General features: G+C 37.8%; 2 protein-coding genes and 1 long non-coding RNA gene across 4 annotated transcripts; all 3 read left to right on the forward strand.

Moving 5' to 3' along the window:
* Positions 1-29729: 29729 nt before the first annotated feature.
* On the forward strand, positions 29730-30924 carry LOC309487147. The gene is made up of 3 exons (XR_014201786.1): positions 29730-29996; positions 30150-30241; positions 30543-30924. It is a non-coding gene; the product is annotated as an uncharacterized lncRNA (long non-coding RNA).
* Positions 30925-31049: 125 nt separating this feature from the next.
* On the forward strand, positions 31050-32941 carry LOC309487342 (cytosolic 5'-nucleotidase 1A-like). Its single transcript, XM_082154965.1, has 3 exons — positions 31050-31191; positions 31455-31636; positions 32404-32941. Exons 2-3 carry the CDS (start codon positions 31472-31474, stop codon positions 32728-32730), a joined length of 492 nt encoding a protein of 163 aa, XP_082011091.1. The 5' UTR covers positions 31050-31191; positions 31455-31471; the 3' UTR covers positions 32731-32941.
* Positions 32942-44377: 11436 nt separating this feature from the next.
* Positions 44378-51194, forward strand: LOC309486034 (cytosolic 5'-nucleotidase 1A-like). Of its 2 annotated transcripts, none has more exons than XM_082153107.1 (6): positions 44378-44571; positions 44846-45013; positions 45834-45963; positions 46313-46435; positions 46573-46757; positions 46874-48166. In XM_082153107.1, the coding sequence occupies exons 1-6, from the start codon at positions 44449-44451 to the stop codon at positions 47246-47248; spliced, it is 1104 nt and encodes a 367-aa protein (XP_082009233.1). In that variant the 5' UTR covers positions 44378-44448; the 3' UTR covers positions 47249-48166. The 2 variants fall into 2 exon arrangements, with proteins under 2 accessions (XP_082009233.1, XP_082009234.1); XM_082153108.1 differs by lacking the exon at positions 46874-48166 and adding an exon at positions 50163-51194 and having other exon boundaries at positions 44386-44571.
* The last annotated feature ends 20895 nt before the right edge of the window (positions 51195-72089 follow it).

Raw genomic sequence — 72089 nt, forward strand, 5'->3', positions numbered from 1 at the left:
GAGAGAAGTTACATTGAAATGGAGAAACCCACCCAAATTAACTTCGGTTAAACAGGCGTATGATAATTTGGGTAAATGTGTAAGCTAGATGTATGCTTTTATAATAAATTGTCTATCTGTCTATCTATCTATCTATCTATCTATCTATCTATCTATCTATCTATCTATCTATCTATCTATCTATCGTAATAATGTATGATTTGCAAAAATGAAAACTGCTGCTTCTGTGTAGATGAGAGAATCAAAGTGCGCATTGTGCACACGCTACATTGATTATGGCCAAGCATGCGCCCTTAAAATAGCATATGAATAACATGCGCAACGCGCCACTGACTTTAAACAATTTTTTCCTGGTTAGTGGCGCAATTGTTTTCTAAACCTGCAAAATAGCATGAAGGAACGTTTGCGCCGGAACACGCCTCCTCTTTGCGCTGAACCGCCCCCGGGAGCGCAAGTGTATTTCCTAACTTACCGACGTGCTTCTGTGGAGGGAAAAGTCTGCTTTGCGCGGGTGCAAAATAGGAATGATACATGCGTCGGTGTACAAAGTCACTTGCGCTGGGTGCAAGACAGGGCCCAAAGTATTACAGTTCTGGTGGAAAATGGTGGCACTGGAGAATAAAGGGTTCCCGATGGTGCACCGATGGTGTGAGGACCCTATTGGAATTGCTCCATTACATCATTATCATGGACATTTAATATTTTTGGGCTTTTCAGTGCGAGTTGAAAAAAATAATATTTTGGCTAGTTTTACCTGTAAAAGAAAAGTGCTTAATAATTATTCACAGATGAAACACTGTGGTCATAAAGGGATGGACATGGTCAGCAACAATACTCAGGTAGACTATGGAGTTTAAACCATGTTCAACTGGTACTAATGGGCCCAAAGTGTGCAAAGAAAATATCCCTCACACCATTATGCCACCAGCTGCAGCCTGAATTGATGATACAAGGCAGGATGGATCCATGCTTTCATATTGATTACGGCAAATTCTGACCCTACCATCTGAATGTCACAGCAGAAATCGAGACTCATCAGACCAGACAACATTTTTCCAATCTTCTACTATCCAATTTTGGTGAGCCCATGCGAATTGTATGCTCAGTTTCCTTTTCTCAGCTGACAGTGTTGTCACACGGTGTGTCTTCTGCTGCTGTAGCCCGTCTGCTTCAAGGTTCGACATGTTGTACGATGATGTACGTGCTCTTCGGTTATAACAAGGGGTTATTTGAGTTACTGTTGCCTTTCTATCAGCTCAAACCAGTCTGGCCATTCTCCTCTGACCTCTGGCATTAACAATACATTTTTGCCCACAGAACTGCCACTTACTGGATATTTTCTCTTTTTTGGACCATTCTCTGTAGACCCTAGAGATGGTTGTGCGTGAAAATCCCAGTAGATCAGAAGTTTCTGAAATACTCAGACCAGCCACCAACAACCATGTTCAAAGTCACTTAAATCACCTTTCTTTCCCATTCTGATGCTCAGTTTGAACTTTAAAGAATATGAAAAATACAAAAAATATTCCACCATGCATTATAAAACAATGTGTAGTGTACAGGGTAAAATGTTGTATTTAAATACAATCAATGTCTACTCAAACCCCCTGCTTACTTTCATGAGAACAGATAGTTCATGTCAACAGTTAGTGTATACTGAGCACTTCAGCTCACATTCATCCATCTAAACACACAGGACATTATTATAAGGACGAGTAGCCCCGGTTATGAACCAGATGGCCTCCGTCTGTCCTACACCTCTGGATGGATGACCAGCAGTCAAGATTTTCACTAACACTTCAGACATCTCAGGTCTAATGGCTAATGGTAGTTGTTTGGTCTGAAGTGGATGCATTTAGCCTCAGCGTGCTTTCACACACTCCCACACACTCCCTCTCAATTTCTTATCGAGTTTCCCGCCAGGCACTTCAAACGCTCTGTATATTTTTAGTGGAGAGAAAGAAGAGTCTTTAGGTTCAAAGTTCAGGGTCAGAGCGCTTTATTTATGTTTAGACGACATTCTTGTTCTAACGTGATGAATTTGTCAGGCTACATCGGTGAACTACTCAAAGGGCCCAAAACAACTATTTCACTTCTAGCACTCTTACATAACCAGATTCATCGTTTTGGTTCTAAAACCCAAAAGGATATTCACCATTTTGGCAGAACCCACAGAATATACAGATCACACCACTGGCTTTTCCCATCAGGGGAAAGCCCAGAGTCTGGGGAATTGGCCCAAAGTATCAAGGTTAGAATGAGTCACCATGTGAAGGAGGCGAACGGAGGGCCTCCCTGCTTGGCTGTCATGATGGGGAGATGGAAAAGAAGAATCTGAGAGCCGAGCCACAGCCTGTCAGATCCCGTTCAGGAACGGTCGAGATGAGTTCACCCAGAGTGCCATGGCAGGATCATTTGCTTCAGCTTCTCTTTTCTGTTCCTCTACCAGGCAAAATATACAAACAATGGCTTTTGCATTCTGCAGTGTCTTTGAACACAAAAAATATGAACTCAAAAAATAATAATAATGTTGTTCGGAGAAAACGAAGGAACGAAGAAACGAAGAAAACGAACAATACATTTTAATGTTTAAAACTTTGGCATTATGATTTTCTTTAAGTCTCCTATACTCACCAAGGCTGCATTTATTTGATAAAAAAAAAAATACAGTAAAAATAAAGTAATACTGAAAATTACTAATACAATTTAAAAGAACTGTTTTCTGTTAAGATATATTTTAAAGTGTATTATTTATTCATGTGATGGCAAAGCTGAATTTTCAGTAGCCATTACTCCAGTATCACATGATCCTTCAGAAATCATTTTAATAAAGTGATTTGGTGCTGATAATTAGAAAGTTCAAAAGAACAGCATTTATTTGAACTGGAAATCTTTTGTGATATTATTAATGTCTTCACTGTCACTTTTGATCAATTTAATGCATGATTGCTGAATAAAAGTAATAATTTCTCATATCCTAGCAAGGTGCTGTTCTTTGAATGTTTAAAATACTTGTTATCTTGTATCTTGTCATCTATATAAATAAAGGTATAACATGAAGCATTTGTGTATATATAATGGCATAGCTATGGGCAGTGTCCAGAAAGTTCAAATGAAATGTATCAAATTGAGTTCACTAAAGAATGCCTACATAAAATATCTATGATCGTATAGTGCTCAGCTCGGAAACTTTATTAATAACTTGTTTGAACTATGCTGTCATTTAGATTAAGTTTAACACAACAATGCAAGCATTTTAGACTCTCGTTTGTGGATTAATCTCAGCCCCAATAACTAACAAGAGTCTGCTATTAGAAAAATAATTTCATGGATGTACAGATGTCTAAATCAAAGTACAAAAGAAATCTAATATTAAGTTTAAAAGGAGAAGAAGAAAAAAAAAAGGCCTGATTTGAAGGACAGAACAGGCTTTCCTTGGTAGGAGGTCATATTCTGAGGGCCTAACTTCTCAAGATCCTAAAAAGAACCTCCTAAAGAGAAGACAATAATCACTGACTTAGTAAAAGAAAGTGAGATACAACTTGTACGAGGTACTCCAGATGATGAACTCCTCATGGGACAGATGGGTAGAAGTTAAGGACGCTCTAGCAGATGCTATGTGTATGCAGCTCCAGCTTTAAGAGTTGGAAAACCCTCACAAGCAACTCAAATAAGTAAAAGCTTTCTGTACGCTGAGGACCGTCCAACTGGCAGAGGAAGAAAAGACTGAACTAATATGGAGGAAAAGAGAGCATGTGTATTTGATACAGATGTGATTTGTTAGGTCCTGCTTTTGTCTGCGTGTTAATAGAAGGAAACGGACACGTTCATTAGAGTTCTGACCCTTGGAGGCTACGGCCAGTCTCACCGTTTAGTTTTTGCTAGTGACACTTGTTTGAGGTAGTAACTCAAAGGCAAATGGTGTCAGTGTGAATGCACCTTGGTGTGGTCTGCAGCTGGTGACCTCCCAGTCTCCGCATCAGGGAGGCGGAAGAAATCAAACAACACAGCATCAGGCGCAACACAGCTGCTTGTGCAAGCATCTGTGTATGTCAGTGTGGAAGAGAGAAAGAGAGAAAGAGTTTTTCCATTACTTTATTACTTTATTCTTCATCATCTGCTCTTTAGTACGGAATGGAACTCAGAATCTCAAATAGAAAGGAGACCCTAGCAAAAATAAAAACAATAAATTGAAAACTATGAGGTAATACGTGCAAACTGCTCAGAACAATGATGAACATTATTAAACATGAAGGGGGTGTGAAAGAAAATGTCCTTTGTTCATGAACCATTCAAAAGTTTGGGGTCAAAATGTTATGTTTTTGAAAGAAGTCTCTTTTATCCACCAAAGCTACATTTATGTGAGCGACAGTACAGTAAAAACAGTACTCTTGTGATGCAAAGCTGGATTTTTAGCATCATTACTCCAGTCTTCAGTGTCACATGATCCTTCTGAAATCAGTATAATATGCTTATTTGGTGATCAAATAACAATTATAATTATTAATAATGTTGAAAACATCCATGTTCCTTAATATTTTTTTGTAGAAACCGTGATATAGGCTATATAGTTTATTCAAAAGTTCAAAATAACAGTATTTATTTGAAAAAGAAATATTTTGTAAAATTTTAAATGTATTTACTGTCACTTCTAATCAATTTTAATTAATCCTTGCTGAATAAAAATAAAAGTAAATATCTAACTGACCATTTTGATTGGTAGTGTGCAATACATTATTTAAAAATGTCTTCGTCAAAGATAAAAAAAAATAGAAATACATTTTTCACAAAACTTAGTCTTTTTCTACCACGAATTAACAAATAAACCAGGTAACTGTGAGATAGTTTCATTGCACAGCATCTCAAATGTTGTTTTTATTTATTCTGAAATGTCTGAGACAAAGTCTGTCATCAAAATGTAGTATTTGACATCAAAATGTAGTATTCATTAGTATAATGACCTCCTAGAACTGCATCACATGATCGCGTTCAAAACAGACATCCGAATGCAAGATAACATGATAGCATTTATTTGTATAAAGTCACAAATACCTTTATATTTGTTTATTGAAACAAGCTTCCATATTTTACATATCATGGCACCGCGGGTGAGTTAACAAAATGCTTTGTAAAAAAAAACAAAATTTGGTTGTGAGGTAAAATCGTATGCACTTTTCCCCTTCATGTGGCCTTTTGCTTTTTTCAACTTATAATATTCACTCCTCTTTTTGTTATCTTTTTTGTTATCGTTCATCAAACGAGCTGCGACAACAAAAACTGGTGCACTCTCTCTGAACTGGGTCTCAATCAAAGAGCGGCTGAACCAAACATAAACTACGCCATCGCTGTCAAAGGTCAACTTTCAACCCCACATTACCGTCTCAAAATGGCCGACCTCTGCCTGGCCTCCTTACCTTTAATCACAACCGCAGGGAAAACCATTACACGACTCTCGGCTCCGAAATATCTCTAATACGTCTGTAATTGTGTGAAACCGTTCAAAACAGACCGATGGGTTTGTGAAAGAATGGAATGTGGTGTATTTTCATCATTTGCTCAATTTTGCCTCCGACTCTTGCAGTCGTGCATGCCTTAATACGCAATAATCCCTTTTTAAGTCTATTTTGGGATAGATTTGAAATGGAGGGCCATATATCAGTGTGAGGTAGCAATGCTTATTTGGCAGTGACTCCCGCTGTCTATGTGTACGGTGTTTAGCCCCCCTGCAGGACCCTACGACTCCCAAACATATTTCAAAGGGATTTACAGACTCGATAACAACCCTCTGTCATGTTACACTGAAAACCAAATACGAAAAGTGACGCAGAGACTCGCGAATGCTGTTGTTTTAACGATGCATTCCACCTCTGTGTTTTCAGAACAAACATCTTTACAGGTTCTCAAGCTATTTAGGTGGGGAAAAAGGAAAACACATTATATGCTTCAGTCGGGTTTGTTCAAATGCCATTTTGTTGAGTTGTATAACCCAGTTCACAAAAAATCTGAGTGCTTCAGGAGGACTTCCCAGAACCTCGGCCCCCACCAAAAGCAAACAGTCCAAATTGATCCCGTTGTTCCTTAAACAAGTGTGATTTATCATTTTAAATGTTTCCATTTTCTGAGCAGGTTGCCCTTTGTGGATGCCTTGTGAGGACATGGCACATCTTTGTTCATCACTTAAAGAAAAGCAAAAGCTCCGGAAATGCAGGAAGGAAACACTGAGTGTGTGAGATGTCCGAGCAGTAAAACTCTGCAGTGGGCCAGAAGGACCATCTGCGTCAGATCAAAGCCAGATCCTGTGTGTTCTTCTCCACTGTTTCCCTAAACCTGGCACACACATACACACACATCAACCACCAGACGGACACGGGCGGTTTTTGAACCCTCGCTGCATGCATGCAGTGGGGATCGGATAACAGAGATTCGTGTTTGTAGGGACACCGGAAAAGAGGATAAGCAAAAGAGGACTGGAGTGGTAAACTATGCCTGCGGTCGGAGGTTTATGACAGAGACTATGTAAGCAGGTGTGTGCTTCAACCAGTGGATGGATGGTCTGTGTTTCTACCGTTTACAGCACACTTTCACAAGCAAGACGGGTTTTGATTAAGATGGGCTACACGCTCCATCGACCAGAGCTTCATAATGTCCGGCTTTATCGAACAAAGAGCTTCCTCACTATTCTGTATTTGGACATCTCTATCAGTTTGCAGAGCAATCACTAGCCACCTCAGGGACTCTGAGGCAATTCTGTGAATAATTTTTTTGATCAAGTTCATTTACAAGAACCCCCCTAAAATGAATCGGATTTCCTAATGCTACACGTACGTCCTGAAAGTATTTTCCCCATTCATTTTCTCATGTCTTCAAGTCATGAACCAAACCAGACAACTCTGAGATGAATCATAACATTACAAACTATGATTTTAAGCAACAACAAAAGTACATGTAAAAACCAAGACAAAGACATAAGATGTCAGATGAAAAACAATTTCATGAAGCATTGTGATTGATGTAATAAATTAAAAAAAACTGTAAAATAAGTATAACTAATGACAGATGTAGCATTTGGTCATACACCGGTAATTTGGCAAAAGTTAAGCCTACTGTCACGCTACTGAAAAATGTAGTTTAGAGCATAGCTCCTTTTAGTCCTTTACTCTCCACCACATATGCACAAAAATGTCTAGTTGAAGCAGAAGCAAAAACTAAATAAAGGTTAAGCATATTTTTGTACTCACAACGGTGAAGTTTTCGCTTTAATTAACTTTCCACCACACAAGGCTGAGAAAAACTATGGAAACTAAGATCAGCTCTGATAATTTCAGGGTGGTAACCACAGGGGTGAGCAGATAAAGATCTATCCACTGCTTTTCAGAGTACATTTCACAGACTGCCGGGTGGGATTTCTTTTCATTGAGAAGAAGCAAGCATGAATCCATGACTAATCATAAAATTTCTTTAAACTGCAGCAGTAATAATGTGAAAGCTGGTTATGAGGAAACGGCAGACGCCAGAGCGGTTCATGGTACATTTTTATCCAGTTAAGATTAAAGGTATGGTTCATCAACCACCCACTGCAGGAATGATTGTGCAATGTTTTTAGTTAATGGCCCCGCAGAATTTACACACTTTCAGAATACTTTATTCTTTGTGTCTATGACATTATCCCCTCTAGGGGGCAGTAATGTAAAGTCTCATTTTACTTATTTCGCTGGAGGTTTCTCTTGAAATCTTTTATCCTTCATCTTTTAAATAAAGCCCAGACAAGCAAATATTTTATGCTGCAGCTCAATCCTTGCATATCCCATAGTGAGAGGAAAGCAAGGAAAAGCAAAGAATTAAGTCCCTGGATTCATCATGATACTGTTTCTACATAATGGTAATTTTTTCTATCTGCAATTGACCCTTTGCAGGGAGTTTGATTGACAGGCAATCATAACCCACCATGCGCCATTTTTGTCGTTGGAGAATTTGAACTTGAAAAACGGAGTGTATTGATGTCTTTCCACGGTTAAAACAACATTCCTTCTTATGTTCATTCTACGGCGATCTGTCAGACACATTAAAGAGCCACAAAAAGGTATTTATTGTTAAATTTTATTTTTAAATTACCAAATTTGAAAGGTGAGACTTTGTTTCATATCAAAAGTAACCTGCTCAGTCCTGTCTGTCAGCGCATTGTCAGTGTCCTCTCTCCTCCACAATGTATTTTTCACTGGGTGAGAACATGAAGTGGCGTGAGAGCGGCGTAGCTTGTCAGACATAGCAACAGTAACTAAAGGGGGCGGGTCTTTGCGATCGGTCAATTGCGACAGAACAATACATAATGGGTAAAGACCACTGTCAGTTCTCTGTCAGCTTCACCTGAGATTCTGAAGTGCAATGAGCCGAAGCCAGCGCTTCTCAAAGTGTGGGATGACCCAGCTCTTAAGTCTTGTTCACTTTCTCATTTTCAAATGTGTCACATTGACAATAAACTTTATTCATGCATCTGTAACAAGAGCTTCCTCACTCCCCTGGCATCAAGAGGCATGCTAGGGACTGACGCTAGAGGCTGCGATCTTTAGTGTTATTTTTATCGCACCCACCTCCCATGCCAGAAACGTTGGTTTGAATCCCCCTCAGAGCGGTGCGAGTACAATCGGAGGGGTTACATTGGTGCTGTGACTCAGATGGGAGTGAGGTTTAGGGGGGGTGTAACGGAGGCCAGCTAGTAAGAGCTGTGTGAGTAAACCTCACTCCTACAGTCCAGAGCCATAGAGAGAGAGAGTTGCGACACTCCCATAGACCTCCGTTGTAAATAATGGCGGCGCTTTTAACCGCCTACTTCCGGGATATGAAGATCGGAATAGTTCCAAACACTGTCATTTGGGCGTTGGACACCATTCACTTACATTGCTGCGCGTCGAGTTGTTCCAGAGTTAAGTTGCCGAAATATCGACCTCTTTTGAATTGTCAACTGTCTATATTGTATCAGAGGCCCTTTGCGATGCTTATACTGGTCTTCATTTGTACATGCACAGCGTAATTATTTATATTTTATGTTGGTTGTTTCAACCAATTTTCAAGCACTGCCTGCTAGCTAACGTTAGTTAGCTAGCGCGACTTCGTCAGCTAAGAGTTCGGTAATGAATCGCTACCACCTTTATAGCAACTTTTATTTAATTTAATTTTTGGGGATATACTAACTTTTCATTATGTTATTATTGTCTTGAGTGAAGCGGCTTGTGAGAACAATGCTGGACCTTTAGGATTGTTATGGCCATCACCAGTCCTGTCTGTTTCATGGATCACCTGCCCCTGGTTTTTGTTTTTCTTGTTCACACACACAAGCACACATTTTTGTTGTCTGTCATTGTTTAATAAAAAATATTTTATTTGAAAACCTTCATTTGTATCAGCCATGCTTAAATTCGTTTTTAATCTGTTATAGTTTTGATAATGTGTATGGCCTTAATCTTAAAATAATATTCTTAGTCTTAACATGATCATGTTTCACGTTGTGGTCCTGGGGGTGGCCACTTTCATCAGAAGAACTGAGCTAGCTTCTAAGCGAATTCTGAACGGACCGCCACGGCAGACCTCTTTGCGTGATCACGAAGGTAGGCTAATGGCTGAATCAAAATTTATAAGCAAAATCACGGGAATCAATAGCCTAATACAGCCCAGTTGTGCTAAAATAAATATCATGAGACGTCCATCATCAGATGAATGATATGGAAAAGTTAAGTTAGAGCCGCTAAAGCCAGTGCTACTACCCATGCGAACATGAACACTAAGCTTTTCCCTCCAAAAATATAGCCTAAAACTTATCTCCAAATGCAAAACTGACATTAACAAAATGCAATAACAGCTGAAAAAGTACTTGGGTGTGTGTTTTATTTTATATTTACCGTTCAATAATGCAATCGCTGCTGTCTGTCCCATAGAAGAACATGACAGCCAGCGTACGTTTTGGAACTATTGGGGCTTACATGAACCACGTGACAGCCATAGCGGCGACATCAAAAAGTGTCGCAACTCTCTCTCTCTATGGCTCTGCTACAGTCCAAAAGGCTACAGCCTGTGGCTTTATTGTCCTTGTCAACGCGCCTGCCTCCCAAGTCCAGTCGAATCCTGCTTGGAGCAGCATGAGTAGAACCGGAAGGGGTTCCACATTTATTTTTAAATACTTTAAAAAAATAAGAATAATAATTCTATAATTAAAATATTTTTCAACTCGTATTGTTTGATTTAGGTTTCCTCAGTGAAGAACAATGAAAACTGCACATTTATTCCAACCTCATCAAGTGAGAAAGTTACATTTTTACAAGGTGGCATTTTCGTATGAACTCAAAATATGATTTTTAGAAAAGGGGGGGAAAAGCATGAAGGTCAACCGCTGTTTTTTGTTTGTTTGTTTGTTTGTTTAAAATCATTTAACAATTTCAAATACTGAGAATTTGTTAAATTGCTTGTGTTTTTCTTCATTTTACATCGCTTTAGACAAAGACATTGTAATTATGTTTTTCCCATCATTAATTTAACATTTGGCAACACTGATTAAGGTGGTGACAAAATCTGAGAATCCACCTCCATCTTGCATAAAACTTAAATTCTGTAACGTTCTGCCCAATAATCTACTTCTAACTGCCCTTTCCGGAAAAAAGCTACCAAGCTACGTGCTGAACACGCTCTGTGGTTTAAACTCTATTTCTGTATGTCTTCAGTTGACCAACACATCAGCGTAACACCTGTACAACAACTCGTACTGAATAAACAGTCCCAAAATGGTTGTTTTAGACTTTGCTCCATTAAACCATGTACTTAATTCCTCTAAAAGTTTGGCAAGGAGAATGACATGGAACGTGAATGAGCATTTGTCAGAGTTAAATGCACGAGTCCTGCTCCAAAGAAAACAAATGCAAAGCAAGGTGAATCTACTCACAGCAAAATAGAGGAGGGGAAATATCCGTGTCTGCATATTTCACCTCAGAAATCCTCTGAGCCTGGGCGTCTACCCAAAAATCTCATGAAGACATGGCGAAAACTAACTCTGAATTCAGATTGGGCACCTACTTGACCATCTGTCCATCATAAGGGCTTAAATCTGTTACTTAATACTACCATTCAGAGTTATTGAGTAGTCATTCTTGACTAAATATTAAATATGAAGACTAATATCAATTTAAAAATGTTTTTCCGGAATACTGTAACTGAGCTCTTATATGCAAATATGATATAACCCAACTGAGCCCAATGGCATGGATCTGATCCGGTCTTTCCAAAGGAAAATCCTTTAATGAAATTCTGAGGTAAGCTGTACTGCACTACATCATACTGTCAATTACATAATTTAACCACAGAAACCACCACCAACATCGCATTTGCTTCTTACACAAGCAGTTTAACAAATACAGTTTTCTTTAAAAAAGCAACTCGCCGGTCAGAAGTCAGACATAAAAATAAATGGTGTGGTCACATGTAATCAATTAGATTGCATAAAAGGCAGTGATAGGTGCTTGGGGCCTGTTGAAGGCCGTGGGGTTAAGAGAAGCAAAACCCAACCGGAAAACCCCAAGTCTCGCGGCCTGCCAGCATCAGGACAGGATTATGGAAGGTTTGGTTACTCTTTGGCTCGTCTTTCCTATTTCATCAACTAACCTTGTCAATTCTCTCTCTCCTACTTGATCTCACACTTTCCGTTGGAATTTCCATTTGCTAATCTGACACATTACTACCGAGATCACCGGGCCTGACCGCCAGTACTTTTCCCCGCCTCACGAAGCCATGGCAGATGTAGTTTGTGCCACACTTTCAATCACTGGAATGCCTAGTAAAAGAGCATACTGTATACGCTAGATGGATAAACATGTACTGCTCAGTTTTAGATGTTTTCTGTGTATTTGTAATGTTTCAGATGCAGTTTTTTGAAGCTGACAGGGAGAGTGCTCCGTGAGGAGGGGGTCGGTCTTAAACAGGAAATGCTAGTGCATGGCAGCTGTATTTGACATGGATGAATCACAGAAGTGTGTAGAGGAAAAGGGTTATTTCTGTTTGTCCAGCCCTTCTTCTTGTTATGAAAGATTTTATTGCTGGTATGATATTTGTATATATAAGTTGACTTCATGTATAACTAACAGAAAACGTTATTTTAACAAATGTCCTTAAGATAATGCCACAGAGAGTATTTTGCTTTATTCAATGGGATTTGATGTCCACATGACATTCAAGTTACAATTATTAACATAGGATTTCTCTTTTTTCATGTTGTGAACTTTACATATAGTAGGCTTCCGCGAAGAACAAAATCAGCCAAGCAACATGACGAACTCTGCAATGATAAAATACTATATTATTAAAGCTGCAGTTGGCAAGATTTTTTTTATCATATTCACTGAAAGCAAACTATGCTCCGACCGAACAACATAAATCAGCCGGTTTTAGAACAAAACACGCGCTTCTACCTCCACCAAGAGCCTGTTATTTGTTTTGCAAAAATCCACCGCCCCCGGTTCTTCTGGTCCAATCAGCACAGGGCTGTGTGAGATCTCACTGTCAATTACAGTTCGTGCACACGCCACAGATCCCCTCCTTGCGCACGTTACATGCACACGCCTGAAGTTCACAGGTGTGTTGGATTGTACGAAGCGTGATGGCGGAGGGAAAATCTACTAACAAGCTTCCAATTCCTCACTTATTGCTATCTATGGGTAGATTAGCCAGGGCAGCCTACCTCCGAGTACTCCATGGTGTTGATGCTGAAGAGACGAGCGCGTTCACAGAAAATCTGGTGCACACGCACTGACGAGCACAAACTCGAAGGGAGGGTGCTTGGTGGTAGTGGGGGAGGGGCATGAGAGTTGTAAACATTTAAAATTCAAAAGTCCCTTCAATCTGCCAGATTTGCCAACTGCAGCTTTAATATGGAGCTAAGATCAGGTTATCACAACCGTGTAAAGATTGATGGAGGGTGTGGACCAATGACAAGATGAGTACACCAAAGTCCAGGTCTACAAAGCCTGCGTGGAGAGCAAGCTCTTCTACGACAGCGAATCATGGACCCTGCATACTCAACAAGAAAGTAGACAAAACACCTTTCACTTGCTTTGTCCTTATCCTGGGCATTACCTGGCAAGACTCGCAACTGCACCGTCCTTGAGGGAGCAGGGATCTTTTCCATGTTCACCCTTCTCAATGTCATGTTGTCCGAATGGATGCTGTCCAAATGGATCTCTTGTATGGCGAGCCATCACAAGGAACGCAACCAACAGGCAGACCCCACCTGAGGTACAAAGACGTTTGCAAAAGAGATCTCAAGGCCTTTGGAATCGACCCAGATTCTTGGGAAGCTACCGCCTCAGACCGACCTCAGTGGAGACTCTCCAACTTCGATAAGACCTTTAATCACCAGTCAGAGGCAAAACAACTACGGAGGAAAGCCAGGAGCCAAACTATCCAACCTGCCTCAGAGTTCACCTGTAGGTTCTGCGGCAGAGACTGCCACTCCCAAAATGGACTTTCAAGTCACAAACGACATTGCACCAGTGACCCTCATCCGGCGTGATCCATGGTCTCCCAAAATCGGCGGGTGCCTTAGGTCTGAAGAGCTCCAAAGTCATTTTTTCTGCAATCGCAGAAAGATCAATAATATTTAGAAAATAGATATAATTTATTTATAATATAAATATTTTTAACAAATGTTAATGCTTCTAACCATTTTGTTAAATAGATGTTAAATCATAAAGTCTGTGAAAAACAAATTTTTCCTGAATTCCACAGGGAAACCAGCTCCCTATACAAAAATATATTTCTGTCCACACCATCTACTGAATGTATATCATCTATTATTCATCTATGATGTTTGATTTTGTCTAGCTTCTATGGGGGATGAAAGGCTTGTCTTTTTAAACATGTGAGGTATGCATGTAATTTCTGTTGTGGGTGTTCAGTGGTTTGGGTCCGCTGGCTGACAGGCCTCCACGTGTCTCTTGTATGACTGAATGTTTAATTTGGTTCGTATACATCCTCGAAACATCTACTTCAGTGTTTCCCGTCTCAAATATAATCCAGGTGCTGTGCCATACCAGGAGAGCACAACAACCCTGCACTCATTCACCAACATAACCAACTCCCATTCTCCTCGCACACACACGCAAGCAGCTGCAGATGGGTCAGGGGGTGGAGGCTAAAAGATAAAACATTTAGTGTTTATTATGAGAAGAGAGATGGAGAGCGGGAGAAGGAAAAGACGAGAGAGCAAGATAAAAGATGTGAGGATTGACAACAGAGAAAACGCTCACTTAGTTTGCAGTATTAGAATGTATAGGGAATGAGCAAAGGTGAAAAGACATAAATATACAGTAGGGTAAAAAACGGTCCCTGCACACTAAGTCCGAAATTCTCACCCGAAATTTTCGCACAATAAAAAATAAATACGACCTCACGTTGTGTCAATCACGTTTACACACTGCCTCCGAAACTTTCGTCCGTCATTAAAAAATTCTGATAGGGTTCGATTTTCTGCGTTTTTCGCATCCGTAGCAAGCATTTTGAGAGATATTTTGACAATTCAGAGCCACCGAATGACGAATACGAAAAAAACGCATACGAAAATTTGGGATTCAGTGTGCAAGGACCTTAAGTCCACTCGGGAAAATGCTTTTATTTTGCATTTTTCTAATGTAAAATGTCATAATTTTTTTATTTTATTACAGATTTTTCAGCATTTCAATTTGATTAAAAGTTGTATTTAATTGTAAATACTTTAGTTTTTTTTTATATTATTTATTATGAATTATTAAAATACTAATATTAACTAATCACAACAGCATCGAGCTGCATGAAGTTTGTGTAAAACCTAATGATCATGTTATGCAGCATGATTTGAGAATGTGGAGTTCACACGGTCATGGTCACTTTGTTTACAATTTGTCAAAACCAAAACTCAATCAAAATCAATTCAAACTCAGAATGTGCAACGTTTCAAATTTTTGTTTATTGTCAGGTTTAAATTAGATTTTTAAGATGTTCAATGTGGCCTCAGATTTTGGAGCCCACTGTATGTGTGTGTGAGAGACCAATCTGGAAAAGAAAAGAAAGAGGCAAACAATCTGTGAAGTGTCTGTCGAGAGACAGATGGTGTAAAGCAATGTCTTATTTCTGACCTCTGACCTCTAAGCCTCTGCTGTACCCTACTGACGTGAATCTCTTATTATAACACTCCTGTACTCAATTGAGCCTTTGACCTCAGCAGATCTGTTATCTTTCATCATGCACATGCATCTTTACATATGCTAGCACAATAATAAAAACTATAATTCATCTCACTCCATTACCAAATAGCACAGTGATGACGTACAGGTTAATCTTGATCAACAAGCCACTGAGCAAGTGCTTACAGAGGAAATGACGCTCTGAAGTTGATAGACCTTCTAACAACTAACAGATTTCCTACAGCAGAGCCAGACATTAATTAAACCTTCACTTTGATATTAAATCATGTTTCCCAGTTTGCTTTCCTGCTGTTTAGTCCAGATTTACTGTGTTTTGCATCCGCTTAAGTCTTCATCGGAAAAAAAACAAAAAACAATGTTGACAGACAAGCTTCAACTGTTTGGTTTTACTGGTTTAGCAGCATATTCCAACAGGTAGACCATCACCAAACCAGCATAAACCTAATGGAACAATCATGAAAATTCATGCTGGTCTAAGATGGTCTCCTTAGTAAAGTTGTAACTGCGTCTAAAGACTTTTTTTCCCTTTCTCCTGCCACCTTGTGCATACCAACACAAATGTAGAGTTTGTCGCCCCTCAGTGGCCAAATATAAGAATTACCAGCTACCAGAAGGTTCATGTACACCTAAACATTTTTTTTTTTCTTTTAATGTCTTTGAGATCTAGTTATGCTGATTAGAATAACGCAGCAAGTATAAATACAACATTTTCCAGCAAGGTCTGAGGATAAGCAAACTAGATTTCCCAACTAGTATTGCCAGAAAGCTTTTTGGTTGTAGGGCCATGAATGTTCCCCCTCTAATTTACGTAGCTGCTCAGATTGCTTACATCACTGTTTTGGCTGTAGTTTGCACAGTAGGGGATCATGGGATGGTGAGAATGTGGCTACATCATGCCTGCCTAAATCCATCTCTCTTTCTCTTGTTCTCTCCCTCATTCTTCAACACAAACAGTTAGAGTAAGGCACACCACACTCGTTACCTCAAGACTTGTTGCCAGAGAGGGGAAATAAACAGACGAAATCTGGACTGCTTGGAGTGAAATAAGATGAGCGAGAATCAGATTCAGTGCTGCTACGTCAAGTTCCCCAGCGCTGCTCCGCTTGGATCATCTATTAAACCCACTAAAGCTGGAAAAATAGAGGGATGTTGATGTTGGAGAGCGAGGAAGAGAGCAGAGTGTGCAGGTGTAGCATTATGTCAGAAATACAGAAAAATGAGAGAAGCAGAAGCATGTGATTGAGATGAGATTCTTTTTCCCACAATTACTCATTCACACATTCTCACGGTCAAACACACACACACTCCTTTTCCACATTTGACTTAAACACACCGGAATCCCTCAATTTTTTACTGTCAAATGTGATCCTTCCACTGTTGGTTTCAAGAAAGAAATGTAACTACCCTCCAAACATTTGGAAATGCACTAGGTTTCAAATTGAGGTTATGGACAATATCAGCATAAATCTTTATAACTCCTTGGCGTAAATGCATTAATGTAACTTGAAATCGTCATTGAAGACAAGCAATAATAATTTTCTTTCTGAGCACATAATAATGGCTATATATATATATATATATATATATATATATATATATATATATATATATATATATATATATACACACATCTTTATGTCTATATATATATATATATATATATATATATATATATATATATATATATGTTTAAATGTCATTTTTTGAAGATTATTGGTACAGCACACCTTAACACAACAGCTATTTTGTTTTGCCATTGTGCTTCTATTACGGTATTCACACATCAGACCAAGACTCAGTTCTTTTGGTGTGTAAAATTTGATTGCAATGGTCATTAATCGGCTGTCGGTGAACATGTCAACTAACGATCAAAGACTTCAGATTTTAGCCAAGCATCAGAAGACTCTTTTAGGATTTGCACAATTCCTAGACCAGACCAGATGTGCGAGTTAAAATGCCTGACGGGGAGACCAGTATACAAAACACAACATAGCTGGTATATGGATATGGTTTCCCATACAATCACCTTTAGAATCACTATTTTTCTTTAAATAAGAATTCAATCATGAGGAGATTAAAGCCAGGTTCACACTGTATTATACCGGCCACGATTTGGCCATCTGAGACAAATTTTGCAAATCCTAAAAGATTCCTCTGATGCTTGGCTAAAATCTGAAGTCTTTGATTGTTAGTTTGACATGTTCACCGACAGCTGATTAATGACCATTGCAAGCAAATTTTACCTCAGACGAAATTGTAGTCAATAATTCTATCCCTTAAAACTCATCTTTGATCACCAAAATGAAATATTTAAACATTTTGAAGAAAAAAAAAAATGTCATGCCTTAAAATAGCTAGAATGTAGCCTAACTACAGCCTTGCCTCATTTAGTAAACGCTGTTCTATGAATATGCAAATTAGCCCCACCTCCACTCACTCACACCAGCTCAGAGATCCACTCGTTGAGGATCACATTGACGTGATTGGTTACAAGGTAGTTTGTGACGTCAGAAACACCAGCGATTTCAAACCGCATTTTTGAGACTGTCTTTGGTTCACTGCAGTTTTAAGGAAAAAATACTCAGCAATGGTGTTGACTTATGAATTTGCACATGGTTTGTCTTAAAGCATATTAAAAACACCACATGTAAACAACATTAAAAGCTTGATCTTCACCAAAATTAACGTTAGAGGTTTGTTTGTAGCCACCATTTCAATCCCGCGTGTAATGTAGTTCACTGGCACCGAACGCGTCATTTATTGATGGACTAGTTTTCTTGTGTGCGTCCGTTTTTAACGCGTCTTGACTGACGTACAGTCTGAAATTAATGACAACTGAGATCTTACAGTGTGACATGGCTTACAGCAAGGACCATGTTCAGAAGCTTGACAAGCAACAATCGTAAAGGACTATTATAAATCCTCCACCCGGCTTTAGAGCACGAAAACTATCTTACTGCATAGGATCACTTCTGAAACACAGACTCATGGATGAACATTTTTCCACTTCTTTCCTCCAGACCTCCATGCTTTCAGGAAAAGCAGTGCAGTTCTGCATGGTCACCTGCATGATTCCATCTGCAGATAAGATTCAATCTCCGAATCATTTTGATTTAAACACATACACACACTGAAGTAGGTTGTTGCTATGGCCTCAGAGTCCCATAGAAGCTGATGAGCTCCTGGCAGGATCTTCTCAGTACAGACGCCAAGGGGCAATCAGCAGAACAGACCATGAAACACTGAGCGGAGATTCCCAAGGCCCCCCACAAACACTCAGACACATGCATCACAGGCTCAAGAGCTCATTAACTGGCTAGTATCAGTGTCAGAGTTAACTTGTCAATTTAAACGATTAATTAAATGTGTAATGCAACAGCTTAACATTTAGCAAATTCAATATTATTACTCTTTGTGTTCTGTGCTTTCGAAACACTGGGTAAAAGCAATTATTCTATTGACAGCCTTGGTTCTGAACTGTAAGAAATAAAAACAACTGCATATATGTGCAGTGGTAAAAAACACCTTCATTTTAGGTGCAATTTTCAAATTAGTAATTGTGCTAATAACTGCTACATACAAATAAATACAGTTTAATTTACTTGAATTAAAAATGTTTAAGGTGGATAGAAAAGATCTTCAACTATATACAACTATATTCAAGTAAATAATTACTATATAACATTTTAATTATAAAAAAGGGAACATTCTGCATGTAATGTAATAATTGCACAATGTTAACAACAATTCTTACCAATCCTTACCAACTCCAGGCCTTCAAAAAGGTTAATTTTGTAAGGCTGCATTTCGCCAGTACTATAAACCATTGAACAATCAACACTAGGCCTACAGTCTCCAGTGGACATTAAAGACAACAGAGGACTGAGTGCTAACAGGGTCACTGTTGATCCTCATCAGTACTGGGCTCATATCTGTCAAGCATCCCCTCTGGATCTAGAATCAGCTCCCAGTTGTCTATATGATTATGTTTGTCAAGACACAAACTGAAAAATCTAATGCCAGACCAGCACTCTTCACCCTGAGAACTTAAATAGGAGCACAAGAAGTGAGGAGAGGGTTAGAAAACCACCATACACCATCATTAATCACAGCTCAACTCCGGCCAGAGTCACTGACAGTCCATGACCACTTCAGTCAACCAGCCCATTTGTTAACTCCGCTAAAGCTGGTTTTTATTAGCTACATGACAAACCGACTTCTAACTGTTTTATGTATCCGGGTTCTTCATCCTCATGAGAGAGCACTGGGTGGATCGTGGGAATCATGCAGATTTCAAGGTGGTTCTTTAAATGTTATGAATGTTCAGTTCAGTTGATCGAACTGATCACAATTTAGTTCAAAGACGATGAAGGGTGAAAACACTACAAAGGTTTTCCACAAATTCTGATGAAGACCAGCTACATGCTCTGAATATGATCTCAAAGGCAGCCGCTTGTGACTTGGATGAGACTTTGAAATCTTACACACTGTAAAAGAGTAAAGATTAGTGATTTTGGCTTCCACTGGCCGGTTAATACAATAAGTTGTCAACTCCACTTATTCTGAGAAGGTCAGAGTTTAAATTTAATGTGTCCTTTGACCTTCCCAGAAATGACTCCAATGGTTTTAAACAATTTTGATGCCAAGGATCATCAAAAATTATTACCCTTCCTAAAATATAAAGACAACTGATATAAATTATATATATATATATATATATATATATATATATATATTTCCTATAAACACCCATTTATACTGTGTGAGAAGAAAATAGACAGCGTTAAAAAAATTTTTTACGGCCTTTATTATGTTATTGTTTAACTGTATTGAAGCCAAAAGCAAATGATTAAATTATCTTATATTAAAATATTTTGAAATATTGACTATATTTTATATATCGATTGTATTTTCTCTTCTAGCCACTATCAGAGTATTTTTAGATGCATTGTTATTTTAGTATTATTTATACTTTATATAATATGAATTAATATTTTGAATTAGCTTTTATTTTTATATTGTCAATTTTAATTTTGGTTTAAGTTTGTTATTTTTGTTTTTTTCTATTTAGTTTAAATGTATGTGTATTTCAGTTGTATTTGTACTAATGTAGTAACTTCAAATTACAGTACTTTATTTCAGTTAGTTGCCAAGGCAACATTTCTAATTTGTTTACTTTTTTTAGTTTTAATCTGAAATTTAAATATAATTTCTGCTTTATATTGATTAACAAACTATAGTCAATAGTTTTAGTAATGAAACTGGTTCCTGTAGATGTATATGACTAAAAATAAATAATTTAAATTCTAATTTTCTTGTATAATAGGTTTCACAATAAATATCGTTTCACTGCAATTTTCCAGTAAACTTTGACAGCTTTCTCTCAAATTTTCCCCAGACTTGTACAGTACACTTGTTTCATCTGTTTAATTAAGCCCACAAAGAGTCTTTTGTCACATGATCATACAAAGAAAATATTAAAATGTTCCCTCCAAATGTCACTCTGTGACATCACGTTCCATCTTAATTATCCAGTGTTAATAAAAATAAAAGTCATTCTCAGCCTCATTCCCAAGTCAACTTGTAGAACAGCCCTTTTCTCTCTACATCCACTACAACCTTCATTTCTATGGCCTTAGTCACAAGTTAAATAAACGGCAGCTGCTGGCCGCACCACAGAGGGTGTTATGTAGCGGGAAACAGAATGAGGACTGATGACAGAAATCGGACCCCATTTATGTGTAAGAGACTCCCAGGTGTGCCTCAATGTGTAAGTGAGTGCTAGTGTGTGTGAAGTGAAAGATACCCCACAGGATTATGGGTAATTACATCATTGTTCTGAGTCTGAGAAAGCAGTGAGGTGAGAGCTCTCATTTTTAACAGAGAGTACAGCTTAAATTCCCTCTAAGAAAGAGTATGTATTTTGTGTGGAAACGCACTTACAGTAAGCACACAATATCAAAAGCCAAAGATGCAATACAGTCCCTTTACATGTTCTGACGATATTAAACAGATGTGAGCTTACTGGCACTTTAAGTTATTAACAACATATAATAACTCTCCAAATGCACACATACATACACACTTACTTTAACAAGAAAAGCACCAGCACTGGGGTCCAGTGTGACAGCTAAATTTTGGGTATGTTTTGGTTGGCCATCAAGAGGCTACAAAGTGCTCTGTTTGTTTTTAGTATGATCAGACTGCTAAAATAGAAAAAGGTTGATGTTTAGGGCTGCTACAAATTATAATTTTTTTGATGTATTAATTTAAATAAGTCAATTTATTTTAAATGTAAATTTTTCACTGCACTACCACTGCATATTACAGTATTAGTTGGGAGTATTCATCAGGAATATCTCCCAACTAATACTGTAATATGCAGTGGTAGTGCAGTGAAAAAGTTCACCCAATGATCATCATTGTTAGTCTTTGCCGTAATTTTACAGTTACTTACCGCAAAAAAGGCCAGTAAAATACCATTTATATTATTTACTGTTAACTACTGTAATATGCACTGCATTGTGGGTATTTTTATGAAATTTACAGTCAATTATTGTACATGGGAATTTGCAGTACTTTACTGTTTACGCAAAAGCAGTAGTGCTACTGTAAATGAAGAATACAGATTTCTTGAAGTGTGTATGCTTCTGTTGACAAGGACTGCATCTCTGCAGTATATATGAATGGGCATATATGCCAAGCACTATTACATACAATTAAGTTGTAATCATTGCCTTATAATTCACGGTTTGACTGCACTTCTATTCATTGTGTACACTCATAGGGCTATATGCATATTGTTTTTGTTTTAGGTCTATTAAAATGTCATATGATAATGTTTTATAGTTTTTTTTTTTCTTTTTTGTCTTGTTCTGCGAATGAAAATCATGAATCTGCATTCTCCTGTATAAGCTATGCACACGCTGGATACTTAAAAGTTAAATAAATAAAAAAACACATGGATGGAAGGATTTGAAATGAGTTCTTAGTGAGAGACCAGAGTAATAGTATTAAAGCGGACATATCATGCTAAATCCACTTTTTTAGCCCTTAAATGCATTTTGTTGTATATTTGGAGTGTTTAGAAGTACAGAAAAGTTGAAATTATTCTCTTCAGGTGCTTCGTTGATATCTTTATATTCTGTTTTGGTCATATTTTTCAACCGGTTCAGATTTTTCTGTTCTCTAGGACGTTTTTTCAACTATTACGTCACAGTATTTGCAGCGGAACTGCCAAATAAGGACATTGACTTCCGGCCCAACACTTCCAGCAATCAGCCATTTTTATTTATCGCTGCAATTTTGTAGTCCAAGCTAAAAGATGCAGAAGTTACGAGAGGGTAAGTTAAAATGTTCAGTTGTTGGATGTAGTAACCCACACGCTTCATTACAGCGTCTACTGTAGATGAACTGCCGCGACAGGACGCATGTTTAACTGAAAGAACGAGCAGAGAGAGAGAGACGGTCGCGCGCGCGCGCTCTCTCTCTCTTCGGAGCCAGGCGAAAGTGTAAACAAGACTTCACCGTCTCCAAACTAGGCACTGTCTTGCTCTCTCTCCCTCGCACATATTAATCAAAATAAATCGACACAGTGGTAAAAGGTCGGAAGACCAAAGTTTCATGTGTAACAGTAACACACCATTGCGATACATCCATATGAAGACGTTGTTCTGCAGGTTCGTCGTCTTCATTTTCATCTCGCTCCGGCTCCGACTCTGGCTCGAACATATAAGGCTGGATGGACAAGTCTTCCGTTGTTGACATTTTGTTAATAACGTGTGAATAAAAAGTTTCTGTGCCGCTAGATAATCGTATCTCTGCTATCAAACTACAAAAATGGCCGAACGGGGTGGAGTTGAACCGAGTGTCACCTCTGCAACCTGGAAAGGGGGCGGGGTATGAAGTGTCTCAATTGCATTTAAAGAGACCGCACCAAAACGAGTTGCTCTCAGACGCACATCAGAAAAGGGGTAGAAAAGGGGCCTGTGGAGCTATAATAATGAGGAATTCAGACCCAAGCATTGCAGTTCCGCTTTATATAGACCACAAATGTATGATTTATATGTAAAAAGGAACGATTTAAAAGCATGATATGTCTCCTTTAATATATATACATACACGCATACATACATAGATACATACATACATTTAATAAAAAGTAAATAATAAAATCTGATAGAGAATGCAAACCTACGTCACGCTGCGTTGCATTTCGGGAAGGCACCGCCATCTTGGCAGGATACGCTATCCGTTGCCATGGTTACTTCAACAGTGAGACTGAGAGAAATAGCAGCAGTGAGAGAGAGATTTAAATGAATACCATTCAATGTGTTTGGCGTTAGGCTATTTGAAGTAAGTTAGGCCTAGCGCGTTTTTTCAAAGGCACTCTCTCGCGCTCTCTCTATCCCCCAGGCCTGGTTCTATGGGGGTGCTATGCACCCTCAAACGCAAGCAAGAGCACCCTCAACTAATACTGTAATAATATATTGGCGAAACAGATTTGCCAATTTGATTGTGCTGCATACACACAGATACATTCAGGAGCACAGGAACTTATCAACGCTGCCCTGCGATTTTTAGCAACAAAATACCTTCCCTACTGAATCGCTACATTATATTTCTCAGCAACGAGGGGGTTACATCGCTATTTTGAAGTAATTAAACTCACAGCTTCATTGGTAATAGAGAGAGACGCTGAAAAGATACAGGTACGCATATCTCATCTGTCAAATTAAATTCTATAATTCATTCATCAAATAAATAATCTTACATTTTATCTTAAATGTAATCTTGATTACTTTATTTAATTTCTGCACCTGAGAACTACTGATAGACCTACCTGCAAAACCTTAAAAGCATTATTTCATTTGTATCTTTGTTCTGTTGTATTTATTTATTTGTGTTATTGCTTGTAGTTTAATTATTTGTTCTTTTTTCTTAATGACTGTTTGCTTGTTTTTAATCATCTTTGAAATTTATATTAGTAGTTTTAGCTGTGGTATCAAAATTGTAATAGAGAATTTAAAGGGGTGGTATAATGCCCTTTTCACAAGATGTAAAATAAGTATTTGATGTCCCCAGAGTGCGTATGTGAAGTTTTAGCTCAAAATACCCCACAGATATATTTATAGCATGTTAAAATTGTCACTTTTTGTCTGTCCCTTTAAATGCAAATGAGCTGCTGCTTCCGTCACAGGGGGCAGAGCTTCAACAGCTTTTGTCCTTTTACCTCACACAGGCATGCACTGAAAATGTCAAAACTTTTAGCCTTTTATGTTCAAACCGGAATCAGACAATGATGGAGAGACTCAAGAAGTAACAACATGTAGAATGCAACAGAACATTTCTGAATGGTTAGTTGATGAATTTATGCAGCTAATGTGGAGTTCACTATCTTCTAGTCATTGATTAGCATATTCTGTCATGATAATCTATAAATCGCGTTCCCGGGGGCGGGGTTTATGTACATTTTAGGGTTTGTGATGTCACTAATCCGGGAGGAAGCTCGTGTAGTCCCTATCAGCCATTTGTTGTACCCCTTAAAAAACTATTTCTTTAAAAGCAAATATCTTCCTTTGCTTTGAACTTTGAGTGTTGGAACTTTGCAGATGTTGTTTATGCTCAAACAGCAACATTACACACTAACTAAAGTTAGAAAAGTGAAATCATAATTAACCACCCCTTTAACTGGTATCTAAAATGTTGGTGTCATAACCTTATTAATTACAATACAAACTTTTTTGTTATCAAAAACAATAACTATTCTATTCATTTATTACTTGAATATAAGTGAATCTTACGCACTACTTTATCTCTATGATTTAAAGTGGACAGAATGCTGGATCTAACGAGCCGTAACTGACAAAAGTAACCGTCAATTTGACCCTTCCGGTCAAATATTGCGCTGCAAAAATTGTCAAAAGTCAAATTACCATGGTATATAAGCGGGATAATCCACGGTTGTGCATGAAATGATTTTAATGCACTTTGCGGAGGCAACCACCCTCCGCTTCGTTTCGGGTGGTTCTTTGCCTCCTCGACGTGCTTTAAAATCGATTAATGCACAGCTAGCCATGGATTATCCCTTGCTTGCGTGCATGCGTGCGTGCGTGCGTGGGTGGGTGGGTGGGTGTTTGATTCACTGTATAAACAAAGTTAGTGTTTGTTATCATGGGGAAAAAATTACATATTTTTTCTTATATTATTTATATTGAGAAAAATAAAGGGCCGCTTTTGAAGATGACTACTGTATGTGTTAATATGAAAATGTAAGACCTGTGTTTGTTTTAAGATTCTTGGTAAGGATCAACCCTGAAAAGGGCACCAAGTGCACGGCCAAAATTGGCACAAGTCACAAGAGGTATTGTCCAGAGAAAGGTGACAGCCATCAGCTCCCGGGTAGCAGCATTTCTCCAGAGGCTCACTGAATTTGAGTGGAAAACTTCAAATTAGGTAAGCTTTCTTATGCAGGGCTGGACTGGGACAAAAAAATGGTCCCAGACAGGCCATCACAATCAGTCGGACACCAAACACCAGTACACAATCTTTGCAGTTCCATTAAATATTTGTCCCTACTCAGGGCTGTACTGGCCATCGGGCAGACCGGCACTTTCCGGGCACTTTCCTGGTGGGCTAACGTGCTTTTTCGGCCAATACATCTCGTACTTAAAAATATATATTTTTTTGTGAAAAAAAGAAACAGGCCCTTCAAGTGGCTGATGAGGATAGTGAGGAGGATATGGAGAGAAATGAGTGAGTGTAGAGAACTGCGGTAAGCAGAACTAGGCTACTTTCAGAACACTTAGGCTATGAGTGTAGGAATCCATTACCCAGTTACGCATTATTTCCACATCTGCATATTTGACGATTACGCATTTTACTAGAATTGTTATGAGAAGCGTTTTCTAAACCATGTTTTCCGCCAAAATAAAAGCTTGAAGCAGTTTCCGTCAAAATAAAAGCTTGAAGCAGTTTCCGTCAAAATAAAAGATCATGTGTTTATCTCTTTCAAGTATACAAATTAGTACAAAACGAATTATAAAAGTTTATTTTATTTTTCAGTGCATTTTTTTTACAACATATGGCTATTACTGCCATGGGATTAATATTATAACTATTATTATGTAGTAGTGTAATGTAGACAGACACTGTATCAACTAAAAGAGTTTTGAGTTTTTATTTGTTCAATTTGCACTCTCTTTGTTTTAATTTTGAACTCTCAAAGTGCACCAGATTGATGAATTTAACATTAAAAAGCACAAAATGTTCTTACGGGGGAGCATACCCCCAACCCCCCTAGAGGGACAGAGGTCCACTCACCACAGGTTTACCAAATATCCTGTGGGAAACACTGGTATTGCTATGCCAATGCAGCTTATAGCTTGTTTTTGGATTCATCACTGTGGAGTATAGTTCAATTGTATTTTACAATTAGTAGTTATTTCATCTGTTAACTCTTACTCATTCCTACTCACTCATTACATGGCATTAGTGGTTTTAAGGAATAGGAGTTGGTATACATTTGGTATACAAGGTATTCAAGGGCGTGCAAAGATCGGTTGTGTTTATGATCATATGTAGTGGGCCGGTCTGGGCCAAAATACCAGAGCCAATTTTTTGTCCCAGTCCAGCCCTGTCCTTACTGTACTCAGTGTCCGTGGATCCCTAAAAAGTCCTAATGTCTTAAATTTGTTAATGAAAACATAAGGCCTTGATTACCTTTAAAATGTCTTAAATCCATGTTTCAAAGGTCTTAAAATGCAACCGAACAGTCACCGAAGAGGTGATTTACATTTTTTCACATATTTTCACATATTTTCACTTGTTGCTTTCTGAAATGTTAAATCCATGTCAATGTGTTGTGCCATTACTTCCTAAAGTAACTGATGCATTTGAGAGATAAAGAAACGTGGGTAAATGAGAAAATAAAAGGCAAAATGTGTTTTAATAAGTTATTAAAATTGCAATAAACTTTTTTTGTTGAATGAATGAAATGAATACTTTTATTCAGCAAGGATGCAATTGACCAAAAGTGACAGTAAAAACATTTGTAATGCTACAAAAGCTTTCTATTTCAGGTTTAAGTTTGAAGGGCCATAAAGTTACTCAGTGTACATTTAACGTAATTGTACAGTCAGGCAACTAATAGAGTTCCCTAACAAGGATGTGCAATAAAGCTATACTATTTAAACAGTACTCGACTGGGAATAACTGCTGTTGCAACAGTTGTTACTTAGTCTATGAACAAATTTAGATGAAATAAACTCATGACAATTTCTCACACATTTTCCCTGTTTTGTTTCAGATCAGTGGTTAACCAGTATGGAGGCCAACCAAGACCAGCTGGGATGTTTTGTTCATGTTTTTTTGTTTGTTTTTTTCGTATTGTCTTTGATTTGTTATGAATTCAGTTTTTTTTTTTTTATGTTGCATCACAATAAATAAAATGGATGTAATTGATTGTGACAGTGAATAAAAAATATGCTGATGTACATGGACTCAAGTCCTTTTTTTTTTAAATGTATTAAATTCAATAGCATTCATGTAAAATATAAATAATAAAATAATGTATTGTATAATTGTATGTGAAAAAAAAAGTTGCAGTAAGGGTATTGTACTGTAAAATGAATCTGCGGTAAGAGCATCACTGTAAAATTAAATTGTGGTAAGGGCATCTTAATGTAAAATGAAATTGCAGTAAGGGCATCATTCCGTAAAACACATTTACAGGTAAGCTACTGTAAAGGGGAACTTACAGTAACTTACTGGCAATAGTAAGCAGTTACTGCCAGTAAGTTACTGCAAAAAATACAATAAAATGTCTAACAGTGATGGTAAAAAAATAATCATAATGACCATCAGGCATTTTCAATCTTTGACTTATCAATAATGCTTGCTTTACCACAAAGAACAATGTGAAGTGTAGTACACAATATACATGTACAAACCAGTTTAAACAGACAAGTCTCACAAATATTGTCAGCATCAGCTGGCAACTTATGCAATGAAAACTACACAAAGGACATGCTGAAGAATGTACTTCGTCACCACATTAAACAAAATAATTTCCTCCTTCAATGTGGAAAAATAAGGCACACCTTGTTTATTATACATTAGGACTGGCATTGTTTGAACCACAAACTACATTAATTACAGTTGCATGGTTTAGCAAAAAACACTATAATATATTGTACAATTTTACAGACGTAAAATGTAATATAGCATGTCACATATGCTATAAATAGAAGATTTTTCTCTTCAAAAAGAGTTTCTGTTTAAGTTTAGGGATAACATTTTCAGTTTAGGGATACAGTATAGTTTTGTTTTGTTGTTTTAAACCGAGGTCCACTCCAGACATTAAAGCAAAAAGATGTTTCAACCATTCCTTGTCATCCCTACTTAGGTGTAAAAAATTAAAGTGTTAATGTTAGTGTTATACAACATGATTTACAAGTTTTAAAACTTGTTCTCATTATCAGCTGCCAGCAGAACAAAGCACTCACACAAATATGCAATCTGACGCACTTCCAGTACTTTCATACGCACGCTACCTTGGCATGCATTAACAGTTTTCTGCATACCATTCTAATGCCCTCAAGCATGGGTGTAAATTTAAAGCATCAACTGCTGTTGTGGCAAAACAATTATCATCAAATAATTTGTAATTAATAAAATAAATTGACCAGATACATTTTGGACATTCACAGCATGCTCAGAAAAGAATAATTTGAGTTACATTTATGCATTCTAAAGCAGGTTAAAGAAAAATCAAAGTATACATTTTTAACATGAATTCTTGAAGTCATGTCAAGCATATATACTGTAGCTGAACAGTGATGTGCCGGGCTGGATAGCTTTAGGCTCACATGAGTTAAAAATGTTTTGGTAACACTTTACAATAAGGTCTCGTTTGTTAACATTAGTTCATTTATTAACTAAAATGAACTAGCATTACACTTTTTCAGTACTTATTAATCTTTAATATTAGTTAATAAAAATGCAGTTGTTTATTGGTTGTTCATGTTAGTTCACAGTGTATTAATGTTAACAAACACTATTTTATATTATATTATTACTATTATATTATAATAATATATTAGTAGATGTTGAAATGAACATTCTGATTAATATGCGCTGGAGAAGTATTGTACATTCTTAACTAAAACTAAAACTAATGAAACCTTATTAAAGTGTTACCAATGTATTTTTACTAAAAAGGGGAAAAAGGCAAAAGAAATTGAGTTTATAAAAACAAGCAGTAAGAATAAAAATTGTAGCACAAAGGACAATGCAAGTAATGTAATCTTGTAAAACAAGATTAACTAAACTGACCAAACGTGAATTCTTTTAACGAAACGCCTACTGTGAATATTTAGAAGCATTGTTCCAAGGTCTATAAATACTGTAGATGTGTTAAACACCAAGTAAAATGAGCAATTTAAAGGTAAGCTTTTCTAATATCTGTCACTCAAATGTCACGTTTGTGTCTTTGTGTCTGTTTTTTTTAAAACATTTTATTTGTTTGTATGCTTTCAGGTGTTCATGTCTATTTCTTACAAGATCAATGTTCATTCTTTAACTTCAGGAAAATCAGTAACATATCCTTAAAGAAAATCATGCATTACATGAATAGTTCTGACCTACCAAAAGTAAAGCTTTTATGAAATAACTACTAATTTAGAGCATGAAATAATTGTTTTGTTGTCCACACACAGAGAAAACGTCGATCAGGCACTGAAAGCAGGAAACACAAAATTACAACAAACTCTGAGTTCACAAGTATGTTCAAGTTTCCTTACATCAAAGAAAAATATGGTTGTCTCTCATTATCTAAAATCTATTTTTGATTTTCTAAATCTATCTATTATTTCACACTTAAGCATTGATTAAATATTTCTGGCCCTTTAACCTTTCTGTATGTTTGTTTTTCAGTGACATCATTCACCATTGCAGTGTCATCATGTGCATTATTCAGACATGAAGGAGATAGCTACTCTGAAGGAGTTGCTTTTCCATTTGTCAAGGTAATAGAATTTCAGTGAAAATGTATGTTCCTCTATATTAACATCTTTTTTTCTCTGTGTTAATCAATAATGCATTTACTTCTACCTGTAAACCCTGTTTGGAAATTAAAAGGTCTTTTGGAATTCACTAATATTAAACATTTAGCAGAGTAGAAGTTTTTTGTATCCATGTGCATATATTTTCACTAAGAAATCAGTACTTTAACTTGGTTATAATTAGCAACAATCCCCAAAGATTAAGTAATTTGTTTAATTTGACATAGGTGTTAGTATTTAGTGTATTTTGATTATTCTGCACTAGGCTCTTACAATGGTGAATCAACGTTTGACTGAGCTGTGCCCAGCCATTGAAGAGCGGTTTGTAATAATGGTGATACCTGCCGACAGACAGGACATGAATCACCTGAAGAGCAACATCAAACAATACAGTAATAGTAGAGGAGTGTTTCTCTCTTTTTTTAAAAATAATTCTGAAGAAAGCTCTACAATAAATGCATGCAATGAAACTAGAAACAGCATTTCAGCCTGATATTCGCATTAAAATATAATATGGCTACTTATAACACTAACTGTAAAGTGAAGCACCAGTCGTATTGACTACCTGTCTGCTTTCATTACATGGAAAAGAACAGAGTGAACAATCTACAAAACTTTTTGTTGTGGTCCATGCAAAAAAAAAAAAAAAAAAAAAAAAAAGTGACAATGACATTGATTAAATGGTGAATGTTTTTTATGAACTATCCCTGACCCTAAAGCACCTAATTTCAGTATCAACATATATAAAAAAGATGACATGTTATTTTAATAAAGACAATGTTGTGATGCTGTCTGTGCAGATCTGAACTGTAAGATCACTGGTGAAAAAGCCCTCCTTGATCATCTTAAGGAGATCAAGCCTGTTCTCTACTTGTCCACAAACCCACAGGATGTGAAAAAGGCCATCACTGCAGGTGATGCATCAAGTTTTCATTTATTTTTTCTTCATTTATGTCAGAGCAGTTTCAACTAGGCTATATACAGATTTGCATCCATTACTCACAGCAACATATATTACCTATATCGCTGCAATATTAAAGAATTCACAAACAATATCTTCACTTTTGTACATTTTTTGCAAGTACTTGTAACCAGTGTTGAGGAAAGTTACTTTTAAAAGTAATGTGTTACAATATTTTGAGGAATACTTTTAAATGGTGATGGCAATGTTTTTCAGGATATGGTGCAGCCACCATGTTCCAGAGAGATTACCACGAGCACAGTGATGAAGTGTTACGTGTGGCCTTTGATGGTGATGGAGTCCTGTTTTCAGATGAGTCAGAGAGAGTATTCATAAAGAAAAAGATAAAAGGTTTCTTGGATAATGAACGTGAAAAAGAGGACGAAGCTTTAACACTGGTGAGAATGTTGGTCCGAAACCAACATGTTAGTACTGCTGAATCTCAGATGGCTCAGTTAACCCATGTTATATTTTAGATTCACAAGGTATGGTCAAAGTGATATTTAAGGGAACTTTCTACTGAAACAAAACAGTCAATATTGCATCTAAAATGTAAGTGACTTAATTGTAACTGTATATTGAACTGTTGTATGAAATCAATGTCACATTTTCAATCATGATGGTATTCAGGAAAACAGCACTCGTCGTGTGAGGTTGCTTAACTGTATCATATGTTAAAAATATAAAAACTCCACATTTTGAATTTTTATAGGCAGTATGTTGTTCACTGAGTTTCTTTGTGTGAGCTGCATAAACTCATTTGTTTAGATTTCTCCACGAGAGGCTGCGCGAGCCTCAACAGCAACATTGTTACCATCAGTAGGCCTAATACATTTATTATCCACTATCGATCGCAACTTAAAATAAATGTAATAAAATCAGAATCATTCTCTCGTTTTAGTGATTCCCTAGTTATTTTTGTTATTGACGTTCTAATAAGGCTACTTGTCCGGTCGGGCAAGTAAAAGTCTCTTTCACTTGTCCCTTCAAAAAATCCACTTGTCCCCCAGACAAGCTGACAAGCGCTTATGTCGAGCCCTGTATTCTGTATAAATATTAGGTTGAAACATTTAGTTAACATTCACCACACTACAATTTAATGTAATAATTAATTAATTCTCTCTGAAAAATGGCAATAATGTGTTTGTGTGTAATTATTTTGCAGGGCCCACTAAGTGAGTTTTTTCAAGCATTGGTACATCTCCAGCAGAAGTTTGCTGAATTACCTCCGAAAAATCGTCCAATACGTACCTACTTGGTAACATCACGTGGCACAACATGTGATGGATTAAGAGTCCTGAAGACTCTTCGGGAGAACAGGCTGGAGATAGATGAGGCATACTTTCTGAGTGGTGCCCAAAAAGGATCTGTGCTCGAAGCAATCAAAGCTCACATTTTCTTTGATGACCAGATGCGACACATTGAGGGAGCCCTTCAAAATGGGGTTATTGGTGCTCATGTACCTTATGGTGTGTGCAATGAGAGAGAATAAAATCAATATGATTTGTAAAGGAGTGACATGCACTGCCCTGCAGGTGGCGCAGCACAATCCTTTCTTCTATTATGTGATTTATAAAGTCAGAACAGTTAAATTTGGTGTTTGTTTGTGATATTGTTAAAGGTTTAAAGTATAAATTAAATTAAGGCAAAAGCTGATTTTAAGGTTTTAGTGGTGAAATTACTCAATAAATCATTACCTAATTTTTTTTCCGTTATCCTGCATGGGGCCTGGATAAGTATAAAGAAAACTTCCAAGAATGACATAATTTTAGTCTTATTCCTAGACCAAAGGATAAGTGTAATTCATAAAGGTTCATATGTGTTAAGACTATAGGTCTCAGCTCCTAAATTACTAAATTAGAGTGCTGGAGAGTTTTATTGCTTTAGAGAGATTAGTTATACTTTGTTGTCCTTTTCAGGAAATTTGTCTTGTATGTTGTGTACTATTGCAGCTTTGAGTCCAACACACGACAACAACATTAAAGGGGAAAAAACATTTTAAAAATGTAAAAGGAATAATAACGATTACTATTTCATACTATTTAATTATGAATAGTTACAGGTATAAATAATTTTTTGTAATGGTTGCTTTTGCATAGTGGAACTATAACGCTTCCCTGATGGCAGTAGTTGATACATTGGAAATAAAACATGGCTTGAATCACTCCCTATTGTCTGTGCATTCTTAAAGGAACACTCCACCGTTTTTTGAAATAGGGCTTATTCACCTTCTTTCCCACATTTAGATAGGTGGGCAAATGCATTTTTGTCTCAGTGCATGCATTGTTTTAGTTTGACAGGGTCGGCGTGAGCTTAGCTTAGCATAATGAATGGAATCCTTTGTTGCCAGCTAGCATGTCCTGAATAAAAGTGATAAAAAAAATTTTTTTAAAAACCTAAATTACTTCTTGTGGCCTGCGTATTCACAACAAGTACAAATAGCGATGCAGATTAACACTAGGCGATTTCCTAGGCAGATATTGACTTATATATTAAGGACTATATTAGGGGGAAGCACAGGCGAAGCACTGCTACTTGGGCGTGATATCTCTGCGCCCAAGTAGCAGTGCTTCGCCTGTGCTTCCCCCTAATATAGTCCCAAGTCAAAATCTGCATAGGAAATCGCCTAGTGTTAATCTGCATCGCTATTTGTACTCGTTGTGAATACGCAGGCCACAAGAAGTAATTAGGTGGGGTTTTTTTTTTTTTTTATATCACTTTTACTCAGGACATGCTAGCTGGCAACAAAGGATTCCATTCATTATGCTAAGCTAAGCTAGCGCCAACCCTGTCAAACTAAAACAATGCATGCACTGAGACAAAAATGCATTTGCCCACCTATCTAAATGTAGGAAAGAAGGTGAATAAGCCCTATTTCAAAAAACGGTGGAGTGTTCCTTTAAGGACCAATGACTCATAAATTAATTGAAGTGATATATATTCTCTTACACCCATGACTCTCATTGCAGTTTGAGCAAGATGTGCAAGCTGTGATTTTGATTGGACTGAAAGATTGCCATACCAAGCTTGCATCCCATAATTTAACAAACTACCTAAAACTGCTTGATAAAACAATTGCATAATTCTCTTTGATTTACTAAAACAACTTAAGTCTTAGTTTTTACAGCATTTACAATAATATGATTAACATTACACCACTGCACAAAATTCCCAATTTCAGACGGATACTCTTGATATATCCTGTTTTTAGACTTAGTATTACAGTATCAGAGTATTTAATAATATAATTATTCTTATAAACCAGCGGCTTTCAATAGGTGAGGCGCGCCTCCCCTTGGGGGCGCCAAAGAGCCACAGGGGAGGCGCGACACGCAAAGAAAAAATAAATGTATGCAGCTCTATTGATATCGGTTATTGTGTGTGCGAGTATTAGATTTAAAATGCGTCGTTTCCTTGTCCCAAGTCAAAAGAAGTCAGCATTAAGGGAGAATACGGAGCCCGGGAAGTCACCTGTGTGAGTAAAAAAAACAATCCGTGGCGACGGTTTTGCAATCCGTCTGCTCAGTTTATAAACCGCACTCACGAATTCACAAACTGTTCCCTCGGTTTAACAAATCGTGCCCACGGATTAATAAACCGTACCCACGAGTTTCTAATCCGCGCTCTCAGACTTGTAAACCGTGCCTTCAGTTTTTACAATCTGCACCCACAAATTCATGAACCATTCCCACGCTTTCGCAATCCGTTTCTGCACGGGGTTGTAAACTGTAGTTCACGGATTTGTAGCTCGCCCTCATTTTAGAAGAACACCAGGAGGTACGTTGTTAACAAATCTTATTGTATATTTTTTTTATTGTGTATTAAGTGGAATACATCAAATTGTCTTAACTGCGTCTGCATGTTTAAAGTGATTCTCAATTGTAGCGGGTATGGGGTGGAATATACGATTTAATATGAATGACGTGCGTCAAAATCTTTTGTTTATTTGTGATAATCTTAGCACTTAAAAAAATAAAAAATAAAATAATCTTAGCACTTTAGTATTATTGTCTAACCTGTATTATGACTGATATTTGACGAATTGCTTTGTTCCTTTTTTGTACGTTTTGGACAAAAGCGTCTTCTAAATATGTAGCCTAAAATGTAATAATAATAATAATTATTATTATTATTATTATTATTATTATAGTTTATAACTATAAATGAGTTCACTTAAAGGGCACCTATTATGCAAAATTCACTTTTACATGATGTTTGAACATAAATGTGTGTTGGCAGTGTGTGTACACAACCACCCTATAATGATAAAAATCCACCCAGTGCTTTTAAAAAAAATCCCCATAAATCATAAGCACTGTCTCAGAACGAGCTGTTCTCAGATTTGGGGCAATGTGACATCACTTTGCACAGGCTCCTCCCACGACTGTTGATTGACACTGCATTTTTAGCATAGACCCACCCTGAGTGAGCTGGACACAGTCCGCCATTGTTTCCACGCTGGAGCAGCTGTAGACAAGAATGTCTTCTAAGTGATTGAGGTGTTTTGTTGTTGGATGTCAAAATGAACATAGCAGTCTTCATTTACTCCCGTTGTTACTCGAGGATGGATCTCACCAACTGTTCATGATCAAGCTTACACTCTCCGGAGCGACAGGCCTAACATTACTGATCACGGCAGAAATGAAAGTGAGAGCGCGCACTTTATGACAGCTCATCGAGTAGTTTTACGGATATACAGTTTACCAGTTTATTTAGCACCCACTGAAAAGGTGTGTATATATTTGTTTACTGTTAGTTGTTGTAACGAGTGTTTTGTGTACTTCGCTGTGAATGTTCCATGCTAATGAAAGGGAGAGAGAGAGTTTATGGATAAGACTTTAATGTGCACTTCTTTTACTGTGTTTATTCAGGTCTTACAGTGATTTTCTGGAGTAAAACTAACGCTTCATCTTTTGTGTGATGTACAATAAACTTCATTGAACTCATCAGTATATTTTGGTCATCATTCGGACGGGGTCTACTACAGCAGGCTTGTAATAGTGGATAAAAGCAGATGACAAATAAGTTATAACCGTAATTAAACTAAACTACCTGTTCTTTCTCCATACAGCATATATTCTCTGGCTCTGTGGGCATTATTGTCCGACTCCGGGTCGAAATGAACACCGCTACTGAGAGTTTCTGTTTTGATATTATCAGATGAGATTGTCCTGGCTCTGAGCGCGAGCTCGTGAGGGTCCGCCCTTTGGGCCGGCAGCAGCAGTTAATTTGCATTAAAGGGATACATACTAAAACGGCACGTTTTTCTGAGCGCCAAAAAATGACAATTTAAACATGCTGTAAAAAATTATCTGTTGGGTATTTTGAGCTAAAACTTCACATACACACTCTGGGGACATCAGAGACTTATTTTACATCTTGTGAAAATGTGTAATAATAGGTGCCCTTTAAGACAGTAATATGTTTATCATAAAATAATTATGAATGCTTTATTTAAGCAAAAATTATGCAAAAAAATGTAGGCCTATTTTATCCAAAACAGTAAAAGGTTAGGTTATAGCCTAGAAAAATAAAGCATTGATAAATTATCCGCACAAAACAGTGCCTGGTGGCTCGAGAACACAAACCCTGAAATAGATTCCAAGGTGCAAGCCTTGAAATATTTTGGAAAAAAAAGAAGTTATCTCTGCGCAAACCTCAAAAAAGTCTATAGGCATGCGCGTTTGAATATATATGTGCGCAGGCGTGTAGTCCTTTACAAACTACCCCTCAACAAACTACTTGTCTGGCCTTAAAAATGTATAATAAAGAATTATTGATCACTTCCGCATAGCCATATGAACCGGAATTATCCCGACAACGTTTTATCTGTACAGAGGTAAAGGGAAGGGAAGGAGGCCTTCACAGGGGAGAGACCAGTTGACACTTCAGGATTTGCATTGTCTGCATTGTCGTCGGGTTCAGGCGCAGGTCCTTCATCAGACTCCGTCTGGCGCGTGCAATGATGACGCAGTGAATAGTGACGATTCTCTCTGACCAATCAGCAGTCTGTCGTGTTTTCACATCACATTTTAGGTTGCCTCAGCTCAGCTCAGCTCGCTCAGAACCTAAAAAAAAAGTACCTGGAAGCAGGTACAGGTACAACTTTTACACAGTGGAAAACTAGAAAGATACGGCCTGGAAAGATACGGCCTGGAAAGATACGGCCTGGATCCGGCGGACTGCGGTAAACCTCTGCATAAACAGAGAGACTAATGTCGCTTTTCCACTACACAGTACCAGCTCGGCTCGGCTCGCCTCGACTCGACTCGACTCGGATTTGTTTGGTTTTCCACTGTGTAAAAGTTGTACCTGTACCTGCTTCCAGGTACTTTTTTTCGTACCACCTCCGGCGAGGTTCTGAGCGAGCTGAGGTGAGCTGAGGCAACCTAAAATGTGACGTGAAAACACGACAGACTGCTGATTGGTCAGAGAGAATCGTCACTATTCACTGCGTCATCATTGCACGCGCAAGACGGAGTATCCTGAACAAAAACATCCAAAAACAGCATACACTCGATTTCCTACATTGTCCTGTGTGTGTGGGTAGCGGGTGTGTCTCGCGTAGAAGATTAAGTCACGGCAGTTTCCTGCGGCGGCGCTATGACGACCAGGTACTATTGTGGAGGTACTATCTGCAATGGAAAACGGAGCGAAAAGCGAGCCGAGGCGAGTCGAGTTGAGCTGGTACTGGTAATGGAAAAGCACCATAATATTAGCGTAGACACCATCCTTCTTATGATGTAACAAGTACATCAGGATTTATGGGAAGTGTTTACGGTTCCGGCTGATTTAATCTATGCAGCCTAACATTGAATTATAGAAGTCTATGATGTGTTATGTGTATGCTAGGTCAAAGAGATGTGTTTTTAGTCTAGATTTGAACTGACAGAGTGTGTCTGCTTTCTGGACAATGTTAGGAAGACTGTTCCAAAGTTTTGGTGCTAAATAGGAAAAGGATCTACTGCCAGCAGTTGATTTTGATATTCTAGGTATTATCAACTGGCCGGAATTTTGAGATCGCAATAGACGTGAAGGACTATAAGCTCGCTCAAGTACTGGGGAGCTAAATCATTTAGTGCTTTGTAAGTAATTAGCAATACTTTAAAATGTATACAACTATAAAATGTATGTTTAATAGGGAGCCAATGCAGTGTTGACAGAACTGGGCTAATATGGTCATACTTCCTGGTTCTGGTAAGAACTCTAGCAGCTGCGTTTTGGACCAGCTGTAGTTTGTTTATTAAGTGTGCAGGGCAACCTACCATAATAGCATTACAATAGCCTTGATGTCATGAACGCATGAACTAATTGTTCCGCATTTGTCATTGAGAGCATATGACGTAATTTAGATATATTTTAAAGATGGAAAAATTCGGTTTTACAAATACTAGACACGTGACTTTCAAATGAAAGATTGGTATCAAAGAGCACACTCAGGTTCCTAACCGACGACGAAGACTTAACAGAGCAGCCATCAAGTGTTAGACAGTATTCTAGATTATTACGTGAGGACATTTTTTGTCCAATAATTAGAATCTCTGTTTTTCAGAATTAAGTAGTAGGAAATGCATTCCGTTAATTTTGTGAATTGGTAAGTTTCGTCAGGGCATGAAGAAATATAGAGCTGAGTATCATCAGCATAACAGTGAAAACTATTGCCATGCTTCCTAATGATATCTCCTAAGGGTAGCATGTGCAGAGTGAACAGCAAAGGTCCTAGCACTGAGCCTTGTGGTATGCCATACTGAACGTTTGATCGATAAGACATCTCTTCATTTACTGCAACAAACTGATAATTGTCAGATAAGTAAGACTTAAACCATGCTAATGCATTTCCACTAATGCCAACATGATTTTCGAGTCTATTTAAAAAAATGTTGTGGTCAATAATATCAAATGCAGCACTAAGATCGAGCAACACTAATAGAGAGATACAACCACGATCGGATGATAAGAGCAAATAATTTGTGATTCTAAAAGGGCCCTTTCACACCTACCTTGTTTGGTCCGGATTTTCGAACTTTTCAGTTTGATCCGAATCAAAATTACAGGTGTGAAACCTCCCCCAGACCACGGTCCAGACCAAACAGACGAAATTTGGTTCGACAAAAAGAGGTTGTCTCGTTCCGGATCAAACTGAACTGGTTCGTTTCTAGTGTGAAAGCATTTTCTGTATGGTTCGGACTTTCAGACCATTTACAGGAAGTTCCGGTGGTTCCCGCGTAGCCTAAACAACTGAAGAAGAATATTTATGTGCAGATCTGTCAGTCCTGCCCACAGTGTTTCTTCCAGCTGATTCACACACACATATATTTTTCCTGCGTCCTGCCAGCGACGATAAAATGTTCGCACAACGAGGACGTTCCTCGCCTAGAGTATAGTTGGTGCTGCAGGGAGTAATGCCGTAATAATAAAAGTATAGTGGCAATAATATGCGTCTGTTCATTCATTCTTGTCAAAGCTACCCGCCGAATTGACAATACGCTGACGTCAGACGCACATCCGTTTGGAAACCAATCAATGTCTTTTTTTATTTATTTTATTTAAACCAATCAAAGTCAAGATGCAGCCCATATAGATGACGACGACAGGACGCAAGTATGTCATGTAAAGTTCTTTAGTGTGCTCGCATAATTGCAATGTGAAACCAAACCAAAACTAACTGAATGTATACAATGTATCAAAACATGAACTTTGGTCCGGACCTTGGTGCGGACTTTCAGGTGTGAAAACCCCCTGAGAAAGAAAAAAGCCACTTAATAATAAAAAGGTTACCATTAATCTACATTAATTTACAAGCTTACTCAGGAGTAACTGTGGCTGAAACGTATTAAAGCAGCACTCAGTAGCTTCGGGATTTCTTCGCTGTATTCTCGCTTTTGCCCGCAGGTTTCTCTCTAGAGCTCCCCCCACAGCTTCGGAATAGATATTTGACAACACTGTTGTAAAAACTCGTTGATGATTCTCAGACACCAGAGGCTATAGATCAACGACATCAAAGCAGATGGGACATTCTTTAAAACGTCTTCTTCATTCGGGTTCGGACAGCGTGAGGGAGCGCAATAATGACAGCATTTTAGCAGATTTCTTTTGGCCGTAAAGCAATTGTTTACATCGCGAGACCTGATATCACGCGAGACTTCCTGACGCAGCGGCCGGCGGCCCGCCGGCTCAAAGTTGCAAGTGCGTATTTTCCGCTCACGGGCACCAGGGGGGTGCGAAACGACCACCATTCAACCCGAAATAAGTAATATAACCATTCCAATGACTCCGAAGCTGTTCAGTTAAGGTAAAAAAAGTTACTTAGTTCACCTTTAAAAGCTGCAAAAAGTCCAACCCCAGTGACCTCTGACCCGACGTATGACATAGGATGTAGGAGTAGCCTAGCATGAGCTTACATGAGTGTAGACCAGGGGGGCAGGGTTTTATATTATTTTGAAGTAGCCCCGGGCGCTGCCATTGGCTAGCGGACCCCCACCTGCTGTTAGCATCCCATTGACTCCCATTCATTTTGGCGTCACTTTGACAGTAAATAACTTTACAACTGAGGCGTTTAAAGACTCCATTTGTCCATTATTTATTTCTAAAGAAACATGAAAATGTATAAAAGGTTCCATTACCTTGTATCTTACATTATGGCCCCGTAGAAGCAATTTTTGTAAAAATAGGCTAACGATTGCGTCATAACCACGCGACTCTCTGTCGCACAGTAGAGAGCAGGGCCGTGCACAGGGGTGGCCCGGTGGCTAGAGCCACTGCCCTTCTGCCCTCATCAGCTGAGGTGCCCCTCTCGCCCCCCTCCCTAACCCTCCAGAAGATTCCCATAAAAACGTTCTGTTATCGCTCCGCTAAAGATCCACTGATTCCGCTAATCCGCTCCGTGTTTTCCTGCTCGCTCCGCAGCGTCACTCGTAGACAAGCATGTGCCCGCTCTCCGACGACAGTTTCAGAATAGAATTTCGTCCCATTCACAGGTCAATTACAAATTACAATCCACATTACAGACAGTAGTCGATCCACAAAATTTGTATTTTGGTAATGTTTTTGTATTTCTGTCGCAAAATGTTTAGCTCCTGGTCTTCAAATAGTGCTAACAACTCGTGCAACATCCATGTTCTTGGAAGAAAAGCAAATGTGTTTCATGCCGTTAGCCCCCTTGTAACCTACTATGCTAAGGTAGCCTACTATTCATTTAGATTAGAACACATTTAGAATAGATAATATAGTATATTACCTTTTTATTATGTATAATGTTAATATGGTCTCATTAAAATATTAGAAATATTATGTAGCCTATGTTATAGATAGATACTAGTATATCAACTAAGGCAACTGATTATAATGGGAAATATATTTACAGGAGTTAAAGTGTGAAAAACTGTCTGCTAAATATTCTATACATAATGATTTACCCTCTGGCTTTCTAGAACTTTGATTCAATTTTTGCAATGCTGAACAGGCTTTGTCTTTGCTCTTTCTCACTCTGTTCTTCTAATTTTGTGAAGGCATTGTTTTTTTGTCTACAAAATCTGCAAACAACAGAAAATTTTATTTATTTATTCGTGATTTATTTATTAGTGTTATTTATATTAGATTAGATCAGGTTAAATAATTTGATTGAACAAGAATTCAAATTTTCACTACTCCCAGTGTATGATTGCAGAACAATATATGTTTGAAAATTGATGGAACAACTGATTTTGTGTGAAAATAAATCAGAAAGGTGGTTTGTTTAAAAATCTTATTAATGTATGAGGTGGCAAGGAGGTACACACGGGGTAAAACCAGCACGGTAAGACACACAGTATTGATAAAAATACTTAAGCTAAATTAATATGCTTTTAATAATGTCTAAGTTGATACTTGTTCAAACCAATCACTTTAGCAAAGTTTATAAAATTTTTGGAGTTATTTTGATAAATTAAATAATAAATGTTTGTTCAATAAATATAGGCTATCTGTCATAATTTTCATTTAAAAAATACAGAAACAAGATTCTTGAGATCTTTGTATTTAAATTGCTACATAAGTCTAAAACATAAAAAAATAAAAAAAAATAAAAAATAGTAGATTAAATTAGCACGGAATCAACTTTGATCAAGTCAATGATCAGCCAAATTTCCAAGTCCATCATCAAAAGCGTTTATGAAAAAAAGTGCTGAGCAGAATTTGTGCCATCGAGTGGTATAAAAGAGAATTAAGTCAAATGTGCATTTCTTCCCCGGTGTGACTTTATAACTGTTGTAACCTGTATCATTTCAATTTATACTTTAACTGTATAATATTAAATTAAATGTCTATACTACTTCCATAGGATGAGGCAGCTCAGAGAGTGAGAGCCCACTGAGCATCAGACAGTTAAACTGGCATTGACATTGAATTATTTAATTGGAAGAGTAATTATAACAACATAAATTGATTTTGCACTAAATCCTAATTGTAATCGTATTGCCAATATAAAAGAGTTGTTTTTAATTTTCTATATTAAGATGATACTGCCTCATTCAAACTCCTTATAGTGCCCCCTTTTTTGGTTTAAGCCACTGCCCCTCAAAATGTCTGTGCACGGCCCTGGTAGAGAGATTACCGTATGGACAGGAGGAGAAGCTCGCGCGCAATCGGGGGGACGTGGAGGCAAAGTGACAAAATAATTAATCAGAATACATAGCAAAAGTTTCTCCTGCTCCTAGCTCATGGACACCTCCTACTCACACTCTCCGTCTCTGCAAGTTTCGGAAGGGAATGATTCAGATTTCCTTTGGCACAGCTACTAGAAGACAGACGGGTTGCTCACGTCACATCTACGTCGTCAAGCTCAGTTTGAGTCTGCGCAGTACGCTCGACCCCCAGGAAGTAAGAGTTTCTAATTGACTTCACTTTGTCTCCGTTGAATCCAATGGGGTCGCTGTGTCCATTTCTTTTACTGTCTATGGCGTAGACGCCTCTCGCTGTTCAAATAAATAGGGCTGGGCAACAAACTCAAGCTCCTCCGACATTTCTCTTTAAAAATTCTCATTTTAGACTTCTAATTTGTGACCAGTGTTTTGTTTTGCTCTATCCTCTGTGCTTCCGCATTCGTCAATATGTCATGCATTGATGTATCTCATATTTTAATCAGTTACAACTGTCAATGAGGAAACGAACATCAACAGAAAAGGATTCCAAAGCATCATTCCTTATTTGTGATAATTTTGCACAATGCAAAGCAACAACTTTTAAAACAAATTTAAATATTAAAATAAATGTCTTAATAAAATTATTTTATTATAGCTACATTAAATGATTGGTGTCAGTCTGCCGTGGCCCTTCCATTTCTAGGTTGACATCATTGTAGTCCTTAGCTCACAACACTTCAGTTAAAGATAAGAGTCAGTCTTAGACTTTGCTGAAAGTTGCTTTTAGCTTCTTTATATAGTTCCTACTTTTAGACAAGTTCTACACTTTATTAATAATTTTCTGACACTTAAGTCAAAGCTTAAGCCTATTCTTAAGAGAATGTTTGAGAAGTGTCATACATATGGCCCCTGGTCTTGATGTTATTAAAAGGAGAACATGAAGACGCACCACATTTTATCTGCATGTTTCTTTTTTAACAAATCCCTTGTGATAACACATCAGAGCCAAACCAACGCGCATAATAATACCTCCAGATTTATCCAGAACACCTGCCTGTGTTGAATGTGTGACTGAGGCTAATTGTCACAAGGATTTCTCAGTAAATAAGTCAAAAATACAATGAAATACCATTATGGTCCTCTAAACTGAAACTAACTAACAGAAACACTACCATGAGAATAGCATTTTAACGAACACAGTAAAACCAGACAAGTTTCAACTATGTAATGCGGGTATTATTAAGCATGCAACTTAAGCTGAACTTTGTTCTCAATACATAGGCTACACTATCTCTACACAATTAAATATCTCCAGATGAATGAGCATCTAATCAACAACATCTAATCTTTCGCAACAACAACAAAGAAATTAGTATGCGGTGCATTTACGAAGACGCTTATAATTTTAATTATTCATTTTGTTATTACGATTGAAAGTGACTGAAAAAAGATTAAATGTAAATATTATCGTCATGCGAGACACTTGCCCAGGGCTGGTGACGTCACAGCGTCGTGCTGATGCTGAAAGGAACTCAACTACCCTAGAGAAGGGACGCAGGACACAAGTCGAACCTCCCTGTCACAACAACAATATGAGTAAACATGAAGACACTGAGAGAGGAGGACAGTCCAACTCCGACAACAGCGAAGAAAAAGACTGGGCAGCTGTCAAAGCATTATTTGACAACGCGAAAACAGCGAAGAAGCCCCGTCCGGTAAGCAATGTTAGTGTAAACAAGCTGCGAATGACAGCAGCGTCTCCCCCATCCGATACCCGATCTACAGTGATAGCGACGCGAAAAACTAGACAACGCGTATATTATAATCGAAGAAAGCCGTCTACACTGAAAGAGAGTTCTCCTGCACTGTATGGTGCGTCATCACGCCAGCCAGTGACAGCAGCGCTGCACATATCTGACCGAAAAAAGCAGGTTGTTTGCCGTCCACAGCTGTTGTAAACATTTATCTGCTTTTAATTTGCAATTGCAGCCCAAACCCAGCAGCGCAGTGACCATAGCGGTGTCCTCGCGCACGCTGTTTAACATGGTGAAGGAGAGGAAGGTGTTTGAAGAAGAGGGGCTGGAGAGGTACGTCGCGCACCAGCTGGAGCTGGAGGATCAGCTTTTTACCCCAGGGGTCTCGTTTCCTTTCGTTAAGGTAACAACAAAAAAATACATACTGACCATACTACTAGATTTCAAAACTGTCTGATCATAACACTCGCCTCACCTTCGCCAGCACCGTCAGGAACATGATGCCATTAATAATTGAACTGCACTTTATAACAGCACCTGGCAACACACCTCTGTTCACCTAGGCCTATGTATAGAAATGTCATTTGGTAGCCTATTGGTTACAAGTGACATGACTAAAACTGTATTTAGTAATATATATATTACTTTTAGGTAATCTAAATCGAACTGAATTACCTTTTATCTAACTCCTTTATTTCGTCCACAAAAAGAAACTTAAATAAGAGGTCCATACGCCTTAAATGACTTTACTAAACAACTCAAAGAGCTTCACATAATGCCCTTCTTTTCAACGTTTAAATGTATTAAACATCAGTAAAGAAGTTAAGACTAGCAACCTAGTAAACTAATAAATATTTAGATTAGCAAACACTGACCAGAATATACATTATGTGACACAATATTTGCATATTAGACAAATTAAAATAGCAAGCATGTAAATCACATGGAAAATATGTAGAGCAGCATGCTGGAAAACAAATGTGTGCTATCACTTCGGTTCATGGAGGGACTTTGGTCCTTTTTATGGCAGGGCAAGACTGAAACACAGAGCATTACTGTGTCTTCTACAAGGAACTCTGTGTAATTGATTATTTCCTTTACGGTTTTACATCAAATATTACTGCACTAAACAACTATAAATCACAGTATTGTTGAATTACGTGGATATTCTGAGGCATCCAAAGCCACACCTTTAATAGTTACTATGTTTTTCTAATCAACAGGCACTAATGAACGTAAATGCTCGTTTGAGGGAACTATACCCAGACAGCGAGGAGCTGTTTGATATCGTGCTGATGACTAATAACCACGCCCAGGTCGGAGTTCGTCTCATCAACAGCATCAATCACTACGGTATGGAAAGAAAACAGAGACTCAGACGTCCTATACAGGATTGTCTAAAGCTTCTATTCAACCAAACAACATATATTAGCCTACAATTTAGCCTTTGATAGTGATCAACATCATATTCTTTAAAATATTATTCTACACAGACCTAGATTAACAGGAAATATGTCAGTACAGGCAGACAGAACAGAATTTGGCTAAAGACCTGTCTGGAAAACCCTACAGATTTTTAGGGTTTACAGCACACCTGACAGGAAAAAAGCATATTTACTGCTTCAAAAAAAAGCATAAAAAGCATATTCACTGCATACTATACAAACAACAATTACATGAATTCTCTTCTCTCTCTTTCTAGATCTAAATATAGAGAGATTTTGCATGACGGGTGGAGAGAGTCCGATTGGTTACCTAAAGGCCTACATGACCAACCTCTACCTGTCCAAAGATTCAAAGAAGGTACAGGAAGCTATCGAAGAAGGTATTTAAAAAAAATAAAAAAAATAATGAATGCATTGTGATATAACTGGGATTTTAATTTCAATACTGAAAAAAACAATCTTGCTTTAAATGAGTTGACCATGAAGCTAAATTTGTTTTAAATGGCCATTTCTACAGGAATTGCCGCTGCCACAATGTTCACCTGTGACAGTGAGAACGAGCTCAGTGACACACAGCTACGGGTAGCCTTCGACGGGGATGCTGTTTTGTTTTCTGACGAGTCTGAGATTATCGTGAAGGAACACGGATTGGACACCTTTTTTAAGCATGAGAAAGAGTTTGAGAACAAGCCTCTTGCTCAGGTAAACTAAGACTGGTTGACTACTACTGTTCATTATTAATTCTGATTCTAACATTCTATCCATCTTGTCATGTTAGGTGCATGCAAAGTCCTTTTCATCCTTGATTTGTCTCCTAGGGCCCCCTAAAATGTTTCCTGGAAGCATTGGGGAAACTCCAGCGCAAGTTCTATGCAAAAGACCAAAGAATCAACTGCCCAATTCGCACTTACTTGGTCACAGCTCGAAGTGCTGCCAGCGCTGGGGCCCGCGTCCTGAAGACCCTACGGAGCTGGGGGTTGGAGGTAGACGAGGCCCTCTTTTTGGCTGGGGCTCCTAAGGGGCCTCTCCTTTATAAGATAAGGCCACACATCTTCTTTGATGATCAGATGTTTCACATCGAGGGTGCCCAGGAGCTCGGGACAATCGCTGCTCATGTACCCTATGGAATTGGACAGAAATATCATAAGGGGAAACGGATAGAAACAAGTGGTGCAGAGGAAAAATTGAAATGATTTGATGATTATCAAAAGTCCCATCTCTTTAGGTCCCTCAAGTTAATTTTATTTATTTATTTTTGGTTGCTTCTGAGAATATTTTGAACCTTGATCTGTACAGATGGTTTAAGTTAAATGGATTGCTGGAAATATAAATGCAAAGAAGCTACTGTGCTCAAAATGACCTACATATTATGTACTGTACTAATCTGACAGCACTGTAAGGTTACACTTCAAACTTTAGCCTTTTCTTTTTCTTTTTTTTTAAGAGAATAATGTGCAATTAGAAGTGTTTACCAGCCATTATGCCTTGATCATGTTTAATCAAGAGTTTAATATAGAATATTTATATATTCAGGGAACATATATTGCAACTGTATTTGATTTATAGTGTGAGATTTATATACTCAGGGAACATATATTGCAACTGTATTTGATTTATAGTGTGAGATTTTATTATCCAATGTAAATGTAACAGTTTTATCTAGATGTTGTATGTCCATACCTGAACTCAATGCTCAGGCAGTTTCCCTCACTATCATTGTGTGGCCTGCCACCAGTGTTCCTGACAGACCTTGCCTCAATAATACACAAACTGTGCCCCGATTAAAATGAAGAAATGAGGACAAGCATGTGGAGAAATAGTTGATATATTGTATTTAGAATATATTACCCCTTTGTGTTTACCATCAAGTGTAAATGTCTCAAGTATATTTAATTTTCCACAAAAAAAAAAAAAAGTGTTAATCACTGTTATAAATGCTGGATTTATTCATTATGATGTTAAATTAAATGAGTGATCTTATTTGGTTTGTGGTTTATGTTTTGTGCCTAAATAAAGCTGTTCAGTTTGTAGTTCTAAAACATGGATTTGACTAGAAACATGGGTTTCTAGGCCTAGATAAATAAAGGCTGAAACTACCCATAAAGATGAGTTTACATACTTGACCAATAATTAGACAAATGTTTTAATAAATTATCCACAAGTGGTCATTCTCTCTTTAAACATACTGTAACTGTTCTTTAATAAAGGCTATACCTTACCTTCAGGTCTATTAATGTTAATGAAAATAAATAGTAGGAGGAATTGTACAAATTATTTTGAAGAATTATGGGGACATTTTTTTGGGGGGAATTTCATAGAATTTAATTCAATAAAATGTAAGATTATTTTTTTATTAGCTGGAATATATTTAAATATAGAATATATTATGAATGTAATTAAAGAGAAGGAATAAGAATATTTACTTATAATCTCAAACTGTAAGCCCTGTTCATCTGTGTAGGGATGCATATGGTTTGTATTTTTATTGCTTATAAATAAATAAATAAAACAAAAAAGACACATGCATTGCGTTTGAACCCGCTACGATTTCTGGGTAATGTAGTTCAATAACATTCCGGTTACTTCCCACATGCGTGATTGTTTACGCCTACAAACCTGTTCATGAACTGGACGTTGTTGATGGCCCCAGAAGGATCAGCATTGAGGCAGATATTACCTATTATTAACCTTTTGATGAAGTCATCGATATGCTGCGCGGCAAAACTATTATCGTGACCGGGGCAAACAGTGGCATTGGAAAAGCCACGGCTGCGGAGCTGCTGCGGCGTCAGGGCCGGGTGATCATGGCATGTAGAAACCGAGAACGGGCGGAGAAAGCAGCCCAGGAGATCAAGCAGGAGGCCGGACCAGAGCAAGGGGAACTAGTGATAAAACTCTTGGACCTGGAGTCGCTTAAATCGGTCCGTATTTTTAGCGAAGAGATAATCAAGGTAAAGTTACTGTACCAAACCAAGCAGTGTTTGTTACTCTTGTGTAGTAAATATACAGGGCACGCATAATAACATGGTACGACTGAATTGTTTTCGACAAGAAATAGGTGCACAATACCGACAAAGGGAGTGCAAGCGTCATGCGCTTTCATGTGAACATGAACAATAGCACACTCGAGAAGTTTGAGAAATGCACGTGACTGCGCGGCGTGCGCGCGCATGAAATGCATTTCAAATGCTTGGGGGGGAAATGCCTTTGCAACTTTGTCTATCAAAATAATTATAAAGTGAAGACCGGACATAGTTAATAATTTCTTAAGGTGTTTATTTTTGAAAGTCAATTTACTGAATATTGTAAATAACACATTTATAATTAAAAGCAGTCCGTAATTTATTTTGTGTGTTCAAAATGTACGAAATGTAGCTATATAATAAGCGAGTACATCATAAATCTATTTTCCAAACCGTGTGTTTGTCTGAATCACTACGGTAATCCTACAATAAGTTCATTGACTATTTTAGACTGGTACGGGTCGTCCCACTGCGGAGTAACCCAGTACCTGCATGACTTGTCATAGAACTAAACAGAGAGAAGTAGCTCCGACTTAAATGTTCTTTGGCAAGACGCATGCAGTTCTGTTTATTAACTGATAGAGCGCCAAAAGTTACAGACTGCAGTTTTAAAATATAGCAATATTTATATAGTATAGTTTTATATAATACAAAATTCATTCAATTCAATTCATGACGGCTAAACACCAGGAGTATTAAACTAATGTAAAAAACCATTACTAGAGAAAGCACATTTATGTAAATGGACTTGTTACAACTTCTATTTTAACTAGCCCTGTCTACCCTATATATATGTTATGGCATATATACTAGGACTTAATGTTCTTCCTCTGAGTGGCCCATTTCAGTTTATGTTCAGTGTAAATATTTAATTGTGTATTTCTGTTTTATCTATGGTCCATTTGTTTTAAAATCGTGTGCATAAAGAAGAATAGGCAAAGAAAGGAGAGAATGGTATTTCAATTAAAGTAGAATAAAGTTTTAGCGACTGCTAGAGTTGTGATTATTTTGTCTTGTCATTTTTATATTCTGAAATACTGCATACATTAACAATTTGGCATATCTGTTGTTGTATCTCAAACAGGAAGAGTCAAGAATTGACATCCTGATCAACAATGCTGGAATCTACCAGTGTCCTTACACCAAATCAGAAGATGGGTTCGAGATGCAGTTTGCTGTCAATCATCTAGGTCACTTCCTGCTCACGAACCTCCTGTTGGACCTCCTGAAACGTTCCGCTCCTAGTCGCATCATTGTGGTGTCCTCCAAACTCTACAAGTATGGCGAAATAAACTTTGATGACCTGAACAGCGAGCAGAGCTACGATAAAGCTTTCGCTTATGCACGGAGTAAACTAGCCAACCTTCTCTTCACATTGGAGCTGTCACACAGACTTGAGGACACAGGAGTGACTGTAAATGCTCTCACCCCAGGGATCGTGAGGACTAACCTGGGCAGACATGTCCACATCCCGCTGCTGGTGAAGCCTCTGTTTAACCTGGCTTCACGGGCCTTCTTCAAGTCCCCCGAGGAGGGTGCGCAGACTTCTATCTATCTGGCCTGCTCTGAAGATGTGGACGGCGTTCAAGGGAAGTGCTTTGCTAACTGTCTTGAGGAACAGCTGTTAGCTAAGGCCACAGATGAGGAGGTGGCCAAGAAACTGTGGGACATCAGTGAAGTGATGGTGGGCATCACAACCTGAATCTTACAGACTTAAGAATTTAAATCACATGTCCATGATTATTTCAGATCTGGCAGAAAATAAAACGTACAGATTTTTACCATCAAGTATTTTGGAAAGACTTTGTCTTGAAAAAAAAACTTGCAAAGTGTACTCATGCTAAATCCACAGGAGGGAGCTGTTTTTGCCATTCATATTCACTTTTGCATTTGAAATAATAACTGTACAGTTGCAACTGGCAGATTGTTAGTTCTGCAACAACAATAACAATACTGTGTGTGTGTGTGTGTGTGTGTGTGTGTGTGTGTGTGTGTGTGTGTGTGAGTGTGTGTGTGTGTGTGTGTGTGTGTGTGTGTGTGTGTGTGTGTGTGTGTGTGTGTGTGTGTGTGTGTGTGTTTATATATTTTAAATTAACTATTTATATTAATATTTTAACCTATTCTCATCTTTAGGTATGCTGCACATTCCAGTTCTCATGTATTCCTGATTTAGTAATTAATCCTGGTAGACAGTTTCAAAGATTTCAAACCTACATATGATCACATGTTGGTTAAGACTAGATGCAACCGTCTTTGAGCTTGTGTACACATAGTACTGAACATTTCTGCCCTAATCATTTCTGCTGTTAGAAGTGAAATAATTAACAATAACACTGCATTTGATTTTCACGTCTCTTATGGAAGATCAGTGGAAAGGCATTCTCAGTTACAGTACTTAATAAAGATGCATTAAACAAAGCAAAAGTATAGTAGTATCTCTATTCTGAATATGCACTATATTGTTTAAACAAAATATAAAAATGTTTTGTTTTTGTGGCACGATGATGATGATGATGATGATGATCAGTGTCACCGCACAAAGAAAAAGCTTATAAGCTCAGGCCTATTTTTTTTATGTGCGCACAGTTTAAAGTCGCCATGAAACGGAAGTTGCGATAGTCTTTTCTTCCCTATTGAGATGTATCCGAGTGAAGTGGAACAAGAAATGAAAAAAAATTAAGGGTGGGACTTGATTTTGTCCTCAGGAATTCATTGATTGGATGATAGGAATTTGGGTGTTGCTAACTAAATAGACACAGAAATGAATGGCAGGTTGCAGTCAGTTGTGGAGAATATTTAGTCCCACCCTTCTCCGAGACATACGTCATGAAGAGAACAGATGTCATTTCGAGGGGGAGGGGAGATTAACGTTTTTCGATTTAAGATTGCGAGAGCATTTAAAAAAAAAAAAAAGATGATTTGCACGGATAAATCCTTTATAATAAACACTGTAATTCTGTAAAAAAAAAAAGAATTGTCCATGGTGAACTTAAGTCGTCTTTTACCCATTGAATATAAAACAAAATATTATCTATAATTTATATTATTATTTTTATAGGGAATATATATATATATATATATATATATATATATATATATATATATAATTTATTTATTATTTTGTTCATAGAGTTAAATGCTTATGCATTTTGACAGTATTTCTGATCTACTGTATATAACTAAGTGTGTGGTATACTGCCAATTATAAACTGTTTTCCTGTTAAATATTCCTAATTATGTGTGTTTATCATGGTAATTTTGCCGTACTTTTTTTTTTATCTTTTAAAAAGGAAATGCTTTTGGGAGCCTTCTTGGTCTAATAAATAAATATTGCACTGTACAAATGATATAGTTCAGATTTTAACTACAGCTCAATCGGGTTTATGTAATTGAAAAGTAGTCTGATGGTTGTTTTTGCGAGGCTCATTAGCAGAACAATTTTGGAATTAGAGCAATAGCCCGCTCTGCTTTCAGAGTTCACTTACCGTCTAATTAACCGTTCTAGGAGTTGTTACAGTACAATTCAACTACTTTCCTTCACAAAGAAAGTACACACTCCTCTCACCCTGCATCTTTTTCCCTCTTCATCATGATTGCCTTGAATGTTTTCTTTTAGCGCTAGCTGTCTCTGTGAGAATGGTAGCAGCCCTGATGGGCTCGTAATGCTTTTCCCACCTGTGTTTGCTATTAGGGCTTTTTCAGGATCATTTAGAATATGTTCCGATCAGCCAGAAAGCCCCTAAGATATCCCAGCATTCATCTGATAGCTCCCTGTGAAACAGGAGGTCTCAGAGTGCTTGGCCATAGAACCTGGAGACTGTTTGTATTTGAAATAAAGAAAATTGGGGAAATTACGAAAGTTAATGGCTTTAATGATGCGTTTCGAAACGGTGCCACATCAGCGACAGAATGCCAAGCTGGTAAACAAAGTGATGCTTTGATTACAATCACATTAAGTTGTTTCACCTCCATTTTTTTTCTATTTTGCCCTGTTTTTCCTCCTCCAGATGACAAAATATCACTCAACAAGCACCCAAAGGTATATAAAGATTCATGGCAAAGCCATTGTATCTTATCTTGTGGTTTGGCTTTAGCTAAAGCATTTCTCCGGTTGTGCTGCTTTGCTCACCTCAGCTCTGCTCGGAGTACAGACCTGCAGCCAGCATCCTTTCCCACCGTTTGTGCTAGACATCCCGTCCAACTTAAACACAGAACTCCTCTCTCGTTTATTATTCTGCGTGTTTGTTTTCTGTGATAGGGGGAAGGAAGGGAGATACGAATGCACGTTATTTTTCACAGTAAAGAGAGTTTCCAGCCTCGTGATTGTTGAGCAACGGAAAGCCTTGCCAGGTTGATGGCACCAGAATGTCTAAAACATTCAAAACAATCATGTAATTTGATTCCTCAACTTTCCACTTTTTCACAAAGCACTACTGCATTAAAAACAGACCTTATGATATAAAGAATACTAGGCTATATAATAAAGTTGAATAAATTCCATTAGATGAAGAGGTTAGCTAACTGGCTTGTCTGTTTTATAAAAAGTACGGGTTAAAAACGCTGTCAATTATTCTGTCAATTACTCACCCTTATGTCATTCCAAACCCGTAAGACTTTCGTTCATCTTCGGAACACAAATTAAGTTCTTTTTGATTGAATCTGAGAGCTTTCTGCCCCAACATAACTGTCACACTGATGCTTCAAAAAAATCATAAAGAGATGTAAAACTAATCCATATGAATCTTTCATTCACATTTAAACATTGATCAGCGAACATAAAAAGAAGCTCAACCGAACCTTCTTTGATGCAGAAAACAAATCTCAAACATGCTGCATAACACGACAATGAACCTCATTGGTTCATGCTGAAGTTCAAACCTGCAGCATAACATGAGACTCAGAGCCATAGAGAGAAAGAGTTGCGACACTCCCATAGACCTCCGTTGTAAAAAATGGCGGCGCTTTTAACCGCCTACTTCCGGGATTTGAAGATCGGATTAGTTCCAAACACTGTCATTTGGGCATTGGACACCATTCACTTAAATTGCTGCGCGTCGAGTTGTTCCAGAGGTAAGTTGCTGAAATATCGACCTCTTTAGAATTGTCAACTGTCTATTGTATCAGAGGCCCTTTGCCTTAGACTGGTCTTCATTTGTACATGCACAGCGTAATTATTTATATTTTATGTTGGTTGTTTCAACCAATTTTCAAGCACTGCCTGCTAGCTAGCGCGACTTCGTCAGCTGTGACCGTAAGAGTTCGGTAATGAATCGCTACAACCTTTATAGCAACTTTAATTTAATTTAATTGTTTTGGGATATAACGTTACTAACTTTTCATTATGTTTTGTTGTCTTGAGTGAAGCGGCTTGTGAGAACAATGCTGGACCTCTAGGATTGTTATGGCCATCACCAGTCCTGTCTGTTTCATGGATCACCTGCCCCTGGTTTTTGTTTTTCTTGTTCTCACACAAGCACACATTTTTGTTGTCTGTCATTGTTTATTAAAAAATATTTTATTTGAAAACCTTAATTCGTATCAGACATGCTCAATTGATGTCTCAATAGCTGTAACAGAAGTTACAAGTGTTTTGTTAGTTAATTGCTTAAGTTACTTGGATTGAGTTACAGCTACCCTTACTCTTAGCCTACTCTGTACACTAACCCAGAGCCATAGAGAAAAATCTTCACTCTGCACTTACCTATATACCCAAACATAAAAGCGTAAATTCGTTTTTAATCTGTTATAGTTTTAATAATATGTGTATGGCTTAATCTTAAAATTATATTCTTAGTCTTAACATGATCATGTTTCACGTTGTGGTCCTGGGGGTGGCCACTTTCATCAGAAGAAGTGAGCTAGCTTCTAAGCGAATTCTGAACGGACCGCCACGGCAGACCTCTTTGCGTGATCACGAAGGTAGGCTAATGGCTGAATCGGAATTTATAAGCAAAATCACGGGAATCAATAGCCTAATACAGCCCAGTTGTGTCAAAATAAATATCATGAGACGTCCATCATCAGATGAATGATATGGAAAAGTTAAGTTATGGCGCTTTTCCACTACACAGTACCAGCTCGCCTCGGCTCGGCTCGACTCGACTCGGCTCTGTTTGGTTTTCCACTGTGTAAAAGTTGTACCTGTACCTGCTTCCAGGTACTTTTTTTCGTACCACCTCCGGCGCGGTTCTGAGCGAGCTGAGGCGAGCTGAGGCGATACTAAAATGTGACGTGAAAACACAGCAGACTGCTGATTGGTCAGAGAGAATCGTCACTATTCACTGCGTCATCATTGCACGCGCCAGACGGAGTATCCTGAATAAAAAACAACAAAAACAAAAACATCCAAAAACAGCATACACTCGATTTCCTCCATTGTCCTGTGTGTGTGGGTAGCGAGTGTATCTTGCGCGTCTCGCGTAAAAGATTAAGTCACGGCAGTTTCCTGCGGCGTCGCTATGACGACCAGGTACTATTGTGGAGGTACTATCTGCAATGGAAAACGGAGCGAAAAGCGAGCCGAGCCGAGCTGAGTCGAGTCGAGTCGAGTTGAGCTGGTACTGGTAATGGAAAAGCGCCATTAGAGCCGCTAAAGCCAGTGCTACTACCCATGCGAACATGAACACTAAGCTTTTCCCTCCAAAAAATATAGCCTAAAACTTATCTCCAAATGCAAAACTGACATTAACAAAATGCAATAATGCAATAACAGCTGAAAAAGTACTTGGGTGTGTGTTTTATTTTATATTTACCGTTCAATAATGCAATCTCTCCTGTCTGTCCCATAGAAGAACATGACAGCCAGCTGTTTTGGAACTATTGGGGCTTACATGAACCACGTGACAGCCATAGCGGCGACATCAAAGAGTATCGCAACTCTTTCTCTCTATGGCTCTGATGAGACTCATTGGTTCTTGCACGTCAAGCTAACATGCTTGAGCTTACTTTAACCACAACTTATATTGTGAGATGATGAATGTTTATGTCAATAAAAGCCTAAATTCAATATGCTCATCATATTAAGTCTCATCAGAAAATCTGCACTCAAGCACTACATTCATATGGATTAGTTCTGCTATTTATTTATGAACTTTTTGAAGTGTCAAAAAAACACCTTTTTGTCAGTTGTATCCTGTCTATGGAGGGACACAAAGCTCTCAGATTTCATCAAAAAGATCTTAATTTTTGTTCTGAGATGAACGAAAGTCTTACGGGTTTGGAACGACATGAGGGTGAGTAATTCATTCAAAGAATTTTCATTTTTGGGTGAAGTGAACTATCCCTTTAAGAAAAGTACATTATGTGCGTTAGGTTTGGTTTTGGAAAAAAAACTACGTGCACGAAGGACTCTTACGAACCAGTTCTTTCGAGTCCGTGAAAAACATTTAGGCCTACTAAAAAGCCCCGCGGTTTGAAGACTCACTCAGAGGAATTAAATTGGCTAAGTTACCTTAAAAGGATTAAATAATTAAATTGTTTGTTTTAGAGGGATTTAAGCTAATAAAGAAAAAGAAAGTAATTAATTTGAAAATAATAATTTATGTCCACATTTTCTCTTAATCATATGCCGACTATCTGCGTTAATGTTTCTTGTCTCGTCACATTCAATTATGAATTAGCCTAACGTTACATGAACCACTTAAAATATAGGCCTATTTTCAATTCAAAACGGCGAAATTTGACAAAGGAAGTCGAGCAGTTTCCATTACTCGATATTACTGTCAGATATTAGGCTGCATATTTGTCGTAATACATTTATAAAATATGAAATGTTTTGCTACTTACATTACATGTTCACAAAAGCTTCTAGTGCAGTGCAGCACGCTCAGTTTTGACGCTTCAGGCCACGCCTTCTTTGATTTGATTGGCCAATCATATTTACAAGCTCTGTTAAACATCTGAAGCAGACCATCCTAAAAAGATCTTTTTAAACTTTTTGTCACCATGTAGGCTTAATTAAATATACATATTCACAACAGAGTTTTGTATAAATTAATAATGATATTGTGGGGGGAAAAATTAACAACAACAATATAACCAGTTACTTTAAGATCGATAACATATGAGTCCCACTGTAAGACAATCGACTGTAAAGGGAAACTTTGTTTGGGTGACATGTTGTAACTATAATTAACACAACATTTTATTTTATTTCTTTACATTTTATTTTTTACCTCTTAACTCATTTGGCTCCTAAATGTTTCATGCATTATGTAAAATGAATGCCATGACAAAAATGATGACACAAGTGCAACAGCAGGCTCAGGCTGCCTGGTTGGGACTATGAGAATGAGTGTCTTGCTAAATGATACAAAATAGCACAATCATAACAGAAAGCCTGTGATTCTGGTATTCCCCCACTTTCTTGGACACCCCTATACCTCAGATCAAATCTGCAACCTTTGTGTTTTCAGCCCAGCCTGAACCGTTTCTCCAACCGACTGCACATGAGCTTTCAAAGCTTGAGAGAAAACACTTTCAATGGAACAAATACAGATCTGCTGGCACAGAAGCTGAGTGAGCAGTGAACGAAAACATCTTTTCAAACTATTTATTATTCTTTATTTTACCAGGTAATTTGATTGATTGCTTGGTCTTCTGGAGCAGTGACCTGGCCGTGGGTTCTGTGTGTACAGACGTATGGTAAAGTCTTTCCCCTGAGGTGGAGCCCTGTGTTTTGACACACTCTTCAAAACAAAAAGAGTTTTTCTCTGGGTTTGGAGAAATATTTTGGTATGTAGCAGGATAAGGAAAACATTTCAGCATTATTCGGTCACATTATTCACACATGGAAATGATTCCTGAGGTGTAAATCTTTTCATGGGAAATGTGTAGATTTCCTGAAGCCAAACTTAAACTGATAACTCAAGACATTTCACAGATTGTACTAGCAGTGCATTTTGGATGATTTCCTGGGGCCTGGGTGTGGATTTATATGCTGACCAGACTGGTAAATCCAAAGATTCTTGACTAAAAGAACAATGTAACATTCAAAAGCTCCCTTAGGGGGGGGCAGCTGAAATTAAACAACATTATTTAAAATGCAGCTCCTGAATAATGTCATCCATTTGACTTCAGCATGATATATTGAGATGTCATTCACTCTGCTAATATAAAAGGCATATTTGTTGTCTTAACAGGTCAAAGTGAAAATCAGGAGCGAAATATGCTTTTTCATGCATATGATAAAACTTGACTTTAGAATTGCTACATCAGATTAAATAAAATGTAAATCACCACTGATAGTGTGATGTGAGTTCATAATGTCTGGACTCAAAGCAGAAAATAATAAAAAATGTAGTTAATCATGAATAATCATATATTATATATGACCTCTGAGAGACCTGTCATCTTTCTTACTTTCTAATGCTTGTCATCATCCAAAACTCTCATCAGAACAGATGGGAGATCATTATAATCCAGCACAGTAGATGAAGTGTCATAGAATCAGATTTCTGAGCTGAGAGCGTGTGGGAAAAAAACAGTCAAGGGTCCAAACATCATTTTACAGGAAACTCTTAATATCGCTCGATCAAGTGCTCTAAAGAGAGACCCTAGCCATTAATGTGAACTCTGGGGCTCCATTTTGTCATGATTTACAAATTCTGAATATTGCCGCAGATAGAAATGTGGAAGGCAGGAGGGGTGTTTTCTGTCCAAGTGCTTGTGAAAGTAAAAACATACGAAGCTTCCAAAACAAGCACAACTTAAGTTTTAAATCTCAGTCTGAGAATGGCTCAAGCAGTCCATGCGAATGAAAGAATGAATTTCGGATTCTCTGTGTGGTTTTGGTTGATTGCATGACCAGGATGATGATAGTACAGATAAGAGAAGAGTCATATTTTAGGGAGCCCCAGGACTTTTCAGGGTGGCCCGGTCAACATATTGGCAGGCTGCCGAAACCAAATTTATGTAATGCAAATACACAAAAAGAATTCAAGGGAGAAAAGGGTTGTACAGTGCTGAGTCTTGGGAGAGTCAAGAAACATAGGGAACATTCACTATAGAGTTGCCAATTCATACAGGTCAAGTTAATCAAGACAGTAAAATTACAAAATAAATGCAATTAAAGGAACCATACAATTTAGTTTAATGAAAATTAAAAGATACTAAAGCTCTTTGTTGCATGTTTACATTGTAAAATAGTTTCAGTCCCCAAATCTGTATAAGCGGTGGTGGGTATTTTTCAATGACTATGTGCAGGTTATCGTTACGCCAGTAGGTGGCGAAATTGAATTTAAGAGTGAGTTTCCATTACCCTTCAAATAACGCAAGTTGAAATTGCGCATTGAAAATACTCCCAATGGAAACACGTCAATTTCGCAAAAACTCCCATATATCGTAAAAACATTTTTACGCTCGCATGAAGAGTTTTTTCAGACAATTCCAAAAAGGAATATTTCGCAAAACTGCAATGGAATTTGCAGGTCGCATTTTCAGGTCACCTGGCGTACGTAAAAGTTGATCATTCTTTAAAGATGAAGCACTATGTTTGGACAGAAGACTCATAAAAGACAAAATTACTATGGGAAAACTGGATTCTTCTCGATTCATTCATTCAACCGAATTGTTCAAAAATCTCTGATTCATTCAGAAACTAAATGAGTGCAGTTTAATCGTTCATTTAATTGATTAATTGATTAATTAAAAATTAAAAATCCGTAGGACACCCTAGGCCCTAGGGTCTCATGGACTTAACAGACATGCACACGCGGCAGCCATTGTAAGTCCACAAGATGGAAAAGTGCATATGAAGTGTGCCATTTTGGACAGGGCCTGAGTGTTGCTTAGAGATACAACGGTAGGCTATATATTTTGTTAGCGCAACAAAAACAGACTGAAAATATGGTGTCTAAAATAAGTTACTTAGCATTATAATTTATTACTGAATTATTTCATAAATGCAATATCACTCTCACAAGTGTGCTGTTTTTCCAAATACCACAGATGTGATTGCCTGCAGTTCTCCCATCATCCCTTTAGGGTACAGAAACCAAACAAGGCCCATACCTCATCACTTTCCTACATCACTGTTAGTGGCTGCGACATTTTGGGTCAAAGTGGCAGATGACATCAGGCATGAGCGTCTTCAGGCATGTGGTCTGACTGCAGCGAACTTTACTCATCCTGAGAATGCCGATGCAAACTGTCTCTCAATAGGACACAAAACAGAGACACTTCAAACCCAAGCGGGGTCCTGGACTTAGCCGCAGCTGCTGTGGGAATGAGGTCTGACATGGGATAATTACAGAATGGTGATGAAAAGAATTCTGCTTATTGCATGATTTGAAGCACACCATATGAAAGTAGGCCTGAGAGGAGTCCCACGTACCCTACATAGAAAAAAACTGTCTGCACTTTTTATGTCATGTCAAGATTTTAATTAAAATTAATAGATTTATTTTATATATATATATATATATATATAATGAAGTTATTTGAAACATATGCCTTCTTCTTTTATTTTATTTCCTCATGACTTTTATCAATAGATTTTGTTTTACCCTTGCCCTCTTTCCCAGACTACATCTTATACACTATAAATATTATTACATTTCAAAACTGATAATCTAAACTAAGAGTGAAATAAATATGAATTATTTTAATATTTATTGTGAATATTGTTTATATTGTCCCTCAGTTGTGCTGTCATTTCCAACACAATTCCACTGTGTATACTAATACAGCTTGTTTGTAAAGTTAGTGTACCTGTTTACCAATGAGACAACATTAAAGAGCTTAAGATAAAATATGAATCTAATATGTGAAGTACTCCAAAAGAGTTAAAGGTAAATGAAGGTAAATATGGCTTGTCAGCAGATTTTTTTTTTACTGTCATTTCCATAATTATATAGAAGTCATTTTCATGTTGTACAAAAAAGTGAAAATATTATGTCTATAAACTTAGCCCTACCAAGACAAAAGAAGGTTTTAAGATTTGTATTCCAAAAATGTTACAAATTTAATTTATACCAAAACATATACTTCATTTCCGATGTGGTGGATGTACATATTAGTATTTTACTTCTAAATTGCATCAACACAGTGCAGAAGAGCCAAGCCAGCAATTGATTCATGAATTATTTCTTATTTTCCCAGATTTGTGGATTCACAGTCATCGCTGTGGCCAGGATTCCCCCTTTTGCGGAACAAGAGGTTAGGACCATAATATAGCAGTTCAGTATCTCAAAATAACTCCATGGACTCATAGACCAACAGGCTCCTCTGAAAACCGCAAATAGTCTTTAAAAAGAAGCAATATCTGAAAGCAGCCCAATGCGTGTGGCTTATCACACTGTGAGCTGCTGCGTTCTGCCAGACAGAATCCACGTTCCACTGAAATCATGAATTACACCAGCAGAAAAGCCAGAGGTGGTCAGGGCTGAAGATTAGGAGCAAAATTGGTAGCAGGTTTAAGGAAACGCTCCCAAACACCAGCCGTGGGTGGTCTTGTGTTTCTCTGTTGAGTTTCACTGCACTACCTCAAATTCCTTGCATTGCATTGTGAACTGTTTAGTGTTCAAAACTGTCAGATATTGCCTTAAAAAGAACTCGTTTGTTGTTGTTTCCGGCTTCTGTTGTCTTGGTTGGAGCAGATCTCCATTATTCTGTATAGAAGAATCTGTCATCTGCCTCATTCGTGCCTTTTCTTACTTTCATTTCTCTGCTGACTTGTTTGGCCTCTCTCTCTTTCTATGATTAATGTTCTGGTTATTTATCTCTGTCTGTCATCATCTCTCTTAATGTGTCCTGGCATTAAGCCAGATCCACCTCGAGAAGCGCTATAGAGAGACAGCCGAGCATGTTTAGTTTGGCCCCTTGTCGTCCTCTCATCCACCATCTCTCTCCGGAACGCCCAGAAGATTCTCCCGTCTGAACCCCTCGACCTTTGGCCGTGTTCACGACAAATTACCCCTCTCTGCCGTTTCTCATGTCCTTATTGCAGCTCGGTGTTGGGTGGCCATTAATAAAAGAGAGGGTTAAAGTGGACCCCTCGTTGAGTGATAGGAGCGCTAAAGCTCAGATCAGCTCGGAGAGGAGTACTCCACATCCTACAGATGAACGCAGACACAAGCATACACACACACAAACTCCCCATTCACACAGATGAGATGCACACAACCAGAACCATCCCAGAGAAATCAAACGTGTGCTACAGGAAAGCTTTCAAAAATGTCGACACACTTGATTGAACCGAAATGCTTAAATGCTTGAAAGTTGTAAATGAAGTCTTACAGAGTACAGAGTTGTTTTTGTTTTTCACTTTTTGCGCGTTTTTATTCAATTTATGAAGGTGCTGAATTGTTATGTTCTAGCGTAATTGTACAATAATATCATATTTAGTACATATTTGAAAAAGAAAAGGTAGCTAATTTTATACATTTCAACAAAATGTACAGATAACTACAGATTTTGCATTGATTATGCCTGACTTGTTTTCTTATTGACATGCTCCCAACACAGCAATTCTGGGCAAAAAATAAATAAAAATCCAGTATTTCACACTCAGAATGATGACATTGTGGTGTGTTCAACCTGCAAATATGATCTTTCTGACATGATTAAAATACACAATTTTTACTGCATTTGGAAACAAAAACAAACTGTGATTGATCACTTTACATGTCAGTCAAGCAGTCGTTTCCTGTGGCCGATTATTGACAAATGTGGGTTTCAAGGTCTGGCTGACTGGTATGTTCTTTAGGCCCTGTCCCAAACGGCACATGTGCACTTGTGGGCTGCATTACAAATCGCATACTCTCTTGAGTAGGTATTATTTTGAATAAGGGTGTATTCACACCAGGAAAGTCTGCTAGTTCACTTGCTTTGGTCCAGATCAAATACAATGTTGATTTTTGTTTGGGTTTTTTTGTATGGTTCGCTTTCACACTGCCGTTTTTGCAAGTGAACCAAAAATTTTAAACAAAACCACACGTGTGCTAAGGTCATCCATTCATTGGACATAAATTCTCAAGCAGGAAGAAAAAAAACAGGCAATTTATGGAGATCTTTCGTAGTGCAATCTTTTACTGATTTGGTGTTATCAGCTTCTAACGCAATATGAAAAAACTTATGAGCATCATATGATACAATGTCCATCTATACAATGTTGTAATCGGGATTTTGTGAAGATGAAGATGTGCTGCAAGACGGTTGCGGCGGAGAGAGCATGCTCTTAACTGATAAAGTGCAAACATTATTAAAAACAAGTGAACAGTCAATAATAAAATAAGAATAAATACACAAATTACAAGCAGAGATGAATAGCCTACTAAATAACAAAGTTACAAAGTCTAACAGTATTATTCGGGTAGGCCTACAGAAATGAATAACTAAGCCTAAATGTAAAATAACACTATTTGTTCACTGTAGAAATTAAAGATAGTTTAATCTTTGTTAAAGCTGTATTTTGTTGTTTTATTAACATTAATGAAACAGACAACAGTAGGAATATTGGGTGTCTACTGTCACTTTAAGACCGAATGCAGGGACCGAAAAAAAATGACAAACATCTGGTTTCTTTCTAAAATATGACATAGCCGAGAGAATACTTGCCGAGACAGGTATTTAGACGTTAGTTTTATTCGAGCGCTATCTGAAGCGCTATCTGAAACACAAATAGCCTATTTTTGATGAAATCTGAGAGCTGGCTCACTCCTTCATAGGCTGCTAGGTAATCGATATCTGCTATCACAGAAAAATTTGTAAAGACATCATTAAAATAGTCCAAGTGAGTTCAGCGCTTGGCAGACGCTGGTCATGTGTGTGATGCTGGCCAATAGTGAGCCTACGTTCTGACGTACAACCCTGAAGCCCTGCGCGGTTACACTACGTGAACTCACTCAGAGGCCTGTTCGTTTTTCTGTGTGAATTACTGACAGAATTAAAATTTTTGGGTGAACTAACCCTTTAAACAAACCGTACCAGAGTTCGTTTGGAACCGGAGCGAGACCACCTCTTCAGGACCACCTGTTTGGTCCGCACCCGAGTGTGATTGCTGTATTCACACCTGCCTAAAAGATCCGCACTAAGGGGGGAATCGAACATCAGTTCGATTCAATCGAACCAAACAAGACAGGTGTGAATACAGACACTCTAAGTAACTACTTCACAACCGCTATATGAATGTGTGGATATGAATGTGTGGATATGAATGTAATCTGGACATAATAGGCTACATTCACCATGTTGTCATTATCATGCTCATATCATGTGATTTAAAAAAAAAAGCCTCGCTTCACTGCCATTCACAAATCCTCTCCTGTGGACTCATGGAATAGTAAAGTGTCCATCTTATGCACACTTCAGAATCTCATCCGGGTACTTTTTGCCTACATTTTACCTACATTTAATGAGAACTGTGAATTCAGACATACTTCTTTTGTCACATAGCTACTGTTTTTCACCTACTCTAGTAGGAAGTTTGCGATTTCGGATGCAGCCTCTGTCTTGTGGACTTACAATGGCCGCCGTGTGGGCATGTCTATTAAGTCCACTCCACAAAACAGTAGGGTAACTCATTTGTCATTTTAGGTTTTAGAATGGTGCTCAGAAGTGCCACCTTTGTGGTCAATATGCACCCTCGATGCACACTTTTACAGAGCCCACAAGCCCATTGCTGACTTCTGTCCTGACAGTCAAAGCCGCATTACATCTACGAAGATGTGGACTCGGCGGAAGATCGTGAGGGCTTGGGGTTCCATTTGGGACAGGTCATTAAACGATGCAAAACAGTCACGTATATTAAAATGAGCAATGCAGAATATATCAACATTATATATCGATTATTGGCAAACATATATACATTCTTTAATTGTTCATGCTCATTTTCTCTATTTCTACATTTAGACAACCTTTTCTGTCATCCCAGACCTGTTAAAGTTAATCTTTAAAAATGTTGTGAATGTGATGCCTAAAATCACTTAAAATTGTTTTATTTTTCTAATTTAAAGAAAATGATACAGAATTTGAATCAGTTTTCCTTATCATCCACATTTTCTATTCTATCCACTCCTGTTTTTTTTTTTTCAAAGGGTATATCATGCATGCATTTATCCTGAAACACACACTTACACATTTATTATACTGCTGTCTTTTGCACTCTCCAGAAACACATACACACATTAATCTTCGTCTGCCTGCTGAAAGGTCTCCTCACCATCCTGATGAACCGAAGCAGGGATAATGTTTAAAAGAAGAACAGAGGAAAGACCGAGTCTCATTCGCAGATCACTGGAATTAATCAGCATGAGGAAACAGAAAGCAGAAAACACAGAGAGCCTCTGGGAACAGAACAACAGACCAGATGTCATCAGAGTCACTTATGATGAGACTCAGAGGATCTGAGAACAGCAGTATGGGAGAATGTGTGTGTGTGTGTGTGTGTGTGTGTGTGTGTGTGTGTGTGTGTGTGTGTGTGTGTGTGTGTGTGTGTGTGTGTGTGTGTGTGTGTGTGTGTTTGAAGAGGGATGAGGGAGTCTTTGATCCCTGACAACAGCAGCTTCAAGCACTGGAACACTGCAGTATCAGTCTGTCAGTGTCTTTGTACACTAAATCCACAGGATAAACTGGTTGTTTTGCCCCTTAGGGAGCAGGACACAGCTGTTAGCTGCATGTATCACTGTATCAAACTGAGCCGCACTCACTGCTTATTTATCAATAATACTCGAACTTCATCCTCTCTGTCACACTGAGCATCACTGAACTGTATTTATTATTAGTCACAGTTAGATTCGGTCTGTCAGGGGGCCTGACTTCACTAAACCACAGCAGCCTGTTTAGTGTCTCTGTCCCCAGAACACTGCACAGAAGAGCCAGAGCTCCATACATCACAGAAGACAGATGAGCGAGGAGGGAGGAGTGCTCTCTTTAAATGTTTAACCAACAGTAAATGTGCATCTGTTTGGTGCTTTCTTCGTACTTTTGGTTAACGTTTCTGAACACACAGCATTGTAGCCCCAAATGTATTTGGACACTTAAAAGGATAGTTCATCCAAAAATTCATCCAAAAATTCTGTCATCATCTACCCATCTCATCATATAATCATTCCATCCAAACCTGTATGAATTTATTTCTTCTGTGGAGCATTTCTTTCTTCTCAAAAAGCGTGACCACTTTTTGGTTACCAACAATCTTCAGAATATCTTCTTGTGTTTTGCAGAATGACGAAGCCATGCAGTTTTGTATCAAAATGAAAGTGAGTTAAATCCTTTTTGGGTGCACAATGCCTTTAAAATGTCTGAATGTCACTGCATTAGATTAGACCACCTCTTGAACCCCCTACACTATTAAAAAAGCTCAAAGTTTTGACTGAGGTCGGCGCCGATAGCCTCGTGGGAGGGTGCACCGACATGTAGCGCCGTTGCGTTTCGGGCGACCCGAGTTTGAGTCCCGACTCGTGGACCTTTCCTGATCCCGTCCCCCTCTCTCTCTCCCACCTCGCTTCCAGTCTAGCTTCTGTTAAAAAAAATAAATAAAAAAATAAAAGTTTTGACTGAGAGCGTCAAACAGTGTCTACACCAGACACAAATGCTGCGGCGCGACAAAATCAAATAGAAGCTATAATCAGTGATAATGTCTACACTGGACGCGGCGCACCATGAGACCGACAGTAAACTAATTTCTGTTTCTGACGTACTCCACATGTGCATTCAGAACTTTCACTGTTCGGTGTTGACAGCTTTAAACTTACAGCAGATGACTAAATGTTCAAAGAATGTATTGCTAACATTTCCATTAAGTTAAATACTCAAAACACCAGTTTAAATGTTTTCAGAATGTTCCGTCTTGGTTAAAGGCACACTGTGTAATTTTTCACCACTAGAGGTAGCTTATTCAAAACAAAGGCAGAGCTTGATGACGCCTTGATTTCGCAGAATCATGGGAGTTGTTGTCTTCACCTCTACAGCCGGTGGAGAATAAGACGGGACTCGGGCAAAAATCATATTCATGGATGACTTGTAATGTATTAAAGATTTATTAACGTTACGAAAGCCATTGGAGCGGAACAAGGCCGTTTGAGCGATGGCTTATGAGAGACAAGCACGACACACAGCTCGAGAGCAATTGGAGCTTTTATCATGCCACATAAGCTTCCGCTTCTTCAGGTCATGCGTATGTGGGGTAACGCAGCGCTGTTTTATCATAATTAGATACATTTGAGTGTGTTGAAAGTTGTTATAATGCTACTCTGTGCGTTTGCTCGGTGGCTACTATATGAGACACTTGTTGCACACTGCAGTGAGTTAGATCGATATTAGGCATGCATGGTAAAACATGGTACTCACGGTAAATCAAGAAAACGAAATTTAAACAAAAAGACTGTGTTGAGCTGTATAACAATCGTATAACATTCGTTTTCTGTCGATGAATGTATCCAAAAAGTCGAATAAAATACATAATATATTAAAGCGTCATTGGTGTTTCCATGGTTTCTACAAAATAAAACCGGAAATCGAGGGTAACACGGGTATGATGTCATTGATAGGTGATACACGGACACGGTCCGTGTCCTGGTTAAAACTGCTTATTTCTCTGTATTTAAACCTTAAATACAGGTATCTTAGAAACATTTGGGATAATGTAAGTACACAAATCAACATTGTTCTTGTGGTTTTTGGATATTTTAATCCAAAAATCTTACATAGTGTGCCTTTAAGCAAATGTTAGAGAAGAAGTGTTCCAGTTAGTAACTAAAACATTTCAGAAAAATTCATAAATATAGTTTTGAGAATGATATTAAAGACCAGATATCAATTTTACTGGAAGACCGTTTGTTCAATATTTTAAATACATGTATCTTAGAAACATTTGGGATAATGTAAGTACACAAATCAACATTGTTCTAGTGGTTTTTGGATATTTTAATCAAAAAATCTTACATAGTGTGCCTTTAAGCAAATATTAGAGAAGGAGTGTTCCAGTTAGTAACTAAAACATTTCAGAAAAATTCATAAATATAGTTTTGAGACGATATTAAAGACCAGATATCAATTTTACTGGAAGACCGTTTGTTCATAACTTTAAGAAAACCTTGTAAGAATGTGCTGAGAATGTCTGTGGCATTATTAAATATAAATTATAGAAAGATAATTTAATAAACAGTCAATGGCTAATCTCTTTGAAATGAGAGATTGTGCTTGCTGGAGTGTTGCTTTCTCTACTGTTGGGGTTTGAAAAAGGTTAAAAAGGTTTACACAGAGCTTTTCAGGAGACCTTCAAACATTTAACGATTTCAGTCTCGCCAAACTGAGCTGAAATGTGTTTGTTACTCACGGTCCATATACAACGATATATGGCTAAGTCTGAGAGTCTGAGAGTCATGGTTTCGCTGTGGAAACATAAACAAATGGCTAATAAACCCTCAGCTACAGGGTGTAAAAGGCTAACTTTCCTCTTAAACACTCATAGCTTGCAAAATCCTTGATGCACTGAATAAAAATAAAAAAACACATCAATCAAAGGCTTGACTGCATCGAACCTTGATTATCTTGAGAATGTGATTAATGTTTCAGTGAAGAATTTACCTACAGACCAAGGTTAATTTATTGGCATATAGTTTATCAAGATCTGAATGGATAAATTGCTGGTAATCAAAATCTACAGTAATATTTAACCCGCAATCACTACATTTAATCCTCCAAATCACTCTTATTGACAGCTGTGTATCCTAAATCACAGATGCCTCAGTTCAAGGTAAGCACCTTTCCTCTACAAACACATTGGATCCGGTTACAGCCAAAGTAAATGAGGTCACTAACCACTTACAAAACGAGCGGCGAGGCATGGCAGTGAGAGGAACCTCTCTTCTCGTTTTGCTTATCTTAAAAGATTGATATAGTTTTTTTTTTTTTTTCTCCCTGTAACGCTTCTCTGTTGACTCCTGCAGATGTTTTCAGTTTACGGAGCAGAGGGTGGGCACAGTGTCGGGCAGCAGGCTGACCTCCCACCTGCAGCTCTGACCTTTGCCCTCCACGAACCGGAACACCTGATGACCCGACCTCTTTGCGAGCAGCGTGACGTCATGATTGCGGTAGAAGCTGGAGGGAGCATCTAAAGTCGATTTGATGTCTGAGAACATTTACTGTACACACACACACACACACACACACTGCTTTTCTGCACAAAGATAGGCATGTGGCTCCCCCTGCAGGTAAATGAAATAAGCAGAATGAATCTAAAATGCAAACCGTGTTAAACAGTATTTCAATACATTTTTATAAATATATTGGGGATGGAGAGAACAAATGCATTCAGTTCAATTCATTTTTTTAAAGGTGACAAAAAAGACAAAGAGAAACAAGGACAATGTTATAATGGTAACAAGTTATAAAGAGTCGTGAGTGACAAAAAAACGAGAAGTCAAAATAAAGAATAATGATTTAGCATGGGTGAAATTGAATCATGTTTACAACATATTGATCCATTCATTTATATGAGTAATATGAGAGACAAGAAATATTTCATAAGAAATATACTTTAGATTTATATTATATTTGGATAGAAAAACAATTCTAAAATGTAGTTTATATCCCTTCAAATGAAGTTAAACCATTTTTAGAAAATCCAGACCTTTTTCTTTCATCAAAAGAAAAATATAAAAGGCTAAAAGCAATTCAACAACAATTAAGATAAGGGATGTGTAGAATCCCACATTTAAACATGAATTTAAACAAATTTAAAAGTAAAAAAAAAAAAAAAAAAAAATCATTTGGGTCTAATCACAAGCATTTATACTAGGCCTTTTTAACGTTATTTATTATGTTGAATTTATTACACAGAATTTCCCAACAAAATCAGCACAGAAAAACAAAACAACTATTCCATCTGGGTCTGTTTATGTTTAAAACCAAAGACTGAGAATGTCTGTATTAATACAGACAATCCTGTTCACACACACAACTGGCAATAAAAACAGAGCACATCTTACCTTTTATCCAGACCTTGAGGGATTATAAGAACAACCTCTGTTCTGCCTAAGGAATGAAAATCAGATCGTGCAGATGGAAAGAAACACCTCATTTTTTCCATGAAATCATCACTCTGGACGTGCCAGAGAATTTTGATTATTTGTTTATGACATGAACAAGTAAAAGACCCCAAAAAAGGTTTCTTGGCATGTTGTTGAGTAAATATGTGGTCTAATAAAGAACAGAATGACTCTTGAATGTGAGTTGAGAGCTGCAGTGGCATGTCTGCTGGTCTGACAACAGTTTAACTGTGTGATGTCATGGTAAATATTCAGATTTCAGCAGGAGGAACTGGTCCTAGACCAGTGTAAACATGGTTTCTGTCTCTCCTAACAGGTTGGGATGGGCTCCAGGCCAATAGTATTAGCATTAAAGTGGCTGTAAAAGAACATGCTAGTCTAATGACCTGGATTTGGACCAGTGCACCTGCAAAACAGCATAAAATACAGACAAACACACTTACATATAATTAAACACACTAAACCTGCAAACACCCTTTGAGACGTGTTATATTAGGCTGAGGTATGTACTAGCGTAGCATGTGTGTTGTTCTTCTTGCAATGTTGCAACAGAACTACCATTCATGCCAATGTCAGTGACACATTTATTGTTTTTTGAGCAGTGTCCTGTCAGCAAAATACAGTGTGTGTTGTACAGTTTTATTGCTCCAAAAAATGGTTTCACACCACAACTAGCCGTCTATCAGTATCATTCTCTCTCCCTTTCCGTGTCTGATTTATGTTCTGTTTTCATAAGCATAAAAACTGGACCATCAGTTGTTACACTCTTCTACTGCCAAACATTTAAACTCACAACATATGCAGCTAAATAGCTCTTCCCTTTACTGTAAATACTATGGACACAAGTACGCACACATGTGCACATCTGCACTAACACGCAGTCCTGGACATATAAGCACTCACACAAATACTCAAATATGAACATATACACGCACATACTCTCTGAAAAAGCATAAAAACAAAAACATAAATAAATAAAGATATTTCCGGCGTTTCATCAGGCAGGATATGATTTCACAATAAGCCAGTACTTATTATTATGCTGATTAATTATGATTGTTATAGATCAAAACAAATATATATATATTTAGTATATAAAATCTATAACATATTTATGATTTATTATTAAAATATTTAATTTATTTTACCTTCGTAGTCTGCAATATTCCAAGATAGGTCAATTGTGTATGTTCTTTTATTTATTATTTATTTTTATCAAACTTATTCTTCTGGCAAATAATCATGTAGCCAGTTAAATTACTTATTAATATATGTAGGTTATCGCTAAAGCTCAAGCTGACTTCAGTTTGTTTTAGACCTTTAGACAATGTTATTGTGCCTTGAAAGCCTCAAATATATTGGTGGCTCTTAAAAGTCGACACATTTACTTCCTCTCTCAATTCCAGCAGGACAGAAAAGGCAAAGAGACAATTAGAGATTAAGAGTTCACAGCAGTGCATTAGTTTCTAACTGATGGAGGTCTAGAAAGCTTTAGGCGTGTCTCTGTTCTTTATCTGACAGCACTCCTGCAGTCTGTCTGTGTTTCACAGAACTATACTGTCATCTAGTGGACGCTCATGATAGAAGCAATAGAATGGACAACAATATTTCTATTACATTTATACAAAAATAATCAAATAAATACAGAATTGAATAGTAAGTGCTATTATATTAAATGGTATAAACTGCTAATACATAAAAAACTAGGGTCCGAGACATGCGGTCCTGAGACTGCAGCCTCCGGTATTGCAGGAATACACTCAGTCCTCCTGGACAAGAGGATGTTGTTGATGTGTTGACTAAATATGATCTTACCTTTAGCATATTGCTCAGGTTTCATCTAGGGTGTTCTCATCTCTTTGTGAAAGGAACATCTTTTGGCTCTGGTTACATGACATCATTCCACTTCTGCTCTGAGAAAAGATGGAAAAGTGGCATAAGAAATTTTACATTAATGCTACAAGTCACATATTTGCAAAAGTATATATATATAAGAGAAGTCTGCAGAGCAATCTCGGCTA

Source organism: Leuciscus leuciscus (assembly GCF_965113295.1).
Source record: "Leuciscus leuciscus genome assembly, chromosome: 22".
NCBI lineage: Eukaryota > Metazoa > Chordata > Actinopteri > Cypriniformes > Leuciscidae > Leuciscus > Leuciscus leuciscus.

Bases quoted from the DNA above. Each gene is read 5' to 3' on its own strand.
- LOC309487342 (XM_082154965.1), top strand. From the start codon at position 31,472: ATGTTCCAGAGAGATTACCACGAGCACAGTGATGAAGTGTTACGTGTG. The intron at 31,637-32,403 runs GTGAGAATGTTG...ATTATTTTGCAG, and splicing joins AGGACGAAGCTTTAACACTG to GGCCCACTAAGTGAGTTTTT.
- LOC309486034 (XM_082153108.1), top strand. From the start codon at position 44,449: ATGAGTAAACATGAAGACACTGAGAGAGGAGGACAGTCCAACTCCGAC. The intron at 44,572-44,845 runs GTAAGCAATGTT...TTGCAATTGCAG, and splicing joins CAGCGAAGAAGCCCCGTCCG to CCCAAACCCAGCAGCGCAGT. The intron at 46,758-50,162 runs GTAAACTAAGAC...TATCTCAAACAG, and splicing joins AGAACAAGCCTCTTGCTCAG to GAAGAGTCAAGAATTGACAT.